Source organism: Larimichthys crocea, chromosome XVII, assembly GCF_000972845.2.
Source record: "Larimichthys crocea isolate SSNF chromosome XVII, L_crocea_2.0, whole genome shotgun sequence".
In the NCBI taxonomy this organism is placed as follows: domain Eukaryota; kingdom Metazoa; phylum Chordata; class Actinopteri; family Sciaenidae; genus Larimichthys; species Larimichthys crocea.
The window spans coordinates 8,508,938-8,568,043 of NC_040027.1; the positions used below are offsets into that span (position 1 = coordinate 8,508,938).

At 41.8% G+C, this 59,106-nt stretch overlaps 4 protein-coding genes and 1 non-coding gene across 5 annotated transcripts; 1 reads left to right on the forward strand and 4 right to left on the reverse strand.

The window, feature by feature from the left end:
* Window positions 1-7,113: 7,113 nt before the first annotated feature.
* On the reverse strand, window positions 7,114-11,269 carry cxviih1orf52 (chromosome XVII C1orf52 homolog). Its single transcript, XM_010740191.3, has 3 exons — window positions 10,783-11,269; window positions 9,630-9,840; window positions 7,114-8,419 (listed from the first exon to the last, which is right to left on the reverse strand). Exons 1-3 carry the CDS (start codon window positions 11,068-11,070, stop codon window positions 8,265-8,267), a joined length of 654 nt encoding a protein of 217 aa, XP_010738493.1. The 5' UTR covers window positions 11,071-11,269; the 3' UTR covers window positions 7,114-8,264.
* A 4,651-nt stretch (window positions 11,270-15,920) lies between these two features.
* On the reverse strand, window positions 15,921-15,992 carry trnah-gug (transfer RNA histidin (anticodon GUG)). The gene has a single exon. It is a non-coding gene; the product is annotated as a tRNA-His (tRNA).
* A 790-nt stretch (window positions 15,993-16,782) lies between these two features.
* On the reverse strand, window positions 16,783-20,143 carry si:ch211-284e20.8 (fetuin-B). Its single transcript, XM_010740193.3, has 7 exons — window positions 19,791-20,143; window positions 19,471-19,584; window positions 18,960-19,038; window positions 18,597-18,763; window positions 18,303-18,416; window positions 17,725-17,835; window positions 16,783-17,326 (listed from the first exon to the last, which is right to left on the reverse strand). The coding sequence occupies exons 1-7, from the start codon at window positions 19,983-19,985 to the stop codon at window positions 17,069-17,071; spliced, it is 1,038 nt and encodes a 345-aa protein (XP_010738495.2). The 5' UTR covers window positions 19,986-20,143; the 3' UTR covers window positions 16,783-17,068.
* Window positions 20,144-21,728: 1,585 nt separating this feature from the next.
* On the reverse strand, window positions 21,729-26,961 carry fetub (fetuin B). Its single transcript, XM_010740194.3, has 7 exons — window positions 26,622-26,961; window positions 25,705-25,818; window positions 25,503-25,590; window positions 25,138-25,304; window positions 23,985-24,098; window positions 23,548-23,637; window positions 21,729-22,897 (listed from the first exon to the last, which is right to left on the reverse strand). Exons 1-7 carry the CDS (start codon window positions 26,835-26,837, stop codon window positions 22,163-22,165), a joined length of 1,524 nt encoding a protein of 507 aa, XP_010738496.3. The 5' UTR covers window positions 26,838-26,961; the 3' UTR covers window positions 21,729-22,162.
* A 17,450-nt stretch (window positions 26,962-44,411) lies between these two features.
* On the forward strand, window positions 44,412-48,952 carry rgs4 (regulator of G protein signaling 4). The gene is made up of 5 exons (XM_027290637.1): window positions 44,412-44,563; window positions 44,779-44,889; window positions 45,688-45,752; window positions 47,105-47,268; window positions 47,706-48,952. The coding sequence occupies exons 1-5, from the start codon at window positions 44,520-44,522 to the stop codon at window positions 47,949-47,951; spliced, it is 630 nt and encodes a 209-aa protein (XP_027146438.1). The 5' UTR covers window positions 44,412-44,519; the 3' UTR covers window positions 47,952-48,952.
* Window positions 48,953-59,106: the final 10,154 nt, after the last annotated feature.

Below are 59,106 nucleotides of genomic sequence, written 5' to 3' on the forward strand. Positions count from 1 at the left end.
ACTCTGCAGGTTTTGCAGCTCCAGCCTCTCTTTTGAAACTCGGTGCATATTTGTCCCTGAAATGTGAGTTAAATGAAGTTGCAGAGCTTCAAATTACCACCTTCACTGGGAGCTGTGAAGGCATTCGAGCAAACGGTGGGAGAAAAAGCTCTCATCATCTCAGGGGGAAAAAAAATGTGCTCAAACCTCTGCAAAGACAAAGACGGAGAAAAATGTCAGCCTCAGCGAGAAACAATAAGCAGGACGGTGATAACCTCGCAGCTCTGAGTCATCTCTTAGCTTTTACAAATGAGCAGGATCGAGTATGTCGTGAGGAATTTGTCTTTTCTTAGTTTCATCTTCATTATTAGATTCACATGACAGCTATTTCTTACCCTCCAACGGCAACGCCGGGCCTGAAAGCACGGCCCGCCACATGATGGATCCCTGCCGATTATGGAACTGACACTTTTATCTGAAGTGTATCTTGAGTAATCCTCTCCTCCCTGACCTTGCGTCTAACCCCTGTCCCTGCTCGCAGCACAACCCGAGACTTTGAGAGCGGCGGACACAGCAGAGAAAGGAATGAAACATACTTCACTTGAACCTTAAGCCATTTGTTTGCTGCTGCCTCTGCTTGGAATGTGCAAGAGGATGAGCTGCTGAAAAGCTGCAGTGGGTGTGAGAGTGCACATGCGCTCTCGGACTCTGTGTTTGAGGCACACACACCTACACACACACACACACACACACACACACACACACACACACACTTTCTCAGTCCTGGCTTAACTGTGACTCCCTTTTCTTCATTGGATATAAAATTCTACAACGTCCACCCATGATTGAGGGCATTTATTGTCAGAGCCATTCATCCACATGGGCCCCAACGTCCCACATTCACCCTCCTTCTACCCGCCCCCACCTCCACCACCGCCACCACCACCCTCAGTAAAACATGATAAGCATCTGTTATTGCTCTGCAGGAGCCGTGTAGGCCCTGACGCCTCGGCCTGCCTCCCCATCTGACTGACTAGACCCTGTCTGGGCAGTTATTTACAGGTCAAAACCTGCAGGCTGCATAGTGTGTCTTTGTGTGTGAAAGAGTGGGTGTTGTGAAGAATGAAAAAGAGCTTAGATGCATCAGGGGGAAAACAGAAATCTTTGGACCAGACAGGAGTGTTGTAATTGGTCAACAACACACTGACTGCAGGGCATGAGCGACGTCTTTCTTCTTTCTTCCTTTGACAAATAACGTCTATTAGTGCAATTTTCATATTGGAAATATTTTACATTCCTGAAAATATGAGATCTTGTTTTGTGATACCTCTTCTCACGCAGTGATGGCTTGACATATGTGTGATTAAAGAGAACTAAGAATTTAGTGCTTGAAATACAAGTGACCTACTTTAGTAAAGAGGTGTTTATTTGAGTAAGTGCTTCATGTAAGAGCCCAAATTTAAATATTCAATCAGCTCGTTTTGTTTGTTTTGCTTCAAAACCAAAAGATCTTTAATTCAATATCACAAAAGACGAGCAAATATTCACATTTAAGAATCCAATTTCTTAATTTTTGCTTAAAAGTAGTTACTTACTTACTTAAATACTTACTTGGTACATCACAAATAAAACATATTTCCATACAAAATAATGATGAGTTCATAAAATATGATGCAAAACAAATAATGACTTGTTCTTATTAAAACACTATAACCTCAAAACAAATAATGACTTGTTCTTATTAAAACACTATAACCTGATATATCACAGAGCTCCATTGCTTCACACAAACTATATTAACTAACTAAAAACTGATCACTGCCGTGACCTTAGTTTATTTTGAATCAAGGCCACACAAATGTGTATTAATCCACTGCACAAAAACATTATGTTATCAAATTATTTACTACACATTTTATGTCAACGATGAGTTTGTGTCAAACACGTTTTGTCCCTTTGGGATTTGATGACAATTGTAAAACTATAGAATAAAGTCGTTTTCCTGACGCAAACAGTGCTGATAGTGACTCTTGTAATGGAGTATTTTTACACGGTGGTATCGCTCAGGTGAAGGATGTAAACACCGGTTACTGTCATTAGTTTATCTTTTATCTCAGCGTGATAAGACTTCAAATGACACAATAACACACGAGCTAAAGATTTAAATAGACGCAGGATAAGCACTTGTCAGGAGTTGGTGCTGAGTCAACGGCGCAGCAGAAAATGAGGAAGTTTGTCTTTCCTTTTTTTTTTCCAGTCACTTGTCCCTTTTGTGAGGCCAGTGGCAGAACATCTGCTTAGCTGGCCTCCTTTCAGATGGCCTGGACGGAGAAGAAAACTGTGTGTGTGTGTGACAGAAAGAGAGAAAGTGCATGAGTGTGTGTTGTGTGTGGGGCTTTGCAGCTGTTGGGGCTCTCCTCCTGATGGCGGCCCATTGTTCCCCTCTCTCTGTGTCTCCGGCTCTCTCTCTCTCTCTCGGTTTATGGGCCTTCCCCTTTTCTCAGTGCACACCGCAACTAAATTTATGTCCTTGGACACAAGCCTTTCTCAGGGTATAAATTAGGCTGGATGATTCCTGTCAGGAGTGGCGTTGCCAAGTGCCTGCAGCTTTTTTTTTTTTACGTTCCAGAGTCACATTAGCTATTCACTCATATTTTTACTATTGAGGCAAAAAAAAAAAGGGAGCTCTTATCGTGCCTGGCCACATTTATATTCACACCAGCGTCTTGTTAAAGTTGTGGATTTGTAAGGTAGGTTTTGAATTATCGTGATAGCTTCTCCATAAAACAATGAGTCACTTTTTCCTCCATGTCAGGCTGGAAAAAAAAGAATTGGGCACTGAAACTCTTTAATGACAAAGTCCAGGTTAAATGAATCCTTCTGTGAACAAATATTAGTCTAATTAAATGATTCATATGACAACCAACTATTCTTTTTTTTTGCGGTGATCAGATTACCTGCACATAATACCCAACCTATAATAAAAGGTCATTATCAGTGAACTGATTGGTGTAAACATAAGCAGTCTGTATTTGGTTGGTTGTTGCGGTCAAACGTTACGTCCTTGTCCGGAACTCAGATAAGCTCTTATCTCTTTAGATATTAAGCAGACTTTAATATTCTGTTTGCTCGTGCTGGATGAAACGTCTGTGAGAGGTTGTTTAAAAGATGCACGGTGAAATTAAAACACCAAATAAGGCCTGAGCTGCAGCATCTGGAATAAACCGGTGACTCATGGAGGCTAAATTGAGCGGGCGAAGTCAGGAAAATGATATTTCACCCATCCTTGGATTCTGTGTGGCGTTGAAACTCCGTCCTGGAGTCACTTTTTACTGAGTCTTCAGGTCAGACTGCTTTAAAATAGGCTGTAGATCATCAGAATGAAAGAGAAGCACTCACTAATCAAACATTGTAGGGTCAATGATGCCAGGGAGGAGATCAGGATAAGATTACATTACTGATTAATCTGCCACAGGTTTTTCTTTTTCTTTGCTCTCAGTAGGACATAAAAGCTGCAAACAGACCAGGTCACCAGGGACAACACACATTTATGCATAATGAGGACAGTACTGTATGTTCAGGGTGACTTTTCGCAAAACGTCCACAGGGAAAACAGTCCTTAAAAGTGCAGTGTGTCAGATTTAGGAGGCTCTATTTAAAGAATATAGCAAAATAAGCATCATTATTAGTTTTTGTGACGTTAGACTGAGACTTTTATATCTGTTGCATTGCCATGTCTCTGCAGTAGGTGAGAATGGAAAAGCTAAAACTGAGCTTTAAATAACGACTTTTCATGTGTTCAACATCATGCTTGGAAGGGGAGGGTGAAACGAGGGGCTTGCAATCCACAGCGACGCTGCTACAACCCACAGGGTTAAGGGATATTGTTGTTGTTGTTGTTGTCATGTATTCATTCATTTATGTTTGAAAGTAACTTAGAACAATGAATTAATTAACCCTGTGATGAACTGGCAGCCTGTCTGGGGTGTACCCCGCCTCTCACCCATCGTCAGCTGGAATTGGCTCCAGGCTCCCCGTGACCCTGATGAAGACGATGAAGACAGGCTGCGATTCATTTTCCTGTTGATTGACAAGTTGGTCAACAGACCAGTTGCTTTAGGCTGAACAATTATGAACTGATCTTCTGGTCAAGAATACACGCAAACATATCTGATTCAGTAAACCGCAGGACACAGATAGTTATCTCCTCATTACTGACCAGCAGCCACGAAGCTGACCGCCGCTGGCTGATGACACACACACACACACACACACACACACACACACACACACAGCATCTGTTCCATATCATTGTCAACAGACGACCTCTGACATGTTTATCAAGACTCGAGGTTGGACTGCTTGTCCCTTGCTACTGTTCTCTATCATCTCTGAACGTTCTTTGTCTCAGAGTACATTCATCATCAGATCATTCTTGAAATATTTCTCTTCACAGCTTTATCTTGGCGTTCGGACGGTCAGTCTGTGTGCAAACTAAGACACTTGAAACTTTGTTTTAAGATACGACTGAGTAACGGACTTCAACCGATGACGCGTGTGGATTTCTGAAACGTTTAAATTACTGTGTGACGTTTTCTCTCTCGCTGGCTCTTCAATGTATACAGAATATAGGACAGCGCCTCAGAGTTTCCATTTGTGCATGCAGGCCCACAAACATGGCAAATAATCTATCGTCTGCCAGGAAAATACGTTTGCATAGAAGTATTTCCTTCTAATGTAAAGTATGTATGAGAGACTATTTAGAGGGAAGCAACTCTGTGATTAAGACTTTCCTGCCTGATGCCGTTTGTTTCTGATAAAAACCTCTCAGATGTTCTTGGGTGGTATGGAAGAATTGAACAAGTTCTCCAAACATCGTTTGGAAATATTCATCTACAATCAGCGGCCAGCACCACAGCGTGACTGTAAATTACAATATTATATTACCGTCTTACCATCGCTTGGAAAATTCAACTCCTCGCTCAATAAGAGACCAGCAGAGAAGAACCTGTGGTTTATCGACCGCGGTCTGTCAGAGCCAGACGGTAATTTACTTTTATTTTAAAAAAAAGATTTCAACATTTATATATAACGCTCTCAATATTCTCCTCATGCCAGGTGAGAGGGGTGTTGGTCTGCAGCTCCACAGAGGTTTTCGTCTGTGCTGAACATCTGTTTCACACAGCAGCATGACTGCTGGTGTGAAAAACAACTGTTTGTCTCTAGAAAACGTCCCAGGATGAGTGAAGGGAAGTCAGAGAAGTCACTGGGTGTGTTGACATGCTACCATCATTCCAGTTCATAAATTTAGATTCCAGCCATGCTCACGTTTGTCAGTCAGTGAAATATGGACTGTCGACCGCCGATTGTGGTCGGTAAAATCTTTGGGACAAGGGCCCGAAAAAACGATTAATGATGTTTATAATATTAAATTATTAACCCATCATCATGAACTGAATACAAAACAGCTGTCCTGTGGTAACGTGTCGATCTGCACAAAGTAGCTCACGAGAAAGCGCTCGGGAAATGTTTCTATGTATCTTGGCGACAGTTCAGTCCCGGCGCAGTCATGGAACTATTTGTGTTAGCAGAGCCGAATAAATGATTAAATAAACAAACAAATCATAACCAGTCCTCAGTTATTACTGTTAACCAATGAATGGTGCTTGTTGTATAAAATCAGTAACACACTCGAGGTCGTGCCGTTATACTGGATATCAGCACCGAGGCCGCAGTGCTGATTTTATCCTTTTGTTTGTTAGATCGTTGATGTTGATTCATTTTAATTTGAGATGGTTAGTTAAGTATTTTAAATTATTCATTTATGTTTCAAGATTCAAATTAAACTTGGACAGTAAAAGCACATTTCTTATTTATCACTCTTGCATTAAATAGTGAATTCCAGTTTGCAGTGTTGTTTTTCTATTTGCACTGCTCACTGTCAGTAAATATCAATATAGTACAAGCCTAAAAAGGTAGAATTATTAGAAGCTTTGTGTTCTGGAGGTGCAGTTATCGGCATGCTGATGTTACTGCTGTGTCTTTGAGTGCAGCCTACAGCAGGATACAGATTCAGCTTTTCTTGTTTTTCGTATTGGCTGTGCGTCCCCCCGTTTTGCAGCACCACACAAACCAGCTCAGAACTAAATTTACATACAAGCTGCGACATTGTGCTGACTGCGTGAAAATGTCATAAGTCAAGATAGAAGCAGCTGTAGGCAGCCAGCTCAGTAAAGATCCCTGAATACTCAACGGCCATCATGGGGTCTCGACCTTCCAGTAAATGTGTCACAAGTGATAAACGGTTAGTGTGACTGACACTTTTCAGACTGGACCAGCAACTTATTGGAAAGCTCCTGCAATTTAGTTAATAAGTGACAACAGTTAAACTATAGAACTTTATTTAGATATTCGGATTGTGTCAAATGTAACACAAGACAAAGACCTTTATTAAATGTTGATAAGGTCGGCCATGTGTGACATCCAGTGGGACGAAAAAATGCTTCTGGCAACATGTTCTCCGTAAGACAAAGAGGCTACAGTGTCTGCATGCTGTAGATAACATATCAAAGAGAGGAGTACTAACCGAGTAACACACACGAAAAGAAAACACACAAACTACGCTGGAATTCCGAATATTTTTCCACACGATTCCAAGAATACTGCAAAACACCCACCTTCCGGGAAATTTTCCAGCTACGACGTTGACAGGGGGATGAGTAATTCTTCAACACTGATGGACGTGACCTCGCTGGTCGTCGCTCGCAGTCAGTACGCAGAGAGAGAGACTTATTTGTTCGTAAATATGGCTGATAAAAATCACTCTGCTGCTGCTGCTGTGCAGGACCAGGTACGCATTTCAGACAAGGCCAGGCACATACCTGCAGGGCTGGAATTTTATCAGAAGCATATTTACCTCTATTTCATGTCAACCCCGAAATGACAGATAGGCCAGGAATTCCTCTGATCACTAAGCTGTTTCAAAGTGGAAAACTTTCTCAACGCTCGCAGGAGGAGGAGGAGGATCATTATATTTGCTCCGATGCTCGCAACAAATTTAAAGAATGAATTCAGGAATGTTTCACCTGCTTTTTAAGAGCTGGATTTAAAATGACAGACAAGGACACGGCTTCCTTCCAGTAAAATACATTTTTATTGCCTAAGTGGTTCATAATGAGTAGTATATCACTGAAACTATAAAATCATCCTCGTACAACGTGAGCAGATCTGCTGACAGAAACAAACAAACAAAAAAAAAGGTTCATAAAACGGTACAAACATCTTTTGATATACATGCAAGAAGTTTTATTTCACACAGATGTAATACAAGGTACACGAGACTGAACAAACAGTCTGTATGCATCGAGTATCTCAAGAGAACTGAGATGAGACAAACTTCCCGATCGGAGAACAGAACCTGACACTCTCTCACTCACCCTGGTTGTTATCCGGGCCACGTTTAGACGTTTAGACTTCACTACGAACACGAAGGAAGTGTTTTCTATTGCAGCTTAAGGGCGACACCTAGTGCCCAGAAGCAGGAAGAACAAGCAACTGTTTTCATGCTGTTTCAACAGATTTACAGCAATTTTTCTTTTCTTTTTTAAACACAACACAAACATCATTCAGTGGTGATTAGATATTTCCTATAATACAAGACAAAAAACACTGAGCGAGGAAGCCACCACAGCCGGACGTCACGTTATTAAATTAACACAAACTAACCACACTTCACACTTTATGTTCAATGCGTCACAACAGCCTAAACTCACATTTACTGTTTTTTATTTTTATTTTTATTGACATTTTACTCAGCAGCTTTCTTTGCAATGACGCAGAGACGCAGGGACTCAAACAAGAGCAATCAGGCAGGTTTACTTAAGTCTCACCTCGCCTCGTCCGTCTAGAACTAAAGCACAGGTGATGCCAAGCCGGGACTAAACCTGTCTGATCACTTGTTTGGTAATGCCCCAGTACATGTTGTAAAGCTGTGTCGAGTGATATCCCTCATCGCCGTGCCTTTGAAAGAAAGCTGAACGTCCGACCCAGTTTGGAAAGCACCTGAACTTTGGAAAAGAGTCCGCAGGAAATCTAAGCTGGAACAGCAGGACTTGTCATTTTTAAAGTGTGCCGACAGTCCTTTGAAAGCAAAACAAATATTATAATATTGCAAATGATGTCGACACACAGGTAACCTGGTACCTGGTTTTACAAGCTGCGCACCACCTACTTGGACCGTTGTGCTGACGTAAAATGTTTTAAAATCACAAACAGATTCTTTGTTGTTACTCAATCTTTTGCCGGAGGATCCGTTTCTCCTCCTCTACGAAATTCTTGTCGGAGGTAGCTTGTCCCATGTCCCTCTTCCTCTTCTCCTTCTGCTGGAAGGTCTCCACTCGACGTTTCTTGGCAGACAGGTCTCCCTTCTCGGATTCCTCATCTTGATCGCCACGGGAGCGGTGTCAGTGGCGGTCGGAGCGGGGAGTTTGCGAGATAGGGGTGGAGAGAGATGTTTGTTTTTAAATTACTCGACAGCATTAAAATAGTTTCTATATCAGTGCAGGTGCAAAGCGGGAGCAAGTTTTAGGGCGGTTGTGCCCGTTTGGTACTTTTATTTCCACCTACATGGACAGTGATTAGGGATGTAACGATACACTTAACTCACGACTCGATTCACGATTTTTTGTTCACGATACGATTTTTTCACGATTTTTTTTTTTAAATCAAAATGAGCTACAGACAAATTCTGACCAAATAAAATTATCTTTTTATTTGTAGGAAAAAAAAATCTCTCTTTACAGAAACTCTCAAACAGTTTGTGTTCTTATTAGGGCTGCCAGCAAGCAGCTGATCTGACCATTACCTTTCAGCTTGAAGTATGAGCTAACTGAAAATAAAAACAACAAGATGATAGCTCATTAACCCTTTAATGAGAGTCCACGGCCCCGGGAAACGGCGAGGTCCGGGCGCTGTAAACTCAGAGCCGGTCGCGGCGCACCACCTCGGAGGAAATGCGCCCGGCGGGGGAGAGGTCCCACGAGGGGATCCTCCCGCACGGTGCGGCCGTCCCTGACCCAACTTTAATCCCCCGGGCAGACAGCGCGGAAGTTGCGGAAAAATCGCGGTGATTGGTTAAAATTGCAACACTGCCCTGAATTCACGGGGATTCACTGAAGTTGCGTTGAAGTTGCAAATTGCAACATCGTGAATTCCTGGAGGGTCTGTGTCATGGTATCATTTACGCTGCAGCCACAACGTAACATATTTCTAATTTTAAAAAAGACGAAAAACAACATATCCTACTTCTCTCGCATTCGCCAAGAATTCGTCAACCGATGCGAGTCGTCACGCGTTTGTACCGATTTTAATCGTGTCACGATGTATCGTTACATCCCTAACAGTGATGCAGCCGTGTTTGAACCTTTATTATCCCGGATCATTTTTAAGGCTTCGGTTAGTAGTTAACCTTATTATCCCGGATCATTTTTAAGGCTTCGGTTAGTAGTTAACCCCGTCTATGCGGTTTGTTTGACACATTTTCACGTGCACATCAACTCTTAATAGGATCGGGACATACGAGCAGGTGTAAGCCTCTTTAAACAGGTGCACCATATGTCGCGGATGCAATACGACATGTCAGAGTAACTAACCTGAGTCGGAGGGTTGCTCCTCTGAGGGTAGGAACCGGGCGTTGCCGCTGTACGGCTGTGGCGCGTCTTCCCCGTTGTCCTCGTACACGTTGGACCACTTGATGGCCATGTCCATGCCCGGCGGAGGTCCCTTCTTCTTCTCGGGCTCTGAGGAGTAGCTTTCAGGAGGGGGCACGGCGTTTGTCTTCCACGGTTTGAACTCCCTCGCCGGCTACAAGTGACAGAAAGACGAAGAACATGAAGATTTGATGCTTTTCTCCGTGTTACGTGTTTGTAGTTTTGTGTTTAAGGCCGTTACCTGGACAATAAAGGCAACTTTTCACAGACTATTCGATGAATCACCTCATCAAATAGAAATAATAATAATAATAAAACCTATTTTAAATGAGATCAAGTTAGAAAACCAGTGTAGGCGTAATAATCGACTTAAATCTCAGCAATAAAGTCGTTCAGTCTCCAGAATCAAACGGATCCTCTCACACTTCAAACTCCACCACCCAGGACCGAGCACAGAACCTGGGGGGACCGAGCCTCCGTACCTGCCCCTTCCTCTCCAAACACACCTGTGACTGTTCGTTCGATTGGAGTAAACTGACTGATGATTTTATGGATCGTTGATTTTAACATTAATAAACATGCAAATCAGAATTTCAGCGATGTTTAATTGAACAGCCAGCGTGTCCGGCAGGTAAAGTTTTCCCTCAGCCTCTTGGTGACTCTATTTTTTGTTTCATAGTCACTTCACCTGTTGTCTGTTATTTACCTTATTATTATTTATTTATTTCTAATTGCTTTTAAGGCCTTTAATGCTCTATGAGTCCTCATGTACGTGTCAGTCAGATCACTGTGAACTGTTTTTAAAGGAGTTAATGAAGTTATTATTGTTATTATTATTGTTGTTGTTGTTGTTGTTGTGCTCAGCTTTACATTACTACCAGTGTTAATCTGCTGAATAACTCAGGTACACTGTCACGAGCACAGGTGAATGGTGTCTACCTGTCTGTGGCTGTCTACCTGTCTGTCTCTGTCTACCTGTCTGTGTCTGTCTACCTGTCTGTGTCTGTCTACCTGTCTGTCTGTCCACCTGTCTGTGGCTGTCTACCTGCATGTCTACCTGACTCTGTCTGTCTACCTGTCTGTCCACCTGTCTCACCTCCTCCGGCGCTCTGACGGTCAGGCTCTCCCAGTCTATCTCCTTGTTGAGCGGGTTGTAGAGGAAGGCGGGTTTGGACACGGAGCCGAACAGTTCTGCCGGTCTCGGTAGCGGAGCTCCGGCTCTCTTGGCCCCGGGTTGGGAGGCCTGCTCCCCGCCGCCCGCAGCGTCTGACCCGGCTCTCTTCTTCCGAGCGTCCCGCTCCTCGTCCTCGCTGCTGTCGCTGTCGCTCAGGTCGTCGTAGCTGGAGAAGAACCCAAGAGAACCGGACTTCTGGTCCTCGGACATGACGAGAGAGTTCTGGGTTCACGGGGAGACGACCCAAAAGAACCGAGACCGAGACCGATGCTGGAGAAGGAGCTGGTTCTTGTTCTGAAGAACCGAGTCTGAGTCTGGAGCTGGTTCTGGTTCCGTTTGTTCCGACCCAGTCCGAGCTCTACTCCATTTTGAATCAGCCTCCAAAGGCGTCGTAAAGCGGATAAGTAGTGTCGTAACGACTGTCGCAAAGATATTTCGTTAAAGGAGCAAGCCGGAAAAAAAAAACAGAAAATATAAAAAAATATAATAATAGAGATATATAGATATAACATATTAAAAAATATATAATATATAAAATTAAAAATATAAATATAAAATATATAAAACATATAAAAATATTTTTTAGAAAAAAAAAACTATTAACAAAATATAAAAATATAAAAAATTTTAAAAGATATATAAAAAATATAACATATATATATATATATAATATAATATAATAAAATATATACAAAAAATAAAAAAAAAATATATTTTAAAAAAAATATAAAAATATTTTAAAGATATATAAAAATATATAACATATATTAATATAAATACAATAAAAAAAAAATAAAATATATGTGTAAAAAAATATAAAAAATATAATACAATAAAAAATTTTAAAAACATAATAAAATATATAAAAAATATTAAAAATGTGTTTAAAAATTATAAAAAGAATTATAAAAAAATATTGAAAAAATATAAAAAACATATATAAAATATATATTTAATGATGCTTTATATTTAAAAATATATTTCATTACAAGGGAACAAAACAGACATTTTTCACTTCCAGGTGATTCTACACTCATGAAAACATAGTTCTACTGAATTCCAGTTCTGACATGTCCTGTAGATAGATCTCTAAATAATGTTACAACATTCAGTCCAGTTCAAACAGATAGAGAGAGAAGATCCCCAGTAAATATGCACTAAATCAATCAAAGCTGTGAGAATCATATGTGTCTATTACATAACTGACTACTTGTCCCACCTCAGCTTCACCCAGACTCCATCCCATTTCACCCTAGATGTGGCTTTTCTAGCTCCTCTGACCATCAACTAAAGACGGCAGTGAGCAGTAAACCAAGTCCAGACTTGAAAACGTCCTTTCAGAGTCATTCTGGTGGCTTCAAAGGTGCATCCTCCATTTGGTTCTAGCAGAGGGTGAAGACTAAGAGGCCGAACAGCAGATGCATCACATCCAGTCTGATACAGGAGGTGCCGCTTGTTGTTGGGGTGTCAGTTACAGTTGTTGCAGCAGCCGGGGAGGGCAGTTCTTGTTGTGGCAGTTGTAGGAGCATTACAAAAACTGGACCCACAACAGATCGGTCCACTTATGACGTTACCAACACTTTGCATGAAAGGTAGGATACCAAGGCTGGCAGCAGCTGTGCACAAATTTGCAGATGCACAACCGGAAACTGGAGAAGTGGTGGACCCACTCGTCACTGCAGATGAAAAATCAAATGCCATAAAGACTCACCATGCGCTTGAACCGAGCAGTCCTCCACTCCTTTACATTGTAATGAAGTTCACGGGTGGTACAAGTGAAACACTGTAGGCTGTTATCAGTCTGCACTCCAGGGACTGAAACAGAAGAGGGAGTGATCATTTATTAGAGGAAGAGAACATTAAAGTGTTGATGTCTTCTTAGCCATGTGTACTTACAAGGTAGAGTTGCTGCGTGGCAGTTATCTGTGTCGCAGCACTGAACAGAAGGCCGGACACAGGGAGGACGATGCACACGCCTTGAAGATGAAGTGGCTGCAGAAGTGCAGTTTGTTAGCACAAAACTCAAGAGTGCAGTACAAATGAAGAGCACAAGATGACTCAAAGGAACAGCTACCTTGAATGGAAGCTGTCACACACTTCGTCTGCACACCTGTGCAGGTTTGACACTGTAAAATGTGGGAAAATAGTCAATAAATAATGGTCACATTTCAAACGTCTGAAGCATTTTTACCTGTGCTGGAGAGAGCCCAGATGAGAGTCAGAGTTAGGATGAGCTTCATCATGATGAGCAGGTGAATACAGACCTGAGAACTGCTTTAATACACTGAGAGTAACATTTCAGCGTGACATCATGTTACTAACCTGCTGACAGTGAACCCCATGAAGTGTGAGATGCTTTCTTTTAGCATTCAGCATCCAAAAACAATCTCAGTTCTCAGTTTCAACATTTGATCATTTGTCGTTGTGCTATTTTTTAATTAAATATGTGGTTTTGATCACATTTTGTTTCTATTTACGCTTTTCACCTTTGCTGAATCGCCTGTTATTCAGGTAAAAATAAAGAGCGGCAGTGACTCAATTCAACAACAGCAGGTGGGGCAATGTCACCAGAGAGAGCAACACAGCACTGCCAGCAACCGTGAAAGTAAATCATGAGCAATTGTTCACCGGTCACCAAGACAAGACCTTGTTAATCTGGTTTGTTACCTTGTTAGTCAGAGCTGAATCTGTGTTTTATAGTCACAGAGTCCAGGTGCTACAGTGGCCTGTCTGCAGCTCAGACTTGTCACCTATTTAAAACGTTTGCCGTGTTATGAAAGGTAAGATACGATAAAGGAACTGAGGAGCAGCTGAAATCATGAAAAATTACAGAGAGGTAAACATGATCACATTTTTTATTTCACATGGTGTGATAACTGAAATGGGTTTTTAAATTAAAACATGTTCATACATCAGTATGTTTGTCTCTTTGTAGACTGATGAGCAAACATATGAAGTAAAAACAGAAGTGAGGGTGACACCTTGTGGAATACGTATGAAGTGCAGGACATAAAATGTCAATGTAAATGAGTTGCACAATCACATCTTGTAGTTGTCTTTGCTCATCACGTCTAGAAAACATATTTAAGCAGGACTCATGACATAAAGTGTATCTCTTTAACTGCTCGCCTCAAAACAAAACAAAACAAAATATTCATTTGCATCTTAGAAAAGTTCAAAGTGCTTCCATATCGGTTGCATTCATTCAAAAAAATCCATTTGTATTCAGCCAGTTTCCCTCTGGAGTCTCAGGTCCAGTAGGTTTTGTTCTTCATCTCAACTGTTTCACAGTCTGTGTGCTTCGGCCTTAACAAGCTTATGAAACTGTCTCCACAAATCACAGCAAACACTCTTCTGTTGGAGGGAGGGGGGGTGCGTAATGTACTGCAGTGAACCTATCAAGTGCAAGAGGTTTGATTATTTTTCAGTTTGATATAATGGCCAAGAATAAAAGTCCTGATGAGATATGTCTGCACCAAAGACAGGACATAAAACATGGACATCATCTCTATGAGGTCACCCACAGGAGCCGATGTGAAGCTCAGAGTCCTGCCTTTGGGTGGGCACCAACCTGTCAATCAAAGCGTCCACGCTCTTAATCCTGCATAACTTTAAGCCTTAATATAATGTGAACAGGTGAGTTGTATATAAATTCACCCTCAGTACAGTTGTCATGAACGGGGAAATTAGCTACAGAGACCAAAACTGTTTTTTGTACCAGGCTGTAAACATGTTTATTTCTGCTGTAACATGGGGACTTATGGAGACTGACTCACTTCTGGAGCCAGCCTCAAGTGGAGATTAGAGGAACTGCAGTTCTTGGTACCTTTGCATTGGCTTCACTTCACAGCCGAGGAGGTTACTACTTGGTCTGCACACAGAATTCAGTTTTCTTTTGTTGTGTATTCACTGGGGGATGACAAGTGGAAAACCGGACACTATATGGATTTTAAGGCACTCTGTGCCAGCCATGAGGACTCAACATGCCTCTGGGATTTTTCTCTTGTTTCCATTTCCTATGACCTGTGACTCCTTCGACTCATTTGTTTGTTTTAAAAAAATTATGTTTCCTTTAATGTCTCAAAAGCAAAGACCAACCAAGTCCCCTCTGTTTGAGTTACTGTATCTTTAAGCCAAAAAAAGATTGTTTGTTGAAGTTTGTTGACATCTGCAGCAGATGTTTGCTGATGTTTGCTGATCCGGAGGTCGTGGATTGTTTTATTTTTCCACATTTCATGAACCCTGAAGTGTGTATGTAGATGGAAAGTTGGAACGCCTGCGTTCATGTCAAGTGGATTACACTACGTTTCATGCCACTAAGGCCCGTGTGGGTCGACCTTTGATTAAAGCGGCTTCTGAATGTCAGCTGTGCCATAAATACAAACTTTCAAACACACGTCCAGAAGTTTTTTTCCCACAGAATACTCGACGAAATTCTGAGGCTAAAATAGAATTTCGTACTCATCAGCAAAGTTAGAAAAGCTGTACAGTAAAGTTGTGATTGTTGATCAGTTTTCATGATAATTTATGCTTATATAATGTAGGACATTATATTTATATGGTATGTTTATATGTATTCACATATTTATTAATACCACATTACACACAATTCTCCCATCTTTCTTTTATTCAGTATATAGTACATTTTAAATATTAAATAATATATTTATACATATTAATGACATGTGTATATAGTGATAACTCTTTGTGTCTATATACACTATTTTATTATCTCATTCCATTTTTGTTTTATTAAATATGACTTGTGCTCTTTTTGATGATTTAACTGTATAAAACAGTCAAACTGAAACTCAGCTTATGCTTTATTAGAAGTATTTAAATTTACCATGTGCATTGGCAACACATTACATTATTAATTAGCCTTTATTAATATAAATATTTCAATGTTCATGTGCTGTTAAATAAAACACATGTATAATATTTTCCTATTGGAGCAGTTTCTTTGTTATTTTGTTGTGTTATTGAGATAATTTGTCAGCAGTTTATTATGTTGTGTGATATCTGCAAATAGTTCATTTTCTGAGTGCGCCTCAAAAGACTGCCGTGACCCGGATTCGAACCGGGGTTGCTGCGGCCACAACGCAGAGTACTAACCACTATACGATCACGGCGAGCTAATCCGGGGATGAAGGACAGATGCAGACCACACGACTCAGAGCAGCTTCAGTCAATGAGGAATTACGCACGGCGTGCGTAATTCCTAATTTGATATTTCTGATTGCTGGAAGATATTTTCCACATACTTATCAGGTCTGTAGATGAAGACTTTTTATTTTAATACTTTATCTGCTGATCATATCATTATTTAATGTTTGTAAGTTGAATATACAGGTGAACGTGTCAAAGAAAATAGTTTGATCAGCATTCATGTTAAAGCAGGTGGTGAAAGGATGACAGGCAACAATCAGTGAAACATGGTGAAAATACATACATATACATACATGCTTTAGAGCGTGAGTGACGTCACCCACAGGTTTCTGAATCGCTATTGGGTGCTCTAATAAGCCACACCCACCTGTCAATCAAAGCGTCCACGCTCTTAATCCTGCATAACTTTAAGCCTTAATATAATGTGAACAGGTGAGTTGTATATAAATTCACCCTCAGTACAGTTGTCATGAACGGGGAAATTAGCTACAGAGACCAAAACTGTTTTTTGTACCAGGCTGTAAACATGTTTATTTCTGCTGTGAAGTTGGACATTTGGACATGGGGACTTATGGAGACTCACTTCTGCAGCCAGGAGTGCCGTCACTCTCCACTTCCCTACAACATTCTACGAGTCCAACACAAAGTCCAAAGTCAAAGCAAATATAATGAAATACAAATATAATGTGATAATGTGGTTTTAACTGGCCAAGGTTTGCCTCGTCCGCTCGTCCAAATATGGTCACTTCTGGCTCATGTGCAGTGTAAGTTTTATTGATGAATTCAAAAAAGCATTCACTTCATATTTAAGGTGGAAAAAACTCAAAAACTCATTCAGATAAATTTCTATGCCTCGTGAAACAATGATACAACTTCCTATTATGTAAATGTTACAATCAAACAATCGGATTATTATTTATGAATTGGATTGTTTAAAGATTTTTTTTACTCTCCTTCCATGTTGTACTTGTAGGTTGCAGTTTCTTGTCTTTCTTACAACATGCAACTGATCAAAGATGAACCGTCCTGGCCCAGTTAATCAGAGCTTGAAATCCCCCAAATACAGATTATGTCTGGATGGGCCGGGGCAGGAGCTGGCTGCAGGGGCAGGTTTGGGTTCAGCAGGCTGATTCACCACAATCCCGAGCGTGGCCTGTGGCTTGGAGACGGTGAGGTTTGAGCTGGGTGTGACTGAGTGTGTGTGTTCATGAGGATGGAGGTGTGTGTGGTTGTCGTGCTGATGTTCGGTGTGCCCGCTCTCTGCCTGCTCGTGGGTGAGTTTCTCCGCAGAGGCAGCCTAAAGGGGAACAGAGAAGAGGAAGAGAGAGCGTGACTTTTACTGTCTTCAAAGTCACCGGACTCCTTTGACAAAAACAATAGTTTTACCTTGGGAGTTGCTGATCCATTGCTGCCTTGATCAGCTACCCCTAAATCCCACCCGGCACAGCTGCAGCCGGCAATTTTAGTCAAAGACCATGATCCCACCAGAAGCACAGATAAACAATATGTGGCTGTTCTCAGATGCAGACATAGCATAGAGAATAATTTTTTTTAAATTAAACACCCCGTGCAAACAAATGAACTATGCAGCCTACCTACTCATGGTAGAAGCAAGTGAATAAGAACATATTAGGCAGATGGAGGCAGCAGTGGATGAACAACTCCTGTGTGCGTCGCTGCAGTTGAAGCATGTACCGGAGGTTCGTAGATCTCACACTTCACGTCTACAGTCTTCTGGAATGGGACGTCAGGGAGTGTTATTTCGTCGTCATGAGCCATGTGTGTGCCTAAACACAGGCCTTTATGCTGAAAGAAGAAGTCAAGAATATAGTTGAGGTTACAAGACTGAGCTACGGAGCAGAGTTTGGGCAGGACTAAGGTGGTGCAAGCAGCAACCTCTGTGGGCTGTACAGTTTCCAATTCATGACAGCTGTACTGAGGGTGAATTTGTACATAATTCATGATGCTTTATTTGACAGGTGGAAACCATTGCTGGTGGGTTGTTTGAGTAACCTCGCCTCACCTCCACCTCTTTGCCTATTTTTGGATTAGCTGGGAGCTGGCAGGAGCTTCACAGAAGCTCTTCAGAAACCTGTCGGTGACGTTATGAAGACTACGTCCATGTATTATACAGTGGCGTGCACATACGATAACCACCACAGGTAAGTTTCAACAGGATAAATTAACTATCGAGGACTCTATACTCAGATATTTGAATGTTTTAATAGTAGGTCTATCCACAGTCTAAAGCTGAGTGCATGTGTGTGACTTACAGCAAACTGACAGTCCATAGGTTGGCAGTTGTTCAGTTGACTGGGGTCTGTTCTCTTTGAACACACCGTCTCCACAATGGTGAACTCCACAAAGTAGGATGGACCAACAACCCACTGATGAAGCACATAAAGACATACGGCATACACACTTACATGCATGTGTGTTAAGTATACTAACATGTACTGATCTGACAGAAGTGCTGCACATGTATGAGACACATTCGGAGAGTACAGAACAATGAAGGTGTAGCCAAATATTCTTTAGTCTTTACTCTGTGATTTTTGTTTCTTAACCTGTGAACATGATCTTGTAATGTTCCCCAGAGCAAAGTAGTTGACGTGGTTGCTCTCTTTATTAAACCTCTGCAGGGAGAGATTGGCTGTCTCCTTGACGATGGGCTCATCCAAGTTATCAGGTGTTGGACAGTCAGGACACACGTTCAACACCGCATCAGCAGGAACTAAACACAAGAATGAACAGAGTCAAAGGTCAGTGGAGGATTTAACCCAGACACTTCCTGCAGTGTCCTGCAGCATGAACCCTCTCAGCTATCAGCATGCCGTTTGCCTTATTCAGGTGTGCTCTCCTTCACTTAGTCAAATCGTGGACGAAAGGATTAAAATATGTGTTTTCATATTATCAAATGATCGATCTACCTTGACGAATTTTGCAGAGGTAGTTTTGCAGTTTGGCTTCAGGGTTGGCACTGACTGATACCTTACACTCTCCATACACCTGCAGGACACAAATACACAAACGTCGGTATCGAAGAATGCACATTGAACCCTCTAGACCCCAGAGGGCTTTAAAATACTTTAAATCATTCCTGTGAATCAAAACATGGAAAAAAAATCTGTGTTTTGTAGAAAGTTTAGGCATTATTAACAAAAAAATCTGTGTTTTGTAGAAAGTTTAGGCATTATTAACTGGAACTAGAAATATATGAAATATACATCATTGCGTTGGGTGGGTCAGAGGTTATCACATAATAGGATTGACCGGGTCACTGTGACTTTTCCAGGTATAAACTGTTTTGTTTTTTTCTTTCTCATGTAATTGTACTGTCCTTAAGAACAGCTCTGATCGGGTCTAATGGGTCAACCAAACAAACAAATCTCTTAAATAGTACTCAGATGCGTTGAAGATACACAGCCGTGTAGTACTTACTGGCACGTCACCGATACTTCTGATTTCACATTGTTTCCAGTTTTTCCTGCTGATGATGTGGCATTTGGTCTCCATGACATCAATGGCCAGTTCGTAGAGTAACCCACCTGTCTCCTGCACACACACACACACACACACACACGCACACACACACACACACACACATACAGTACATACACAGTTAGTATTATTCTTATTTTTCTTCCAGGCTTTGCAAAGCGCTTCCACCCACTGTTTTCACTGTATTTCTGCAAATACTGCTGCATCTTTCAAGATAAAGATGTTTCTGTGTGTGTGTGTGTGTGTGTGTGTGCTCTCACCTTTTCAGTGACAGAGACGTCGTACACTCTGTTGAGACTCAGGATGTATCCATTTGTCCGGTCCTGGTTGATCTGCCCCAGCGCCTCTTCCGCCACCTTCACCACATCAGGGCTATCGCAGCCTGGAGGGTCGGGCCCGGCTCTGCCCTCCTGCTGCAGCAAAGCCAGACACAGAACCAGCAGGTACACACTCATTATCACACATACACAGATTGGGTCAAATAAATGTAGTAAGCCTTCAGAATATTCTGATAATTTAACATTCACTCAGGTCTGGTCTGTAAATCTTCCTTTGCAAGATGTGTAATCCTAGTTTTTACAGACGAGGTTTGGACAGACTGGTGTTGGACTTTCCAAGCAAACAGCTGTTATCTGCTGCTCTGTTGGCCAATTGTTGGCTCAGACTGACTGATGGGTTAAAGTGCTCTGGGGAACAGGGGGAATTAACTTGATTTAAGAAAAGTTTATTCGATACAGTACACGTAACCTAATTCCTTTAATGTGGCACTGCCATTGTTGGAAACACTGTAAGAAATTCCAACGATAAAATTTAAATCAAATGTTGTTTGCACTTTTGCAACTTATCGGAATTACTGGAACTGCAGTTGTGTGGGTTGTGTGGGTTGTGTTTACGGGTCAGAGGACACAGATAGGAGCTGTTTGCTGACTGTGCAAAGCTGTGTAAATCTGTTTCTGCCTCTGACGTCAGGTTCGATAAACTACTTCAAAAACCCAGACGGCACCACTGGCTCCACCTTTAACAAATTTTGATGGCCAGACAACCTGTAGCTCTTGTGGGGTTATCAGCAACAGATCATGGGTGGCCAAGGCTCATTGGTGCATGTGGAGAGCGAAGGTTGCCCTTTGTGGTCACATCCAACAGACAAACTATTGTAGCTACTGCTGAAAAAGTTAATGCTGGTTCTTGCTTATGGGGCTATGTAGCCACAGATCGGTCAGGGTGCCTGAGCTGGCCCATGTCCACTGCCAAAAGCACCAAACAATGGACACTGACATCAGAATTAGACCACAGAAGGTGACCTGGTCTGATGAATCACATCACATGGATGGCGGGGTGCGTGTGCGTCACTTAACCGGCTGCATTATGGCAAGAAGGCGATGTTCTAGTGTTCTAGTCCTGCCATTCATGTGGTTACTTGACACTGTTGCAGACCAGACAGTGTTCCCTCATGGCAGTGGCCTTTTTGCAGCAGGATAATGCTCCCTGCCACAAAGCAAACGTGGTTCAGGAATGGTTTGAGGAACACAGCAATGAGTTCAAGGTGTTGATTTGGCCTCCAAAGTCTCAAAGCGTCCCAGATCTCGATCCAATCGAGCATCTGTGGGATGTGCTGGACAAACAGGTCGTATCCACGGAGGTCCCACTTCGCAACTTCCAGGACTTAAAGGATCTGCTGCTAACATCTTGATGCCAGATCTCACAGCACACCTTTAGAGGTCTCGGGGAGTCCATGCCTTGACAAGTCAGGGCTTAGGACTTACACAATATTAAGCAGGCGGTAATGTTATGCTTACTCTCAAAGAATCTGAATCTGAATTCTGAAGCAGGTCCAGGTCCAGTCTAAGTGCTTTTTCTTGTTCTGCATGTTGAGTTTGTAGCAATTGTACACAGATTATTATCTGCTTTAAATACATTATTTACATTATGTACTCTAGATCAGCATAACTGGGTCGTACGTGGATCCTACCAGGAAAAAGCATGTTCACATAGATATTTTTATGCATTTTATGTTGGTGTACTTCAGTTACTGTCACACAGCCACTTCTCTAATGGTGATGTCATGTTTAGAAAAAATAAAATCTGCCGTCTGTCACGTAACCACAATCTTTTTAAAGATCATTTTATTTAAAGATTGTTGCTTTTTTCTTTTTTTTTTGATGGATCAGTGACAAACACGAAATACGAAAGACACTGGATTATTGTTTGTGGCATCATTTATTATTCTGTACAGCCAAGCACAAATAACATATAAACAGAGAAAACTTTCATGTTTGCTGGCTTCTTTGTGCAGTGACTCAGTTTGGTGAGTCACATGGTATATTGGGGTCAGTGTTTACAGTTTTGTTATCTCTGAGGATTGTAAAAAGGAAATGACCAGTGTAGTGCTTTTATTATTTTATTATTTTTGACCAATTTCCCACCAACAGAGAATTGTGGGTTGAAGTGAAGGCAAGACAAGAAAGCTAACAGGTTCTGTGCTGGAAATAAACCACCATTTTGCCAATGAATGACTCCAGGCAAGCAGTCAATGTGTATCTTTTATTGTCTATCAATGTGTCTGGAGCAGATATGTTATATGTTTTCTCTTCACTACCCTTCAGTCTGTGTTTTTGTGAGAGTTTTGTGAACCTTAAGCAGTTGGCTTGAACAAGGGGTCCTCCGAGAAGAGTTTCTCCACAAAGGTGGTGGCTGCTGCTGGAGGAGGGCACTGGGCTGAGACTGAGGTGGGGAAGGGCCGGATGATGGGCTCCATCTGTCCAGGAATCTGGGGGTCGGGCTTGGCTGGCAGGACGACTCCTACTTCAGGGACATCAGGGAAGATAGGCAGGGTCACGGGCTGGTCCACGGAGGGCAGTGTCTTCACTTCACCCTCTGGGTGGTCGTGGGTTTCCTTCTCGTGGTCATGGTCATGGTGATGATGGTGGTGCTCGTGCTCGTGCAGGTGAGCATGCTTGTGGTCATGGTCCAGAGCCAGCTCGTGGTCGTGGTCATGGGTGTGCACGTCATCGCCATGCTTGTAGTCGTGGTGCTGGTTGGGAGAGTCGCCGGTGTGGTTGTGAGCTTTGGCGTGATGAGCGTGCACGTGATCGTGGCCATGCCCGTGGTCGTGGGAGTGGTCGTGAGCGTGCCTGTGGCTGCTGCCAGCGTCGTGGTCGTGTGTGTGGTGGTGCTCGCTGTTGTCAGCGTGCTGGGCGGTTTTGTCGTGATGAGCGTGGCTCTTGGTGTGGTCGTGTTCGTGATCGTGTGAGTGTGTCTGGTCGGCACCGTGTGCTTGGTCGTGGCTCTGGTCGTGGTCGGGTTTGTTCTTGTGTTCGTGGTCAGTCTCTCCGCCCAGCAGGTGCAGTTTCTTCTCCCTCTCAGCAGCCTGTAAATCACACAAGATAAAGTCACTCACATTCATTCATTAATGCACCATGACTCTAAACTGTAACAATGTCAACTGGGTCGAGTTTTTGTCAAGTCTTTTAAAGCAAGTTGTGAAGGAGAATTCCGCATTAATACAACTTTTTCCTAAGTTTGGACTTCTGTATTTAAAAGTCTCTTAATGTATATATTTTATTATAAGTGCTAAACTTGTAGAGAAATAGCTCATATTCAGAAAATGTGCCTTTAAATGAGCCGTAAAGGCTTCCGTAAGGTTGTGATGTGACAACTTTACAATCACAGTAAGCTACAATCTGTTACCTGTGTTGGCCTGCGTCACTCAGAAAACCAATCAGCCAATCAGAAGACAGGCTAACAGACATTAATACTAAAATACAACACAAAACAATCTTTTCTTGCTCGAGGTCCAGAGACAGGAGATGTAAAACTGTAATTTTGGTACATAAAACCAAACATTTAGTGAATATGGAATATCAAAACGTCAAATAAAACACCGGGAAGTTGTGAAATATGGGAAAACAAAGAATAATTCATGTGTTTTTAACAGAATAAAATGAAATAAAATAATATAAAATTAAATAAGTAAATCAGTCATTGATTTTTATCTTATTATGGCTTAGTGAGTCTTACCTCGGGCTCATAGATCTCACACTCTACATTGATAGTCTGCTCATCACCACCGGGAGAGTTGTAGAGGGATCCCACACAGAAGCCCTTGTGCTGAATTAAGAGAGGAGAGGAGGAAGGAGTTAGGACTGTGGCTTTGTTAGAGTTTATAGTTTATCCTTTGCTATAATAAAGTTGCTCACTGATATGAACCCAAAAAAACATGCTGGTCCTGAGCTACGAGCAGAAACAGGAGGATGGATGGGCGCTAAAATAAAAACTGGCCTTTAATTTTAATATCTCTCTCAAGATGTTCTTTGGGAGCGCGAGGCAAATGACCACGGCACTGATTAACTTGAAATCTCTTTTCAACATACAAAACAAATCCTACAAACTCAGATAAACAATCCAATCGACCACGATAAAAAGATACTGTGAAACAACAGTTTGTCACGACTCACAGCGAACTCGCAGTCCATGACTGGGCACTTGTCAGATGCCACAGCTTCTGCGCTCTTGGTGCAGGTGGTCTCCTGGATGGTGTACTCTACATTGTAATACATGGACGTGGCCATCTGTACACAAACACACACAAAGAAAGAAAACATTTAATAAAGGAATAGTCATAACAATATGGGATATTTGGTCAGGAGTCAGGACTCACGTTATTACATGGATAAAGATTATTAAAAGATAATTAAGAGCAGGAGTTGTGAACATGTTCTCGCTCCCAAAACGGCAACTTGGTCAGTCACCCGTCACACTAGGTACCCCTCTAGCATCAGTTTTGCTTGGTAGTAAGCAGTTATTAGTACGCAACATCCAGTTAGTCTTTCAAAATTAAGCTTGCTGAGGAATTTTTCACATTTTATGAGTTTAAACCAAGCTGCAACCTCTGTGACTGTGAAGTGAAGCCAATGTGGAAGTGCCAAAAACTGCAGTTCCTCAACTGGCCACTCGAGGCTGAGTACAGAGGTCTCCATAAGTCCCCATGTCCAAATGTCCAACTTCACAGCAGAAATAAACATGTTTACAGCCTGGTACAAAAAACAGTTTTGGTCTCTGTAGCTAATTTCCCCGTTCATGACAACTGTACTGAGGGTGAATTTATATACAACTCACCTGTTCACATTATATTAAGGCTTAAAGTTATGCAGGGTTAAGATTAATTAAGAACATCTTTGTCCATTTTTGGATTAGAGGCAGGACGGCGGCCAGGGCCACCACACTGAGCTTCACAACTGCTCTTCAGAAACCTGTTAGTGACGTCAACGTCTTTGTTTCAGACTCTCTATGGTTAAAATAATCAAGGTTTGGTTGGTTTAGACACAAAAATGACTTGTTTATAGGTTTAGAAAGGGAAATAAGTCATGTACTTATGTTACATATGTAACATAAGCTAAAAAGAAGTCTATGTTGACTTTTGGTTTCACACAGGACACAAACACAGCTCTCCAGGGGGAAAGACCTGTGGTTGTTTGCACAGCCATCTGCTCCAATCACCTCCATACATGGACTTTCTTGGTCTTTGAGCTACACTATGTGTCCACTAGAGGGGAACCTATGGCGTATTCTCTGCATTCTCTGAGAGGATACAGTATGCAGAAAACTCACCCCTGAGGTAGCACGGTTGATTTTGACCAGAGCGAAATGATTGGTCAACCCGTTCTCCTTGTTGAACTTCTCCAGCGAGAGAGACACAGTCTTCTGAACCTCAGCGTTGTCCAGGGCAGTGTGACTCGGACAGTCCGGACAGATCGCAGAAATCTTAGCTGCAGGAGCTGAGCAGAGAGAGAAGTGGTTTTGTATGTGCACATAACAGGAATGTTGTACAATGCACAAAACGTTGTATTTTAATCTTAATCAAGACGAGAAATCTGTCATATTTTACAACTATTTCCAAACATCTAAAGTCCAACTGATCTTAAAAGATGATTTACTGTTTCACCACATTGGCAGAATATCCATTTCCATTTTACCTGGTCTGATGGTACAGTCGTATTTGTAGAGACGCACCACTCTTTTGGTACGATCCATAAAGATGGCTGCTTTGCACTGTCCATATACCTGAGAAAAACAGTACAATGATAAGGGCATGCAATAGAATATATTTAATAGAAAATAGATTTAAGTTGAAGCGATGAAGGCGAAGTAAAAGTGAAGAAACATAAGAAATCTAACCGGTGTGTCGCTGACTTCACGAGCCTTGCAGGTCTTCCAGTCCTTCTTGCTGATAACGCTGCAGTTGGTCTCGACAACGTCCAGGGTCAAGTAGAAAACAAAGCCGGTTCCTACCTGTGATGCCAAATGGACACACATGAAATTATCAAGCAATAATTACAGCCATCCCAACATCCTAATAAAAACACTCACAACACAATCTTTGATTTATTTCAACCGGTCCGAAAGACTGATGATCAGTGAAGCACTAACTGTTTCCATGATCCTTGATAGCTGTCACTGTTATAACATGTTTGGCTAAACGGTCTTAATTAAACTCATTATTGGCTTATTATGAATTTCTAACCTTTAAATGTTTCTTCAGAGTCAGTTTGTCTTTGTTCAAGCGTTCCAGCCATTCCTCACGTTTAGTTTCCAAGTCTGTTTTCTTGGACCTTGACTGTTTTATGGACTTTATGGATTTAGCCTGCTTCTTCATGGATTTGTTTTATTGTTTGAACCTGTCTGGTAATCTGTAAACTTACCAAACCATTGTTCTGCACCAGTTCTGCCTTGGGACCTATTCCTGTGTATTGATTATGGATTATTAAATCCATGATAGTGGAGTAGCAAACGGACTTGTAACTGCACCTTTTTTTCTCTCAGTCCCACCCTCCAGTCAGTTTGGTCTTAAGTCTATAATATTATCTAGATTATATAATATAAATACCTTAGACTTTAGGGTTAGGGGTAGTTTGGGCCATCCCCCCTCTTAGAAATGAATAAATCGATGACTGGCTTTAGTCTACAATGTTTCTCATGCACTTTAAGAATGAACGTTTTAGATTCCTACAACTTCAATATCTCAAAAATAATTGATAAATAATTGGCAGATTTATTAATTGAATGCACTGTAAGCTTGTTTTTGCGTGACTCACATGTTTTGCCATGTGGGCGCTGGACAGGCGGTGCAGGCTGAAGATGTATCCGTCCTTTCGGTCCTGGTTGATTTTGGTGAGAGCCTCATTTGCGGAGCCTTTCGCGAAACCGTCTTCACACGACAACTGCTCCATGTCGTCCAGCTCCACTGGCGCACCGTGAACGTGCACGCATCCCAACGCCAACAGGAGAGACAACAGCATGTAGTGCTTCATGGTGAAACGCCCGGGATGACTCTTGCTGGTGGAACAGATGCCAGACAAGGATTGGGTGACCTTTTATATCCTTACTGTGAGCCCATCCACTCTACCTCTCTCTCCTGCACTCACTCACAGAATCACTCCCCTTCAGGTAAACATAACCATTGACCCCCTACTGAAAATGCATAGCCATATCTAGAAATACTGCACATATATATATTGATCTATCAGTTAAACCAATCAGCTACTGTTACAGACTTGCACAGTGGAGCTTATCAGTTGGGAGATAACCAGCCCAGCATCCATGCTCTCTTCTCTGGAATCTATAAGGACAGTCAACAGGGCTGGAAGTCACTTAATCTACTCTTGGCTCTGAAGCCTTGCTCAGTCATAATCTAAAAGTTAAAGAATGATCGGAAATAATCAAGTCAATTCAAACATAATACTGAATTCAAGTAGCTGCTGCACCAGCTGACCGAAGCGCTATCAGGTCTCCATTGTCATCATTAAATGCATCGACACATCTGGACTTCAGACCTCAGGCTTTCCACTGACTGGTGCGTTACTGTCCTGTTCGATTCAGCACAGCAATGCACTCTTATGTTCTAAGAAGTGGAAATTTAAGATTTCTGCTATTGGAAACTGACCAATCACAGCCCTCTGTGGTCTCCATATGGTATCTCAGTAGCTACACACATAGACTTCATGTCTACACCAACTAACCCCTTCACCCACCGCCCACGTAGAGTAAATCTAGGCTACTGTTTTCATCCTTTCTGAAGGTTGCAGTAGCATGAAGAAGGTCCTTTAGGCAGAATTTAGTGGCATCTACTGGTGTAGTTCTGGATTGTAACCCCCTCCACTCACCCTCCCGGGTCAAGCCTGAAGGGCAAACTACTACATGAAATTAAATGCCTCATCTACAGTTTACTGTAGAAACATAGCAGTTCAACATGTCATCAACATGTAGTCAAAAGTAAAGGTGTAGAGGTCTGAGTGGTCTCATTTCACCCACGACTTCTTTAAATATTTGACCACAATCTGTCCCATTCCCTAACCAAGACTTTGACCGTTTCAGTGAGTTTGGTAAACATGTAAAAACATGTACAGTTTACTCACCTGGAGGCGGTGACCATAAAACAGAGTGAACTTTTACTTTACGTAAGAACAAGATTTGATTTTTTGCTGTGTCTGCAGTCGCAGCAGTGTTAGTGAAACATGCGACCTTTGCCATTTACAAAACAAGCAGTCCATGAAATCCACCAGCTAAAAAAAAAAAAAAATCAATATTTCTTGTGCAGCCGCTGTGTTGCAACTTCTGAGGTGAGGAGGTACACTTATGCAAGACACAGAATCATGGAGACACGGCCAACATCAATCTGAATGAAGTGTTAAATTGATGGAAAAAGACCAGAAAGACCAAAAGATCCAGCAGGTCACATATAGGGATCATGATGGACAGTATGTGTCTCTGAGAGTGGATGTTGCTCAATGGTTATATTAGATGAGTAACCTTAATGTTCATGTTTGTCAGATTAGTTTTTAAGCACTTTCAGTATGAGCAGATGTGCCTGATCCAAACTGTAAGTCAGTATGTCAACAACTGATCTTTATTTGAGGCTTTGTGACGTCATGTACGACACAGTTCTAATTCAAGCTGCAAGCTGGAACAAAATATTTGAGGTCTTGTAAAGAATTGCCAAATGTGTTTGTTTTTTAAAATATTTTGCAATCTGTGTTTTACCCAAGTTAACCCGTTACGTTACAGTTCTTCCACACTTCTTTCATCGTGTGGTGGTCAGCAGGTTCTATGTAATTGTATTAAGTTATTTTAGCTCAAAATTGTTATGTTAGGGGCTCTATTACATTACATTTCATTTTAGTGAACTGTATTACATTCTGAAGTAGTGTTTGTTCTGGAATTTTCTATCCTTAGGTCACACAAGGTCCCGTGTGGGCCTTGAGGTCCTCTGCAGTATTAGTTGTTTGGCTTTGGTTGGGAACAGTAGGTGCCAGTCTATCTCAACATTGTGGTGTCCAGGGTCACAGAGACCTGTTGCTGCCTTCATAGACATAACAGTCTGTGTCTCCAGACTAGAACATGCTGACAATAACACCTCCATGGGTAAAGACATTCTCTGTGACTCATTCTGGGCGTGTAGTATTTGTGCTGTTATCTTGGGGTTTAAAGTCGATCCAGAATGTGAGACCAACTCAGGCACTTCTGATGAACTTTGAGAGTGTCTCTAATTCTCCTTGGCCAAGCGTCAATAAATAATACAGCATAAGACATCAGAGGCTCCTGAACACTTTCTGAACTCCTCACTTCACCATTGACCTTTGACTTCAGCAATTTCTCCACAACAGTGTTTGAGTCATTGTACTTTCCATCAGAGCAAGAATGAGAGTGAGAGAAGATAAGAAAGTGTTAGTGCAGCAGTAAGTGCTGTGACAGTTCTTAAAAGGGTAGATGTATCATGTCCATTTGTTGGTAGTGTTGTAGAGGAGGTCCTCTCTGAAGAGCTGGAGGTCTTCAGGAGGTTTGAAGGTAGAGAGGGACGCCCCTGATCTGGTAGGAACTGGGAGGACGTTCCACCAAGAGTCTGGATTTACTTGTACTTTACACAAGGCAAGGCAACAAACTGCTAACTGCCTCCAGTCACTCCACCATCTCCACACATTTGCATGTCGATGTCCCCATTGGTGGATTAATAAATGAATGTTCTTTGTGACCACCAAGCATGAAGAACAACATCAGTTTTCATCTATTAGCATTTTTCTTATAGCGCACTATGGCAGCAACCACCGGACTGATATTTTGGGTATGATTATAGGTGTGACAACGTGATGACGTATGACATGCCAAGTGTTCCTTTAAGTTCCTAGAATTCCTGTTTTCTGGTATTCTCAGGGATTTACTGTGAGCCTACACTGTCTTATATCAGACACAAGGTGGTGCTAGAGTATTTTGCCACATCAGACTCACATGGAGGTACTTTGTACGTTGTTTACCAGTCTGATGTAATGCCACAATTCAGAATTAACCAAAAGATGAACATGTTCAGTAAAAGAGATGAAATCTTCCGGGAAAACACTGACTCAATCACCAAATATGACTTTATTCCAGTGCATTTGCATCAGTGCCTGCATGTCGTTACCTCAGGCATCCTGAACACACACACACACACAGATCTCTGACATTACCGATCAGCTGATTTATCAACAGTGATTCATGTCAGAAGGCTGTAACCAGAAGAAGAATGAGTCAAGCGGGAGACGATGAACAACTGCAGCTCTTGCCTGGGGCTCATCACTGAGAGACACTTTATTTCATCTGCCTTTCAGGCCACAGAGCTGAAAGAAGAATAATTTGATCTGTCACATGCTCACTTTGGTTTTGGACTCTTGTGTTTGTGTAAAAAGAAATATGTGAGGATTCGTACCATATTTTTGAGACATACCGCAGCTTTTCGGATGAATCCACACCTCTTATCAGACATTCTTTAGTGTACAGACCAGTCCTCCTCCCCATTAAAATAACATTTTTTCTCAGCTACATCATGAAAACATGTTACAGCTCACATTTCCTAAGCAAATAATAGCATGTGAGATAATAAACACCTCTACTATACAAGGCAATAATAAACTTCAAATACTCAACATCAGCTTGATGACCACCGCTACGACAGGAAAAACCATGCTTGCAGCGGAAGTAGTTCAGTTTGTAAGGACTTGGCTTGGGAACCACAGAGGTCCAAGGGCCCTGCTACATCAATCACTACCACATATTATTGAATTTCAGGCCTTTATGTCTAAAACTGGGCCACCACGTGTCACTAGAAGAGCTCTATTTGCCTTGGCAGTGATCCTACAAGTCTCTAAACTCTACTGGAGCGATTAAACACCATTCTTCCAAAGGATATTCCTTCATTTGGTGTTTTTATGTAGAGAGAGTTTCCCATTTTGTGTGTTCAGATGTGGTGACTGAACGCCGTCACATGTGATTACATCATTTTCATCAAACCATTCAGTGACCCCCTCATGCCCTAGATCAGAGACATTATCAACGTGGAAGAGAACTATCAGGATAGAAATCATCACTGTGATCAGCCAGAACAATATTGATTTGCAGTGACCCTTCTCTTTAAAAGGGACCAAAACCACGCCAGAAAAATAAATCAAAGCATAACTCAGTCATCAAATCCTCCCTTGTAGACGTGGCGTGTACCCCGTGTACACACGTATGGTGAAGGATGACTCATCTGACCATATTACCTTTTTGCACATCTCTGCAGACTATTAAGTGAGACCACTCAATTCTTTTCCTAGTGTTGTTTCCCATTTCTGCGCTGGCCCTCTGGGATCATGTGTTCACTGTGCTGGGGGGTCCAGTCCTCCCTCGAGGAGATACAGCTCAGGTTCAGCGAGTGCTCTGAACAGTATGTCAAAACCGTCCCTGACACACAAGAATCTCTTTTGGGTATTACATAAGATGTTCTATTTATTTTTTATTGTTTTGGTGAAATGTCAGTATGAGGAAGTAAATGTACCAATCCATGATGTCATGTCTTACATCAGCTCTCAATAACAAAACACCTGCTGTGACATAAGTGTGTCCAAAAAGAGGTGACTGATCAAACACTGAAGTACTGGAGCAGAAACACATGCATGTACTCGAGAATGTTCTTTTACTCCACTGCATTTATTGGACCGGATGGCTGGCCAGGTTTTTTGCAGGTAAACACAGAAGACAGAGGTCCTTATCATTGTTTAGCTTCAAAGGTTGCTCAGTGTTTTGGGTCGCTCTCTTCAGCTGTAAAGTTCAGTCTTAGAAATCTAAGCCGTTGTTTTTTTTTTTCCTCCTTCACTTTCAGGGCTGTTGTGTCACAACCTAAATTTCAGATGATCATTCACACATTTATATCATCCTGTTTAGATTACACCTCAGCAAGGCGTCTCTGGATCCTCTACAGCTGACCCAACATGGTGCTGCACAGCTGTTCACCAGGTCCAGAAGAACAACTCATATCACACCCACCTTATCAGCTTTACATTGACTTTCCATCAAGTTCAGGAATCATTTTATTGTTCTCGTTATCACATATAGAGCCCTGCATTGTCAGGCACCAGCTGCCTCATATCACTAGTAGGTCACTTAGGTCTTCTGACAGGGGCTTATACTGGTTGTCCCACGTGCCCGACTGAAAGCAAAAGGTGATCGTGACTTTGATTCTTGCTGTAGACTTTGTTGCTTATGTTTTATTGCTTGCTTCTTTATATTATATGAATTTTTCAAAAATCATTTTGCTCTTCTAACTCTGTGAAATGTGCTATGCTAAATAAACTGCAGTAAAAAGCCATAGCAGTTAAATAAAGTGATAATATGTTTGAGTTTTTCTGCCCTCTAGTGGACAAATATCGAGTAATGCACCATTAAGGGGCCTCCCAGCCTGCGCAGTGAAACCCCTTCAGATGATCCAGAACGCGGCGTTTGCCTGATCTACAACCAACCCAAACCTCACAATCCTCCTGAAGACTTGCAGCTCTTCAGAGAGGACCTCCTCTGCAACACTACCAACATCTGGACATGATACATCTACCCCTTGAAGAATTGTCACAGCACTCACTGCTTTGTACTTTCTTATCGCACTGTAAAGTGCATTTTACATGCAGGACTTCCACTAGTTATTGAGTTGTATTGTTATTTTTAAATCAATCAAGAAGTATTTCCTCACCACTGAAAGTTTGGACCCATAAAAAGCTGTGCAGCCGCTGCAAGTTACTGTGACGTGATTATGCATTGAATGACCTTTAAAGGATGTAGCTCTCTGATTCTGAGCCTTGAAAGGAAAGAACAGTACATGTTGTGCCTGAATAATTCATGTGGGATGGCAAAATTGACTTGTTGACGTGAAACAGAAAACAGTTGTTCCATCCTCAAATTGCATTATTGAGCGGTTCTTACTTGGATTAGTAGTTAGAGTAGTTAAGAAACAGGCAGGATTCTAAACTTGATACTGAAAAAACACAGAATATAACTAGTTTATTGTTATTGTGAGTGTCATCTGGATTTCTTAAAAGTCACTTAACTGTCTTAACTCAATTGTGGCTGATTCATGCATGCGAGTTTTATCAGCCATGTGAGATCTCAGTGTTTTTCAGTGGCAAATGAATTCTACACTGTTGTTTACAATGCTCTTATCTTTGCACTAAATTTCAGGTCGGACAACAAATTGCGGTAAAAAGCATTTTTAGCATTTCTGTTTTTGACGGAGCCTTTACTAAACCGCGTGAAGGTCAACAGAGCAGACTGCACCAGACAGGAAATCCGACACAGAATCAACGGAATACCCTTTCAAAATAAAACACAATACGCAGTTTATATTGGCACCAGGTGAGCAGTCAATCGATCAAAGGGTCTCAGCATGGACGATGAGAGACTAATTGTTGAAGTGGAACAACACACAATAATTTATGATAAAGGTGCTAAAGCTGAACTTTGAACCTCTAAGAGTCAGATTACAGCAGCACAAGAGAAAGGCTTTGCCACAATCAGTGCATTCGCTCGCATTGGTGAAGTAACTCTGTAGATTGCTTATTAGATGTGGTGCAACATCCCCTTACATACTTCTACCAGAGTGTGAACTGCTCTACAAACGAGCCATGGTTTATGGTTTCAAACATATAGTATATCTTAAATAAGCTGTGCCTGAGCCTTAACAAGTTTTTCAGAAGCCTTTGAAAGGATGGAAGATCCCAGAATTGTAGACACTTGAGTCAGTGCTGATTCACCAAAAAAAGAAGACAGAAATTTAACATTTAACAATTTTTAACCTAAACTGCTTGCAAACACACAGAGTAACTATTTATCTACTAAAATACAAAGATCATTTTGTACCATTCAAACACAAAGGAAACAGCCTGACATTTAGACATCTGAATCATTGCTAACAGTAGAAAATAGTCCAGTGTCCAGCACTTTGATGACTATTTCAGCTAGTGGGAAAAATACTTCACAATCAGAACTAACGGGAAGCTGCACAGGCTGTTTTTAGGTCGACTAACGCCGCGTTTCAGAATCCTTTATTCCTCCTTCCTTGCTCAGATTTGCTAATTTTCCTGGTTTATGTTCTTCTAAATATGCTTCTACATGTGTAAACATGCTACGTACTTTGTTGAGGTATTTTATTTTGAAAATCCTCCGGATTCTCTATGCTGTTTCTGTGTCTGGCTTCCTGTCAGCTCGAGGTGCTCTGTGGAAAGTGGTGCGGGTTGCTCGTGGCGTCCGTCAAAAACAGCTGAGCAGAGACCCGTTTCTGAACTGGACCACGGTGGAGCCGGTGGGGTTTTGAAACATTGACTAGAGCGACCACGTATCGCTGCGATGACCACAACATGCAACACACCTGGTGAGATTTTAGGGGTAATAGAAATATCAACACCCCGGCTACTACAGCTTCCATCAGATTTAATTACTGCAAACTAAAAAATGGATTCACCAAAGTTCTTTAATGTTTTCAGCTGAACTCACTTTCTAACCTAACGTTCTTGCAGTGCAGTGGAAAAAAGTATTTTGCACCATCTTTTGTTTTATTTGTGCATCATTGAGCACCATAGAATTCCTGTATTTGTTCTTTTGTTGTTTATTTGACTTACAGCTCGTGTTCAGGACGACAAGTTTGACTTTTTATTAACATTTGTAGAAATACAAAACTTTGTAAGTCTTGGGGACAGATAAAGATTTCACTGAGGTCATGCTGCTAACAATATCAACTGTTTACTTCTCTTCTGGGACCCCTGGTGATATTTACCACTAATATATATTACAGCAGAAAGCAGAAACACGTGCTCTGACTCTGACAGGCTGTCTGCTGATATTAAAGACATGCTGGATGCGTTATAAACCATACGCGCTCTGACGTTATCACAGCAAAGCACAGTTTCCTTTTTTTTCTTCTTTCCTGTCATGTGAGAGAGACCCTGACGTTTGTTATTACGCAGACCGTCCTTCAGTGCAACAGTTGTGGCTTGTGGCTACGACATGGCTGACCGTCGGTCACCCGAAAACACTTAAAGGCCGCGTGCAGACTTTCAGTTTGTCTCCCGAGGAGCCCGCGGTCTGATCGTAGCAGACAGTGTTTATTGTCGACATAACTGCAATAATGATGATATTTATGGAAGGATGATGTGTGCACTAAATTAAATAGCAGTGGCTGTTTTATGAACCATTAAATTTGAACCATTAGGTCAACAGCCAGATGACCAGCAGAGCTTGATTTGTGGAGCATAATAAATGTGGCATAACACTATTACAGTGATGATTTGGTCATGACGGGAGGTTTCACAAACAAATGATTTACCTAGGAGCATATTTATGTGAGATTTTGTGTTGCTACCACAGGGGTAGGAACAGGAGGTTTTCAGGCCCAAATTGCAGGGGAATGCTGAGCTGGTGTCATGCCAGAACAGGAGCTCGGCAAGTGGGCGGTATAACTGGGCTCAGCAGCAAAGGGAAGGGAAATTAAACATTCGTTAACTCCGCTGATGTCTTTTTTTCTGCATTAACGAGAGAGCGTCAGCAATCTGTTTTCAATTACTTGGTTTGTTATAACTCCAACTGTTGCAAACAATGGCAGCAGCTTGGCCTTGCTGAGATTGGCAATGACATTTTAGTTTTAGCATCAAGCCAAAGAAGCAGAAGCGTGGCCTTGTGTGCGCCTGTCAGCGTTACATCGTTTGTCAAAGGGATTCAAGAGGTGTTCATGAGTTATAGACGAGGAGGTGAAGCACTAAATCTGCACACACACCATACAAATACACACACTCATCCATCATCACGATGATCGTGTTAGATCAAAGCTGTGAATACGGCTGATCACCATCAGCTGTTCTGATAGATATCTTTAACCTGCATGCTGTTCCACACGTAGACCCATCACAGCTCATTATGGCCCGCCACGGCCGCTGTAACCTCCTCTCTCCCTCTTGTACTAGCACCACGAGTTCTGTGTTACGGGTCATTTACCCGAAGCTGGAAAAGTCAGCGGCTTTGTTTGGGTTTGATGTGCTAATAGTCACGACCGAGGGCGTACGATGAAAGCTGTCTTTACAGTAATCCCTGAGCAAGCCTTTATTATTGGAACCAGCCAGTGTTTAAAGTGTCATGCAAGACAAATCTCCTCAGTTACAATATGTGACGCTTTCATAAACAACTGTTGTAGCCCCGTGGAGGTCCTTATGAGGCTGACGGAGAGAGGCCTGCACCGTGTCCACATGAGGAATTCAGCCTTCATTGCAGCAACAGCACACATGTAGCCATTTGGTGACATCAGGCAGTGTTTTGCAAGTTAATGCAACAGTTTGCATGAACTAGTTCATGTTCATAGTTTAATTAGTGGCTCATGATTGCCCATAGGTTTGTCTCTATGCATCAGTCATGTCCCAGTGTACCTTGATAAGCATAAGCAATCATGGGTTTTGAACTAAGTCACATTCATTTCTTTCATTCTGAGTTATTCTAATAGAGCCTTTTCTTACCGACACCTTCCAAGCCCCCAATTGCTGCCAAAGCCCGATCCTGACAGAGTGAATTACTGTTTACTCCTAAACAATCATAGACAGAGATTATTTCTATAAAAAGACCAATGCAAGTGTGTATATCACCACTTCAACAGTGCGTCAGTGTAGATACAATGAGAATTTTATTTAACCTACATGATTTGGTTCATAAACATATCATAGATTCATATACTTGGTTCGTGGTCGTACAAATTCAAAGTGGTTGACTTGGTTTTTGCAGAGGCACAATCTGCATACAAATGTGATTTTATTTTTTCAAACTCAACATGAACCTTTCATCTGTATGTGCAAGCATGTGTAAATAATCAGCAGCAGCTGTAGCTCAGAGACTCTGTTAATAATCACGAGCTTCACCACCTTCCTCTGACCATTACAACCTTTTTCTTTTCCTTCCTCACACCTTTCTCCATTTCTAATCCAAAAGAGGTGAAGAGGTGTGAAATGGGAAGACGTATCGAGCAGGTTGTCATGGTAAAGGTCTCAAAGTGTATACTGCTCTGCTGCACCTTACCTGGTGAGTCATAATTGGAGGACAACTGAGGTGAATGTATTCCACCAAACTATTATGAACAGACTAAGGTCATGGCCTCTCCACGCAATGTTCATATGATGCGTAGCTGTTATCATTACTCCATGAGTAATCAGGATATTTTGAAATGTTATGCCAGCCACTGCTTTTGCTTTTCTCAAGAGCTTTCACTGTAAACAAGCCAAGTCATAATGGGAAAATTATGTCAGACTGGGACTGATAGTTGCTTCCCCTTCATTTCCACAGCCCTCCTGACAGATTTACCCGTCACGTCGAGTGTCTCCCGCGAAGACAGATGGAGCTCTTGACCATATGAGATCTGCAATTATCCTTTGCTAACTGTCCTCTGCGTAACTCATGGGAACAAAGCTGATGGCTTATGAAGGACCCTGCTGTCCCTCCTCTGAGGAGCTGTGAGATCAGCGGGGATGAGGAGAGGACATCATTTATTGAGACAGAGCCACTTTACCGATGCAATTCTCTGTCACTTGATGTGGTTTATGAGGGTCTATATCCGCAGCCCTGATGCTGCCTTTGTTCCTGTTAACCTTTGGAGCCATCAGTGTAATTGTAAATATGACGTGACCCACACCAGCGCACATTAACACACTGTATTTTAGACTCGGATGATCGCCTTCCTACTGGCCTGGTAGCTGGATGAGATTAGCAGTATTTCAGGTTATTTCAGGCGTCTTGTTTTGGTCAAAACAAAACGGGCTGGAAGTCTGTGACGCTTTGCTTTGGAAACACGACAGGCGGAAAGAAGAATTTCTACTCTGAATCTTTATTTAAACACTGTCAACACATGGCCTACAAATAAGGGTGGTATTAGGTCACTCTAACTTAAGAGTGTGATACAAGAATGTTCAAGGATGTTCCATCCTGCAACATAAAACGCTTTTTATATCAAAAGACCTCTTATGGGTGTGCAAATAGTTGCCTTTCTTACCTACAGTCTGATTTCGTTTCACAATTAGATGGACTTTACAGTGTGAGTAAGATTTGCTTTGAGGCAATCTTTCCCCAACGTACGAACCAAACAGTTGCCCTAACACTGACCTAGTTTTGAGTTTGAGGATTTAGGACTTGTTGGGTCAGCGTGTACTTCTTCACCTCTGGCAACAAAGGAGTGTCGAGCTGTAAGATTCCAGTTTCCTGTGAACAGCAAAACAGATTGAGAAGTGTGAACTGACAAGACAAACGTTTCTTCTTTCCCCAAGACTTACTTTTTTACGGACATTTGTACATACATACGACTCATACAATATTAAATCGTCAAGTTCTTTTTGTTTTCCTAATTGAATATTTGTCAAGTTGTCCGGAAAACCTTTATGTATACCTGAGATGTTTCACTACCGTAACCAATCAAAGATGTAAAATATACTGCTGAACAGTGTTGGGCAGTAACTCATAACCTCCCTGAAAGTTGTTTCATGAATGATCTGCATTAAGAAAACTTTCCAAAATAACCCTCAGGGAGGTTCACTGTGGGGGTCCAGTGAAAGAAGGGGTTAGGGCTGATTCAGACAAAAACCCCCAAGGCCAAATTTTGTTCCCAGTCCAACCATGGCTGGAATTATTCCAATACTCAGAAGGGAAGCTGACAAGACCATTGCTGTCAAATATAGTGGTAATGTTACAGAGCTACACTGAAAAAAAACACCTGAAACTCCTACAACGACGTGGAAATAACCCTCAAAGAAAAGACGTCTGTGGCTGTTGGAGTCTCCAATTACTATGATTTTATCAGGGAAGGGTGATCAGAACATCTTTGTCAAATGTAGAGGTAATGTTCCAGACGTCCTCTGCTTAAACCTCCTGAAACCTCTGCAACGAGGGTCACGACACCGTAAAGCTCGTCCCAAACATTGGTGACCGAGGAGGATGGCGGTAACCCTACAATAAGCAGGTTTGAAATGATGAACAGCAACAAAGAACTAATGAGGCTTGTGTCTGGATGTGTGTTAGACGAAATTGCCTCTCCATCATTCAGACAGATCCTTCGGACCAGTGACAGGCAACAGAAGAACGAACAGGTAAATCAATGATTTGTGAACAGAGGTTGTTTAGAAGATTGAACCAGGTGTGCTTTTCATCTCGCCATAACTTCGATGGATTCATAGGCTGCAGAAAGAAACTGCTAGTTTTTTGCAGCCTTAGCTGCTCTTACTGGGTGATTACCCCGGCATTCACATTCAAATATATAATATATGACTGTTGGGAAGGGTGATAATTAGGTATTGCTTTTAAAAAGAGTAATGATTAATACATTACCCTGCTGCTGTAATTGTGTCCTGAGTTCTGTTCTTGCTGTCCATCGACAGGGTCTTACCTAACGCCTGGATATCTGTGGCTATAGCTGCTACACCACCTAATGAGATGCTGTTGTGGTTGAAAAGGCCTGTTGAGAGATGAGGTTGGCTCTTTCAGGTGCGATGTGTGTCCATGTGTGTGTGTGTGTGTGTGAGGAGCCATCATCACCTTTCTGCTGTGTAAGCCTGGCCTCTGGCGCTCTAATCATATCCTGCCGTCTGGATCAGCGCCGGTTAGCTGCAGGAGATTGCAAGCCAGAATTCATAATGAGCCCCTGGCTGACAGAAAGCAAATAGAGCCTTTACATGTTGAGGTCCACCTTGTTTCATCTGCTCCATGCATACATATCTGTTTTATGAATCACCGATCCTGTTCTCTCCTTTCAGAATCAGAAATTTAGATTCAGGCAGAGCAGATCTCAGTCACACTGAGCCACACAGCAGACAACAAATTCTACATTAGCTTTCCTGCCCAAGTCTCGACCTCATCTAACTCACAAACATGAGCACCCATCTCCGTCTTCCCAACACAACATCGATTCGCAGACGAGATGTAGCTAATTAGCTGCAGTGTTACACTGTGTGTTATCAGGAATGCTTCTTAATTTTCTGGGAAGACGTCTGCATTTAAGGACAGAAACAAAGAAATGACATTATGTGATATGATTTTTTTGTTTAATAAAAATGGAAAACTATTCAGAGAAAGAAGAGCTCAGCAAGACACTGTATTAGTTATTATGTTTTCATGTACAAACATCATATTTACACTGTAGCTGGAAGATCTGTGAGCGTTACAGTGCCGGTGTTAAGAGCTAATAGAAGGGTCACAAAAATCACCCACCCAATACAATTAATTCTAAAAAAGAAAATGTTTTTGTCTAAGTCATGTAAGTTATAACACATTTAAATCATGAAATATTTTTGACTCAGGAAAGAAAAATAGTCTTACAAAGTCAGGAATGAACTTTTAAGCCAACACAGGAGAAAAGACGCTGATGAAGAACACATGATTAGCTCGGTGCTGCTGTTTTAAGGACGTTGTGAGTACATCGAGCCTTACAGCCAGAATTAAAAACAGAAAACACATGTACAGCTTCATTTGTACATTGTAGCATTCAGTACAACCGCTTCAGCTCCAGCAGCTTACTTGGCCTCCATTTTCACGATGCCGGTGGTCCCTCCACTTCAGCCATGCGGCCGAAATGGCGACCACAGAGGGTGAGACGTGTCCAGCGTCCCACACTCAACTTTTTGACAGTGATTCATGTGGGTACTTACAGTCCACTGACTTACTCGAAGTGTATAAATGGATGTTTGCACGTGGAGTTTTTGGACAGGTATACAGGTTGTGTGTTTTTAAACTAATCATTTTTTAATTGCCACATCTGAACCATTTTTTACTTCCACAGATGCATTTAAGACAGTCCAGGTAATCTGTTGGCTGTGACAACCCGTTCTCACTCTCGAGACTTTAAATACCAACGTTTTGTCACATACATCTTTTAGCAAGAGAAGCACCAAGCTTCTCCAATGAGTCTGCATGAGGTTGGATACAGAAAACCAAAAGTCACGATTGACTAAGTTTTAAGTTACACAATGTTACGACGCTAACCACGTGTTTAAAAAAAGGAATCACGTTCAGGCACCGTGTGCGTCAGAAGCACGTGTAGGCTGTGAACATTTGCAGCTACAATATATGTATGAACTTTTCTTCTGACGTGACGTGAGAATAAATTAAATAAAGACACAAATGTCATCAAAAGAAGCATCGTATTCCCCTAAAAATACATTTCTCATGCGTGACATTTTCCTACGGATGTAATTTCTCAGCAATCACAGAGGTCTTTGTTCTGTATTATTATAGATTATAGGGAGGAAGCACATTTATCATTTAAAATACCATTCGCCAAATGCACAAGCAGCCATTACGACCTCCTCTCTGATTGTAGTGAAGTCTTCAGAACTCGGTTCCCTTTAAAGAACGAATGAATTCAAACCGTGTGGCCATTGGCAGCCGTCCTCGCTCTAAATGCCTACATATGTTGGCTTACAAATACCAGGAAAGGTACATTTGTGCTTCAGCTGCTCATAAATCACTCAGAGAAAAAGAATCCAATGTGCTTTTAGGCATCAGATAAAAAGAAAGCCACAGATTTAGACACGAGGTGCATTCTTCAGAGGGTTAACCTCTCGACTTCGGAGATACATCTGCTTGATCTCATTTAGTCATTACCTCCGAGTGAAGATGCAGATGTTGAAACAGTTTGTCCTCTCACGCTGAGATGAAACCAATCTGCACGGCTCGTGTCTGAGAGGCTTCGCATTCCCCCGACGCGTACTTTACAAAGAAGTGTCGGGATGATAATTGGAGCTCGAGTGCTTCTACTGCAAAACAAAGAGGCGTGCTTCAGCTGCAGCTCAAGGTTTTGATTATGTTTTTAATATTTCATTCATATTCAACTATAAATGATATCACACCCCTAAACACTGTGTGGTCAGCCAAAAACTAGGCGGTTAAGCTCAGGCACAGAACCTGACATCTCATCTATAAACCGACTTTTGTACGTTGGATATCCTCAAACATAACGCCTCTCACACGGTCATCCTAAATCGATCCACCGCATCAAGATATGACAGCTGAACCAGTTTTGATTATGTTGATTATTTCTTGTTGTCTAAATTAAGAATATATGAAAAGTTATACATTGTAATACTGTTTTATGGTGCATATCAAGTGTTTTCTGATCTGCCAGTTGAGGAAATAGTTCACAAAAAACAATTTCGACTGTTAGTAGGAGGCAGGATGTGAGCAGCAGTTTCCAGTGTAAATTCCACACAATCTGCCAAGCAACCACCTCCAGTTTTGTCCTTTCCCAACACACAAAAAATACTTTTTGTCAGCAGGAGCATGTCCTCACATTCGTCTTATGCGATAGCTTCAACCTGAAGGTCTTCGAGTAGCACGATGGAGCCTGTTTCGTTTGGATCCTGCACATGCATGCACACGTGTAACACATACACATGCACCAGAGGCGTCATGTTATTCAGCCGATCTACAGGTGGCAGAAATAAGCCCAGATATGTTGCAATGATCCTTCGGGATGTAAACAAGGATGTAAACAAGGCTGGATGTAACTGGAGGAAGGAAATGCACTCCACATTGGTTAGACGTCAAAGATACACAAATCACAGCCCACACTCAAGCTAATGGTTCATATGCAGTGTCTCTGCACTGATTTGTAAACATAGACCTCTGTATTAATTCTGTGTCTGTACCTGAAAACAATAATAACCACATTCAGGCATTCTTAGGAAACATAATCCCGTCTTGAGCTGTCGGTGAGGGTCTGATGTGATTTTTTAGAGATGGAGGAGGACGAGGATTCATCAGACTTGAGATGGATGAGCTTTGTGGCTCTGCGGTGCTCGAGGTTTGGACTGTCTCTAACTGTTGCTCAGCAGCGGATACAAAAGGTCAGTCCTATTCAAGCTGCGGTGCCACTTCCTATTTGTTCTATCTCTGTATTCATCGCTGATTGAGCAGGTTGATTATAGTTATTAGACCTGGTCAGAAATGGAAAGAGAATTTCAACATGCAGGTCCCCAAAGATCTGCTGTAACACATGTCCCATTGAAACCATATGCAGGTTTTTATGAAGTATTAAAATAAGTATGCAGGCTGGTGACGGACAACGCTGAAGCATAATGCCATATAAAAAAAACATCTGCAAATGTCAAATACATTGCAGATGGTGGTAAGACGGCCTCTGGAGAAGAAAACAAGAACGTGTTGTCTATGATCGCACGCCTTACGTCATCAAAACAACAGTGTGTACAGTGTGTGGTACAGTGTGTGGAGGGCGGCGGTGACACAGATCCACGGACATGAAAAACAACAAAGTGTTACATCTTTGATTCATGCTTTGTCCTTGTGAGGTTTAGTTGGCAATGACTCAACATTCACAGTTTTATCAGTCGACAGTTTTTCAGTTAGAACAATGAAGATTGTTTTTTTATAGCTCAGCTCAACACGACTGAGGTAGAACATATAGAAATAAATAAATATAAGTTTAACATACAGCGTCATTTAAAAGAATGTGTTTTATGTGTATTTAATTCCATGTGAAGTCAGAAAATAATGTGTTTTATGTGTATTTAATTCCATGTGAAGTCAGAAAATATTTGTGTTCTGAGTTTGTCAGACCCAGCCAAATTTGAATGATTACAAATATCGACGAGTTTATGAAGTGAGGTGTCAAAAATCAGGTAAAAATTAATTCACAGCTCCAGGACTAAATGTGAATTCATCTCTGTCTCTCTGCTCAGGGCGGCCTCAGCGTGTCATCGAGCCACCCTTTAAGGACCGCCCACAAAAATCCTGAGACTGAAAACTGGGGTAAAAAAGTTTGAACCTCTAACTCCACATTTCAGAGATACATCATTCAAAGTCTTTTCAACTATTGTCCAACATATTTAACGCGTTTTGAAAGAAATCTCTGAATTGACTTCACACAGACTTTAACCTGCCTCTGGTGTTTCCTCACTGCATGATCATGAGAACCTCAGTCTGTGTTTTCTTTTTGAAATCATCATTATTTGGGATTTGTAAAGAAACTTCAGACACGCGGTTGCTGTGACAGGTATGTAACAACGTAAGAACGAACAAGGTCACGCATGAAAGATGCAAAGACAATGCTATTGGACAATAATTAAAAATCTTCCGCAGAGCGACCTTCAGAGTTTTCTGTTCAGGGAATGACCCCTGCAGAGCACGATGTAGTACAACAGTGGGTCACAAAGAAGGGTTTTATTCAGGGACTCGCCTGTAAACTCTCACTGCTGTGTGTTGAAGTACGAGCACCAATCGAAACTAAACAACAACACCACCCCTCAAATACCTCCCTGAAGTTTCTTTCCATGGAGACACGACTTGATTGATTCCTCAAAGCTGGAGACGTCGCCTCCCCCTCAGTGAAAAACACCTTTCTGTTTTGGTTACATACGATCACATCTGCTGTAAATTTCCCCCAATTTCTCTGCCTGTCTGTCTCTCCCTCTCTCTCCTTCTCTCTCTCTCTCTCACTCCCCCGTCTTATGTGATTGGTCAGTTTTCTGTCATCGTGCACTCCGGAGCTATAAAACCACTGCTGGGGGTGGAGACACCCACAGCCTAGTGTCTTATCCTGGAGAACGCTGCTGTATAAACTCTCACGCACTGTTGCTTCCTTCTCCTCATTCACAACAACACTACTGCCTTTGGATCTTTAAGGCTGCATCATGTGTAAAGGACTTGCAACACTTCCAGCGACGTGCTTGAAAAGGTAAGACAGGTGGATAAAAGTGTTTTAGCTTTTTGAAAATCTTTAACTGTGTGTGCTGTTCTTTTATGATTTTTTTATATTGAGATATTGTAATTTTGAATCAGTGAATGACTTGTAAACAGTTATTTATATAGAAAAGTAGCAGTTGTTAATCACTTGGATGTTATGACCCAAATGCGTTGGACTGACTCTCCTGTCTTCTTGTCTCTGCACAGTGCCAAAGACATCAAGCACAAAATAAGCTTCTTGCTCCAGAAGCCTGAAGCCCAAACAGCAGATCAGAAGCCAGTGAAAGAGAAGACCGCCACCGCCGCCGCTGCAAAGAGGTCAGAGGAATTAATGTCTCTGCAATTTGTGAATGAATTCATAAAAACAAATGTTCACTCTTCCCTTCCTGGAATTCAAAAAAGACATCTCGACCCCATTCACACGGATCGTGATTTAATAAACAAGCTTTCCATTTCATGCACGTGAATTCATTAATTGCATTCCCATCTGGATAATCACCTCCCGTCAGCAGGTTGGCAACAATAACAATGAGCCGGACCTTTCATTCGCAGTGACATGAAACCCGTTCAGACAGTCAGAGATAAATGAAAGTGTTCAGCAGCAGCGGCAGCATCACACATACCACTCACTGCATAAAGACAAGCTGTGCATGACTCTTTTCTAACTGGGTGTAGCTATTTAATTACATCCATTAATGCTGCAGTGATGAAATCTTTAACAAGGCATCATTGGACAGATGACGCACGCTGGCGTGATTAGATTTCCTGTATTGATCAGTTAATTGGTGCAGCTGGGATGTGGAGCAAAGGGAAACGTCTGAAAGTTGGAAATACTTCTCGACATGACAGGAAGCCAGCAGGGTGCCCTCTTCACCTGTTCAACAGAGCAAATACTGCTGCGACACATAGCTGATTAAACCTCATTTACATGCACAAATGAATGGATTTTATGCAGACTTGATGATAGATGATAAAACTCTAAATGAAACCAGATCAGATACAGCCTCAACGTGAATTTTGTGAGTCTCCGTCACCGTATAGCTTACAGAGAAATCGCAGCATGCATGTTGCAGCTTTTCTCTTTCTAAACGTCTCGTTCCATGTCTGTGCTTTCAGGGCGCCTGCTGCAGCCGAGGTGGGGAAATGGAAGGAGTCTTTCAGCCACATGATGAGCAGTGAAAGTAAGTGTTATCTTATTACTTCACAACCAATATGAAAGAAAACTGTTCAAGCTTGAAGTCGAAGACTAATGAGATGATAATAATAATACTGACGCTGGCAGTCATTAGTTCTCCAAACAGTAATCTCGATTAAGAAGAACTCGATTAAAAAAACCAAACATCACCATTCTCATGTGACATGACAGCACTGTAATCATGGGAATATTATCAGACGAGGCCGTGACCTTCGCATTCCTCTCTATTGGTTGCCAGTAAGGTTTTTGGCGATCTCGACAGTGACGCTTCATCTGTTACTTCACTTTTGGGAAGGCCCCAAATTTACGGTAAAACTGTAGAAGATTTGTTCACAGTGATTAATTAAGTAGGATCACCAACCTCTGACACATTAGAGAAAGTTAAAGACGACTTGGCTGGATGCAAAGTGAGCACGCACACACACACACACACACACACACACACACACACACACTCTGATGCATTCTCATGCTCTGGTCTTCTGCTACGTGTCACTAGACACTGCTTGATGGCCCCTTAGAGAACGCTGACCAGTGCCGAGTGTGTTTGTGTCTACGTGAGTGTGATTCTCAGAGGACTTAAGCACAACACACACACACACACACACACACACACACACAGGAGCAATGGCCTTGCGGGAACCAGCTGAGTCCTGACCCGCTTCATTCCATGACCTCATCGACTGACCTCCAACATCGTCCTTCCGTCTTTCCTCTCGACTCTCGTCAGCTCTCATTGGTCCCATCTTCTTCTGTTTATCTTTAGGTGGCCTCAGTGGTCTCCCTCCATCCGTCTTCTTAAGTCACAGAGGATTTTGGGACAGTTGTGCTGCAGACGTTAATCATTTTTGATAGATATGATCCTACAGAGACCCGAGCGGGTCTGTGTGTACTGTGGCTGGTTTGGTTATTGGAAAACACTTCTGTATCTCAAAAATGCAGCAATCACAACCAAAGCCAGGAACCGTGAAAGATGTTATTTTCTCTTTGGTAGATGAACAAATTTTAAGAGACCTTCTCACCCATTGCAATGGATGAGAAGCTCTCTTGCAGGTGTTGGTACCTGAAATCGACCAGTGTAACTGATTCTCTGCAGTCAGTTGAAATACCTCGGGCATGGCTGCATGATCCTAGTCTTTTAAAGGAAAAGCATTTATTACTCTGCGTTAACCCTCTGGGTCCTATCAATGCCCGAATCAATTGCTTTCACAACAAGCCCAGAGAGTTAATGATGAACATGACTCGGCCCTGCCATTGTGTGTTACCTTAAACCTCTACACTGGGTCTTTGAGGTGCATTGGATGTTAAACAGAAACATGTTTTTTCTGCTTGCATTAGCGGGTCGCATCGTCTTCACGAGTTTCCTGAAGTCGGAGTTCAGCGAGGAGAACATGAACTTCTGGGTCGCCTGCGAAGACTACAAGAAGATCGCCCCCTCCAAGTTGGCGACCAGAGCCAAGCAGATCTGCCAGCAATACGTTGATGTGGATGCTCCTAATGAGGTATTGACTTTTATCTGTACATATAAAACATCTTGGCTTGTATGAGGAACCTGTATCCACATGTTACATCATGAAAGACGAGTCTGAGGAAGGTGATTAAAGAGAAGCTAAGAAAAGGAAGATGTTATTAATTGTGCAACACTGACTTCAGTCCACTGGGCTTCCTCTTATTGAAAACATGGAAAATCAAAAACACAAAATCAAATTGAAAGGCTGCAGAGCTTCTCCTTATAATTAAAATGTGAACAATACTGCCAAAAACTGAAATTAGCCACTAACAAAACCAATAAAAATTCACTGAACATAAACAATAGCTCCAATAATTTAGGTTTTTAGATGTTACAGGAGCAATAAAAGCTAATAAGCTTTTATGTTCATGGTCTTAAAATGCAGATTTTGTTTTAGTATCTTAATCTTTCCCCTTTCTTTCCTCTCAGGTAAACTTAGATGCAGCGACCAGAGAGGAAACGAAGCAGAACGTCGAGAGCGCCTGCCCGTCGTGTTTCGACGAAGCTCAGAAGATGATCTACACTTTAATGGAGAAGGACTCCTACAGGCGCTTCCTCAACTCCAAACTGATCCAGGATCTGTGTCAGACCCAGACCACCAATTCTCAAGAGAAGAAGGAGAAGAAAAACTGTGACTTTGCGGAGAACAGGCAGGTGTTAACCGGTGGCGCCTAAACGGCGAGCGAACAGGAAAGAGTAGAGGAAGGTGCCAAAGACTGAAAATGTATGAGAAGGTAGACGCTGGTCTGGTTTGTGTCCAGTGTTTAAAGAACGGAAGAAACAGAGGTTAAGAAGGTGACTTAAAAGTTAACGTGACACATGGTCAAGCATTTATAACTTTTTTGATACTTGCTGTTAATTCTTGGAAGTCATTTAAAGTTTTGACGTGATGTCCACATTTGCCCATTTCTGTCTTCACCATCAGCTGCCGAATCACAAAAAAAGATTAAGTGACTAAATAAATATATCAGTGTACGTACAGATGTTTGCATTATGAAGTGTAGCTCCTGGTTTCACCTGCTCTTCAAGTCATAGCCAGACCCACAACAGAAACTCTACCTAAATCTGAAGCTACCTCCACTCAACACACACCTTTAAAAACAACGCAATGTAGCGACTTCTTTATAACACAGACACCAAAAATCAGTGAGAACTGTTAGAAGAGTAGAGGTGACTAACCTATCAGTATTAGTACATTTACTACAAGCTCCGTATGACTCATCACATGTTCATGGAAAAGCTAAAGGATACTGACGTGTTGTCGTCACTCTCTCAGCATGGCTGTGCTGTAATACAGAAGATATCCGCACCGTGCCAAACGTTGACTTTGTGTGTACTTCTAGTGAGAATTGTAAGCATGCTTCAACATCTCTGTATCGATTTTCTGTTGCATGTCGTATAATCACTTAACCGCAGCCGATTAAAGTCAAATTGTGAGTCGTTTGATTTGGACGGGTTCCCCCGCTGTTCTGTTCACATGTTTATTACTGTCATTCGTGCAGGGGGAACTTACTGGTGTGTTTATTTTCATTGAATGTATATCCGGCGGCCTTGCTCACTAAAATGTATCTTGTGATGAACTACAAACTGTATGTATATTTATTAAATAACGTCATTGTCCTATTTATATCGTCTATGACTATTCACAAATAAAATGATGTGTTGGATGATCAGAACTCTGTGTGGTTAGTCTGAGTTTGACTAACAGTCTAACAACTCTATGAGGCTGCACTTGATCATTTTCTTTTTCTATGTCCGCATGCTGACCTGCATTTTTCCGTACTTTGCTGTTTCGAACTTGTCCAACTCTCCGAGGATCGAGGATGAATTTAGTCCATAAATCTTTTTTCCAAGAACCGGTAATGTCAAATAACATTACTCACAGAAACAGAATGTTAGTGAGTGCAAGATGCTTCTTATTAATGGTGGTGCAATAAGCCAAGAAGCTAAGTAAGCTTCTGAAGAGGTATTTTTAAGTTGGCAGAGGACGTTTTTTAACAAAAGACGGAGCCACAGTGTGATTCCACGAATGCATGCAGGCAGCTTGTTGAATAAGACTTTATTTTATTTATTTATCTTTATTTGTCCACCCGTCTGTCTAGTTTTTATTCTTGGTTGTGGAGCTGCCATTCAAGGTGCCTGTCTCGCTGTTACTGGTAATTGGTGTTTCTTGCTTAAGGGCACTTGACCTGAATAGCAGAGAGGTCAGTAATTGAACCACCAACCATGCATTAATGGGCAACATGCCTGAGACCCAGAGTACCACTGAAAATATAGTCAGCAGTTACGCAACCATTTCATAGTAATAAAGTACTGGACAACTTGTACCAATTCATCAGTGCATCACATAAGTCACCATGGATTTCGATTCCAGTGTGAAGCTTTACATCTCGTGGTTACACGATAATTATCTGGTAACAAAGCTTCAGATCACGAGGAAGGGACGAGGGGACATGACATAATCACACAGTAATCATCTATAATCAGCAGATGAAGCGGTCTCTGCCATCCATCAGAGTATAACACTATTATGTAATTATCGCTGGACGACGTTCTGTGGCTGTACTTTTTGTTGAAACGTGACATCTGAACAAAAATGTAACAGACTACCTGTTTGCGGAATAATTGTTGGTTCCCATCCAGATTTTATTGCAACATTTTGAGCATCTTTTCATCTTCACACACACACACAAACACACAGCTCAAAGGTTTACCATCCCCTCTTTTCACCAGCCAGAATGATCAGCACTCAGGTGCAGTGATTGCGGGCCGCGGGGTGTGTGCATATATGGGTGTGTCAGGTGTGTTTCCTCTTCCTGGAGCCTGGTGGCGGCGTGCATGACAGTTTCGTTTTTCGGACACGTAAATCCATCATCGGTCTGTAAGTGGCGCCTCCACGCAGCCTTACCGTGTGTAAACTGTAAACAACCTCGGCTTGCTCGCTCACTTGTTTATCATGTCATTTATTTTCCAGCGTTCACTTCAGTCTCATTTCACTTTCGACTGATGCCCAGGACGATGACTGCAGTTTTTTATATTAAAGGGGGTTATCAGTTCTCTGAACGTTACATAAATAACCCTAAAAAGGTTTTAATTTTTCTTCAGAACATTTTCATTAAAAAAAAGATTTGTTCACCTTGTTGTGGATTCAATTCACCACCATGAAGTTCAGGCTGTTTACTGTAGCTGCATTCACACTCAGCCTAACTCATGTCTTTTTATGGGCAACAGATTTTGGGCCATGACGCCAGTTTACAGTAAATAAGCTTACTAAAATCTAATCTTCTGCCTAAATATTTACTTTCTCTTAATTCCGTCTGCCTGCTTGGCGGCTTAGGAAAGGCACAAAAATAGAATAAACGATGCTGAGGATATAAAAATCCTCTTAAAGTGCTTGGGTTAATAATTTACCAGCACCCCCATACGGGCGCTTCAAAGCAGGATTAGTACTCCAGGAGTTTTTCCATGCAGACCCAAAAAGGGTCGTTCTTTGAAAACCGAATCCGAACTGAATACCGCGATTCATCCTTTGCTGCTGATTTATTCTTCGTCTGTGAGGCTGACTGCGGTTACATTTCTTTTTAGGAAAACTTCTTCAGAGAAAGAGATATGATGAATACACACACATGCATTCTAGTGTCTGTCTTATATACTGCTTTATGTCATCCTCTATATGCCTGGATTCTGCAGCTGAAACACAGGAGTCTGCAAGAAAAATAAATCCAGTGTGAATTTGTATCATGTCATCTAAAATTAATAAGTCTAGAAAATGTTGGATAACTCTGAGAGACGACCAGCAGCTTCACACTTTGGACTAGACCTACAAATGGTCACTATTTTTTGTAGTGACATTCATCATAATGATGAAAATTTCAAATATGAGATGGATTGGTGTCTAATCCAGGATTTTATTCTGACCAGGATGATGAATCCTCTGAGACAGCATGAAGAGAAGACGTCGTTGGTATAGCAGCTTATTAAAAAACAGGATTATGTGGGTTTAGATCAAGTTTAAACTTTAAATTAAATCAGTCAATCAAGCTTTGTCTTATTAAGATGACAAAAAGTGTCTCCTTGAAGAATGATCCTTTTTATATTTTATCTTTTAAATAGGAACACTAGTTCTTCTTAACTATTAAGCTTAAAAAGCATCTTTGATATGACAAAGAAAGAAATGTTAACTTCACTCAAATAGAAATGGTAACACAATCAATAAATTGGCTAGTTCGTTCTTTTCAGATTAGAAAGATACAAAAAAACAGCAGTTATTATTTATTAACTATCACCCCATTCAAACATCCAGCACAGACACAGCAACATTGCAGCATTGATTTGAAGTCACTGTGTTCAAATATTCATTCTCTTTGCTCCACTTTGTTCTTCTCCAGCAACTCAAGTAGGCGAAAAAAGTAAAAATGAAAAAGACTCAGGTCTTATATGAAGTCTTTAAGACAGCTAAGTCACAGTGTTCCCCTGAACTAATTAACAAAACTGTCCACACAATGAATTCCACCTCTACTCCTGCTGTTCCTCCCCTCTTCCATTTTTAAAACCTGAGACATTTCCTGAATTACTTCCCTGTCAAAACTGATAAGATCTCACCTCTCACACCCAGTTTGACGTAATCTCCTATTTTAACGTATTGAGCATCTTCGACAAACTCCAATCAGGTCTTAGATCTCTCGCGCTGCAGTGAATCTTCTCTGCTGATGGAACATAAAGACATTTCTCTCTCTCTCTCTGTCTCTGGTCCCTGTGCTATTTTAGTCCTGCTCCATCTCAGCGCAGCATTTGACACAATCGACCATGTGGTTCTTTCAAAACGCCTCGAGGATGATGTCTGTCTGTCTGTCTGTCTGCAGGGACCTCTGTTAGAAATGGTTTCCCTCTGCTCTTCATCTCTTGCTCCCATTAAATGTGGCATCCCCCAAGGCTCTATTTTAGGACAGCGTATACTTGCTTCCCCTCTGCTCTATCTTTGAAATATACAACACGTGGGTGACAGACAATTTCAGCTCCCAGACAGTGCGTGCTCACTGAAGAACCATCCCTGTGTATGCGGTTGACTCATCCACCCCTTTCTAAACTCCAAATGGTTCAAAATGCAGCTGCCAGACTTTAAACAGGAAGAAAGAAAAGACAACACATCTCTCCTGTTCTGGCTCTTATCTCACTATTTGTTTTTAGAGTCCTAAATGGATTAGCTCCACAATACATTACTGACCCGCTCCCTCCATGTTCTGCCCCGCAGGCCTCAGAACAACAATCATCCCTCAGAACCAGAACCTCTTCATTCCCCCCCCTCCTCTCATATCATTTCTGGCCCTTTCTGTACCATCGCACTATGTGTACCTGATTCTAAACCACGGCTGGCTCCTGTTGTTTTTAAGTGTGCTATTAAAACCGGCCTCGACTTCACGAACCAGAGGTTTAAAAAACAAAACCTGCAGTACAATGATGAACAACTTTTCAGGGGAAAGTTGGAAATCTAGTGAGACAAGAGTATGTTTGACTTTTGGTAAGTGTATCCTCTTTTATCATCAGAATCAGCTTGATTGGTGAAGTATGTGTCCACACATACGAAGAAGTCGACTCCGGTTTTTAAGCTCTTCTTGCATAGAGAACAAATACGACCACGAAGCTGAACCAAGGACAACGGAAAGTGAGCAAAGAGCTGCTGTACATTCAAATGTATGCTGAATAAATGCATACATATTAAAAAAGCAATAAAAAGTCAAGTCTAATAAAAATTATGCAAATATGATTCTCATTTTTTATTAAATTCCAAGTCTGTGCTGAAATTATGTCGCCACCGTATCTAAACTTGGACATCGTATACTCCAAAGGACTTTTTCATATTAGGACGAGGCCTCATGCCGACAGTGAGAAATGTAACAGACAGTCGTAATTATTGTAATTATTACTGCAAACAACTCAAGTACCCACTCCACACAGATATAAAGAAAGGTGAAACACTTGAGCTCACAGAGTTCCCGTCCATCTGTTCCTAAATCAAACGTCCACCCACACATTTCCGTCAAACAAGCACAGTCTGATGAACGATACGTGTGAACTTTGTTGTTGTCGAAGGAACTGATCTGAATGAGTGATGAACGTATACGTGTTTTAAAAAAATGGTTGAATGAAAAAAAAATTGGTCTTAAATCAGGGTTGCAGATTAAAAAAGGACAAATATGGGAGTTTCAAAGTAAGTAATTATGATTATAATACTTTACAACCAATTAAAGTTGGTATTAAATTCAGACCATAAAAACCAGAGCAGCAAGTCTGCAAGCGTCACTTTAATATAAGATTGGATACTGTAGCCTATATTATAGTTTTGCACACAAACCTCCTCATTTCACATTCCAGTGGGGTCGAGGCTCTTATTTCCCACCTCAGGCCTTGAATTCATGAGTGCTGCCATGCCAGCACCTGGACTGGTTGTGGATTCGACATAGAAATAGGCCTAAACAGTGTTGACCTCTCAGTATTCCTATTTTAGCCCCTTCGACATCGTTTCCGACACGTCACGCAAAGAAAAATGAACAGTTATAGTTTAGTGTAACGTGTGCTATGAGCTCTAAACACATGCCCGGTATATCCTTGTGTGTAGTGTTGTGTGGTATGAAAGTCCAGGTGTGTGGCTGCTGCCGACGCCTGATTGGCTTCCGCTGAAGGAGGCGTGGTCACCTGACTCGGGCCTTACCTGGAAGCCCGGAGGTCCAGGATTGGAGCGGCACCTTCCTCCGACCCGCCAATCGCCCTTTGTTCCTTTAGTTTACCTCACCGCTCGTTTGTTCAATTAACCCAAAATTTGGTTGGATAAATAACTCTGTTTACACGTTAACACCTGGTTTTATGTTACTTCCTTTCACCCGTTAAGGGTCTAAACAAAATAATAACAGGAATGTGCTCAGGTATTTGTTTATGAACCAAAGAAGTAGACAACTTGAAACTTTGACCTGAAGATGGAGCTAGATGAAAAGTCAGAGGATCATTAAAGTGATTACAGTTCATCCTGAGGAGGGAACATGATTCTGTTCAGTCCATTCGACAATCAAGCTAAAAACCATAAACTCACAGTGGTGCTCGAAGGAAGAGAGACCGTCAGAGTCAGCAGGACGCATCATTTAGGAGCCGTCTTAGTTCCAGCAGACTGAGATATTTCACAGGATAAGTGACAGATCGGACACGCTGGAGGCGCTTTAGGAGAAGTCAGAGGTTCAGCAAAGTCATAAGGATTCATTATCTGAGAGAAGTGTCTGTACAAATGTTCATGGCAATCCCTCCTCCAGTTCAGAGACAACATGACTTCAGTCACAACAAAACCCTCATTAATAAAACCCCCATAAATTGTGTTAATGTTCCGTCCCAGCTTTCTGCCTGTCTTAATAACTGAACTTTCAGTTGAAACATAATTATGAGATTTCCAGCCGTTGATTAGGTACGACTCTACAGCACATTACATTTCAGTTTTGGCAATAAAGAATCGTTTACAGCCTCTCATGTAGGGATTATATTAAACAAGCCTTGTGTCTGTGTGCTCTTCTCCGCCTGGGGCTGTAACACTTGCCACAGTCTGTTCAGGCTCAGGCCTGATCCGAGCTTCATTCTGCCGTAACCTGCTTATTGCTGGATGTTCCTTCCTAACGCCAAGCAGCTGTGGGGGCTGCTAATTAAAACCTGACAGGATGACCTGGTGCCCTAATGTGATCATGCATGCAAGAGAGCACGTACAAGCCGAGGCGAGCACGCGGGAAGCCAGTTATCTCTGCTACTGCGCGGGTACGCGCATACGCTCAGCACATACATCCATCCCCGGGGCTGCATGTCTGGACCTCTGGTTTATTGTCTGGAGAAGTTTGCATAATAAACACTGCAGGGCTGGAGGGATTCATCTCACTGTGGTGTCTTTTCTTTTTGTCTCATGTTGTGTTTATGTTCCTGCTGGTGCTGACATGCGTCTAAGCTTAAATAACAAGTTTATGACAGCCATGTGACATGTTTTGACAGGTGAGTGTGTGCACTGATAATACTTTCATCGAGCATTAATGGGAAAAACTTTACTGGCAAAAACAAAGTTCATACTTGGAGGTGAAAGTATTCTTATGTGTGCTGCTCTTAAACAGCTGACTGTCAGCTCTCAACAAGGAAATAAACAAAAGGCAATCTGGACTGGTGTTCTATTTGCCTGATTTCTTGGGCAGCACAGACATGGCAGAAGGTAGATAAACATAAAAAGTCCATGTTGGCTTGTGCATCATAAATGGACAAGGCTTTAAATACAGAGTGGCACAGGATTAAGTGTGGAAGCACAAGCCCGAGGATTAAAAGAACAAACCGGTGCAAGGTTGCAACGAGATTAAAAAATAAAATAAAAGGGCAGGTACCAAATAATTCTTCTTTTCTTGGACACAAAAGATGCAGCTGTGGCTCAGGAGGTAGAGCAGGTCCTACGATCAGATGATCAGCGGTTTGATCCCCGGCTCCTCCAGTCTGCATGTCGACGTGTCCTTGGTTAGGTCCTAAAACTGATGAGCAGTTGGCACTTTGCATGGCAGCCACCAGTGTGTGAATGGGTGAATGAGATGTCGTGCACAGTCCATTAACCACTTGTTGAATGGGATGCTTCCCCTTAACCAATAATCCATCTCAAAAATAGTTTGCATAAAGATATTTTGTAAAAGTTGGTATCTTCTTCCTTCACTCCCTCATAAGAAACCGCCAATGAAGAACAAAGAAATCAAATATTCAAGAGATCTGCACCATGTGGTGACTCAACAAACCCAAAACATGCTTTTTAGATTCAATACTGAATTTATTGGATTGTTGAACAGATGTTTGTTGTTTTAGCAACACGTATTAAATGACTGTTCATTGGGGAATTTGCACTTCACATGAACACTGCTTTTGTTCTGTCGTTATTCATTGGTACGTAATAAATCTCTGCTCCGGCTCCCACGTAGCCGCAGGGGTGAGTGATACTGAATTACTGGAAGTTGATAGTTAGAAATATTAAATGTGTTATGCTTTGTTAATTTGTTGGACCCAGAAGCAAGCAAAAAGAGCTCAAATTGGATTTTATCCAGAAAGTGGAGAGATGAGGGATCAGAGGGCCAGAGTGCTGGCTGGTGGTTTGAAGGCAGACTTATGAGGTGCTAGATGAGATAGGCAGACACAAATCACAGGAAAAACAAAAAGTCAGACAGGAATCAGGTAAACACGAGGAAATACTGATCTACAACTTGAAGTTTTGGCTGCAACGTTAGTTGGCAAACTGAGTTGAGTTGAGTGCAGAGCCAGGGGTGGTTTGATTGCCGTACTCGAGCTGAGACAACACCACCCTGCCAAAAACACCAAACCAAGAAGTGCATAGTGTACTACACCAAGTGTACTACTACTGCAGGAGAGCAGACGTTCGGTGATGATGAGACACAATGTCAAAGCAGTGAGTTTAAGACGAGCCAATTTGTATCCATTCTTATAAATTTCTTTGAGACGTCCCCGTGGATTTCACTCCTCAGTGGTTTCATGAAGTGCATCATTTCATTTCTATTTCTAAAAAAGACTCTAAAGAATGAACAAGGACCTTCAAATCAATGTCATCCATCATCGGCGTTTGAAAAAAAAAACAAACAGTGGGCAGTCACATCAACACCAGCAGTCAGATAGGAGGAAGGAGGGAAAGAAGAAGTGCAACACCACATGACACAGCAGCCAGATAGTATTACTTAACTAGTCCAACAGCAGGAAGCCAAATGTTTTATTGTCCAAAACACATGTGGTACAACCAGAACACTACCTTGGTGCTCTGAACCCAACAACATGAGCTAACAGCAGCTACACTCTCCGTTTACTTTACTGTCCATCAGGAATCTCTGTAAATCACAGAGAGCTGAAGTGGAGCAGCTGGAGGTCGAGTTTTAGGATGTGTGACTTAGAAGAAACTTGTGGTTTCGGGTCAGGGATTTCTTATTTTAGAAAGATTTCATTGGCAAAGACATGAAAATATTAGAGTGCAGAGAAGGAGAAGAGATTTTAATGGAGAGACCTTTGGGAGCACATTAACAGAAAAACATTGCAAGTTAGGGTTTTTATGGTTAAGCTTGGGAATATTCTTTTCCTTCTGGTCCTGTTAAACTTACATTATCTTGCATATTTGTGAAGTCTAGTTTTGGCCGTGAGCACTTATTCTTGTTTGTCCTCCCCGTTTGAGTTACACAGAGGACTTCCCTGTTTATCTAACCTGCACTGCCAAAACAGAAAATGCCAAAACACATAAACTAATGAAAAATCGACCTTTCCCTCCCATTAAGTCACCATTCCCCGTTTAACCCAAAGCCTCAGACTCATTTGTTAAGTAACTTCATTACATCACGCACTTCTAATCTGCTGTTTTATTCACACATTGACTTTTCAAGGAAATTGTTAAGTGTGGCAAAGACGTGACGACTAGAAACCTGCAAGGGCTGTTTGGTTGAGTTCAGAGGAAATGAACAGCAGCTTGTCCATGCTGGACAGCACAAGCAAATCATTTCCCACACCGTTTAAGGTTTGACTCTCAAGATTGTGGGTGAAAAACAGTCAGACTTACATAAGCCTGTTTGGATAAATGATGATTTTAGATGGTGTGCAATTGTGCACTACTATCAGCAATACTTTGCCCCGGTTTTCCTCTTTGCTTTATCTCTGTGGTGGTGTTGCCTTTTGTAATTATGTCTTTTCTTTATCTCCTCGTATGCCTCCATGACGATGTCTGCCTCTACTTGCCATGGTGAATCAGTGAATCTGTGATCGGTGGCACGTCTATTTGAGGGAGCCACAAGTGAAGGATTGGTATCACCTGGTTGGATGACACAATCACACTGATAGTGCTGCTGTGAAAAGCCCACATCATAGCTAACAGCAGCTACACTCTCCGTTTACTTTACTGTCCACAGGAATCTCTGTAAATCACAGAGAGCTGAAGTGGAGCAGCTGGAGGTCCAAGTTTTAAGATGTGTGACTTAGAAGAAACTTGTGGTTTCGGGTCAGGGATTTCTTATTTTAGAAAGATTTCATTGGCAAAGACATGAAAATATAGAGTGCAGAGAAGAGAAGGAGAAGAGATTTTAATGGAGAGACCTTTGGGACACATTAACAGAAAAACATGCAAGTTACGGTTTTTTATGGTTAAGCTTGGGAATATTCTTTCCTTCTGGTCCTGTTAAACTTACATTATCTTGCATATTTGTGAAGTCCAGTTTTGGCCATGAGCACTATTCTTGTGTTGTCCTCCCCGTTTGAGTTCCACAGAGGACCCCTGTTTATCTAACCTGCACTGCAAAAACAGAAAATGCCAAACACATAAACTAATGAAAAATCGATTCCCTCCCATTAAGTACATCACCATTCCCCGTTTAACCCAACGCCTCAGACTCATTTGTTAAGTAACTTCATTACATCACTTCTCCAACTAATCTGTCGTGTTTATTCACACATTGACTTTTCAAGGAAATTGTTAAGTGTGGCAAAGACGTGACGACTAGAAACCTGCAAGGGCTGTTTGTTTCAGTCTGGGGATGGATGGTTGAGTTCAGAGGAAATGAACAGCAGCTGTCCATGCTGGACAGCACAAGCAAATCATTTCCCACACCGTTTAAGGTTTGACTCTCAAGATTGTGGGTGAAAAACAGTCAGACTACATAAGCCTGTTTGGATAAATGATGATTTAGATGGTGTGCAATTGTGCACTACTATCAGCAATACTTTGCCGGTTTTTCTCTTTGCTTTATCTCTGGGGCAGTGTTGCCTTTTGTAATTATGTCTTTTCTTGTCTCCTCGTATG

Excerpts from the sequence above, each read along its gene's own strand:
- cxviih1orf52 (XM_010740191.3), bottom strand. The coding sequence starts at position 11,070 with ATGTCCGAGGACCAGAAGTCCGGTTCTCTTGGGTTCTTCTCCAGCTAC. Across the intron at positions 9,841-10,782 it reads CCGTCAGAGCGCCGGAGGAG|CCGGCGAGGGAGTTCAAACC; the intron begins GTGAGACAGGTG and ends TGTCACTTGTAG. Across the intron at positions 8,420-9,629 it reads GGAGCAACCCTCCGACTCAG|ATGAGGAATCCGAGAAGGGA; the intron begins GTTAGTTACTCT and ends GTGGCGATCAAG.
- si:ch211-284e20.8 (XM_010740193.3), bottom strand. The coding sequence starts at position 19,985 with ATGAGTGTGTACCTGCTGGTTCTGTGTCTGGCTTTGCTGCAGCAGGAG. Across the intron at positions 18,417-18,596 it reads TTACAAGATCATGTTCACAG|TGGGTTGTTGGTCCATCCTA; the intron begins GTTAAGAAACAA and ends GTGCTTCATCAG. Across the intron at positions 17,327-17,724 it reads GTGAGATCTACGAACCTCCG|GCTGCCTCTGCGGAGAAACT; the intron begins GTACATGCTTCA and ends GTTCCCCTTTAG.
- fetub (XM_010740194.3), bottom strand. The coding sequence starts at position 26,837 with ATGAAGCACTACATGCTGTTGTCTCTCCTGTTGGCGTTGGGATGCGTG. Across the intron at positions 24,099-25,137 it reads TCAACCGTGCTACCTCAGGG|ATGGCCACGTCCATGTATTA; the intron begins GTGAGTTTTCTG and ends GTTTGTGTACAG. Across the intron at positions 22,898-23,547 it reads GTGAGATCTATGAGCCCGAG|GCTGCTGAGAGGGAGAAGAA; the intron begins GTAAGACTCACT and ends TGTGATTTACAG.
- rgs4 (XM_027290637.1), top strand. The coding sequence starts at position 44,520 with ATGTGTAAAGGACTTGCAACACTTCCAGCGACGTGCTTGAAAAG. Across the intron at positions 44,564-44,778 it reads CCAGCGACGTGCTTGAAAAG|TGCCAAAGACATCAAGCACA; the intron begins GTAAGACAGGTG and ends GTCTCTGCACAG. Across the intron at positions 45,753-47,104 it reads CCACATGATGAGCAGTGAAA|CGGGTCGCATCGTCTTCACG; the intron begins GTAAGTGTTATC and ends TGCTTGCATTAG.